Raw genomic sequence first — 57,521 nt, forward strand, 5'->3', positions numbered from 1 at the left:
TGATGGTGTAATTTACCGAATATTGTCTTAGCTCTGTTTTCATTGCAAACCTAAATAAACTCCATTACTATTTGTATGAAGGATAAAAAAACTGTCAAATTCATTTTTTCATAGTCCATTTTAGGTTTGGAAATCATTGTATTAATCTAATTTTCCACTTTCTCTGCGTCTTTTCTTAGCAATAGAATAGATAATAATATGAATTATAACTATTAAAATTCACAATAGGACAAAAGAAAAATATTTTTCTTACAGAGTAGTGGTTCTCAAAATATGCAAACTCTCTCTATTCTCTAGCTGGTACGAGAAGGGAAGATGGAAGTTAATAATTTAAATAAATAATTAATAATGGTTATGTCTTTTTATAAAATTTTCAAAACATTGGAGATCATGATACTTTCTTAGGTGGTACGCAATGTAATAAATTTTTAAATCTTGATGTATAGCATATAACCTGTCATTACATCAAGAATTTATTTGAAAAGAGTTTCTTAATTAAATTCCCATGAGGAATCCGATTGAAGGATTCGAAGTAAAAATTTGAGATGATAAATATTTTGCAAGAAAATCTTTTTTTAAACAACAGTTATTTGCCCTCCACTTTTCAAAATGACGTACAGAAATATTTTAAGGGTTTGAAAACAGTTGCTAGCAAGAGAGAGAATAAAATTGAGTATGATCGTTATTTAATTGGCTGTTTTTTTATACTAGATTCAGGACATCCACGCCATCTTGCAGTTATGAATGTTTTGTTAATTTTCCATGGATTTTTCAACATCTGGATTATAAAACTCATTAAATAACCAATCAAACTTTATTTTTTATACCAATTTATTTTTCTCAGTTTCAGTTAGTGTTTTACGCATTCATTTTATATTATCTCAAATATTTACTAAGCTAAAATATTTATAGGATATTACTTTTACATAAATATTTCTCCTTTTTTAGAGAATCAAGTTTCTAAATTCATATTAGCACAAACGATAACAACGATCTATTTTAGATTGAAGTTTGACTCCTCTTCTTTTTGGAGTGTTTCAATTCAATTTAAGTTCGTACATTTATTTAAAAAATGCCGATATTTTTCATAATTGTATCATAAAATGTATCCCCGATTTTGGAAATAAATGGGGAAAAAGAAAGAAATTGCAAGATTTGAAATTGGGGGATAATATTTTAAAGGAAATGACATAACAATATGCTTCAACATATACTGAAAAAAATTTGAGGGACGAATATTATAGTAAATATGTCAAAAGATGATTTTGTTTTGCATATTTTCTGTTTAAACTTGAAGCTTCTGAAGTAAACAATTTGAACTAAATCTAAAGGGTATAAAAAGACGATATTGAACTCTCAGGTTCATTTCTAAATAAATGGAATTTAGGACTCTTTTTCGTATTTAAGAAGGTGTTCATCATTACATTTTCATGATTATTCTATTTGAACTTTCTGACATAGTCTTCAGATGAATGAAGAACATTATTATGGTCAAATTGGATTTATTTTTATTCAAAAAAATACTCTAACGAACAATAAGATTATGAATTATATAAAACACACATAAATTGCGTCAAAAAAACTATCAAATTTAAGACTCCTATCACTGAGATTGAAGATGATCATAAATATTTTTAAATAATGGTAAATAATGTAAAGGTAAGATAAGAATAAAAATCAGATATGACTCCAAAAGATATATTTATATCAATTTTGAAAATAAATAAGTTATTCAATTGCCCTTATAAGCTTATTACATCGTGTTTTTCTAAATTTCAAGCTATGTCTTCTAAAATTTGTCGATTTAATATTTTATCTTAAGAGGTTAAAGCTAAAAGCGAAAGAGATTGTATCAATCAAGATTTTTTTTTTTCTTAGCTCTAATTCTGATTCGTCTAAAATTTGTTTATGCGCTATGAACTTGCACAGTTCATTGTTGTCACGTCTTTTGACTAAGATTTATCGACTGTAATTTAGTAAATGTCAGCGTCATACAGAAAAAATCTTGACAGAGGTCATTTTGAAGAATAAATCCTAAAACTTTCATTGTCCCCACTCGATTTCTCAATGAAAATTCAGACTAAAATTCTAGGTTCAACTAGGGTTTTTTTTTGTTTTTTTAATTATTTAACTAAATTGTTTACTTACAATCGAAGGGAAATGTAGGGAATTTTAGTGGGAGACCTCACACGGAGTTACCTTGCTAACACAAAAAACCCTATTTATTTGTTGTCAGCTACGATTCCTTCTTCTCCCTTGATACGTCATGGGTATTTCTACTTATGGGAATTCCGTCTCTTTTTAGATAATCGGCTCGGATCACTAAAAGGAGTTGGCTTCCAAATGGCTCTTAAGAAATTTTTGTTTTGTTTTTTTAAAAAGTTCGAATTACATTTTTTTTTTTTAAATAAATCCCCCCAAAAAAAATTCCCTCCTATCTTCGCTTCAAATTTCATCCTGACGAAAAAAATTAATAATAATAAAAAGGCAAGAAATCCATCATTTGGGTGAGCCGGCTCCCATGATTAACTTCAAAGAGCCGTCTCATAGAGCCTTTACGTTCGCGAACGTATATAAAATTTCCAATAGAGTGGTCAATGTTTACACCTGACTTCATTTACTTTGTCAGGTGAAATAATTGCGGGTAATTTGATTATTAAACAATTCATTGCTAAGCAATTTGATCATTATGGATTTGATTATGATGCAATTTAATTGCAAGCAATTAGGTACTATAGTATATTTTTATTGAAATATATATTGTATTCACACAACCAAACTATTGAATGATGAGAAATTTTCACAAGAGACTCAATTCTATTTGTAAAATATACCTCGGCCAACAAATTATACTGGTGGTCAGCTGGACCCTAAGGGGGATATAAACCCACCGCCATCGCTTCCTTGAGCATCCTGGACCCCTTTTATATCCTATAATACATCCCACCCCCGGGTTACACAAGTGAACCGCTTCTCCATATGAGGGATCAAAACCTATCGCCACAGCTATCCTTAGTATCAAGGCCCCCTTTCAATATCCCATAATACGCCCCAGCCCATGGGTTGTGCAAGTGACCCACTGGTCCAAAAAGAGGGTCATTACATACCCCCACCGCTTCATTGAGCATCAAGAATCTTTGTTATTCACACAACTCAATGGATAAAACATTTTTTTGGTATAATAAATACTTAGTGGGCTCTGTCTATAAAGGTATGTGCAACTTTGGGGGTAGTTTATAACCCTCATGCAGCTCATCTGCAACAGGAGGGTTGAGTTGTTTTTTAATACTAAAATATAAACCAAAAAGTTGAGCAAATTGATTGAATGTGATAAAATGTGGGTATATCAGGATCATTACAGCTTCAAGTAAAGATCTGACAAATCTGATATAATCGTTGATCCTATTTAATATTGTTGAACAGTTGTATATTTCATATAAATTTTATTAGTTACTTCAAAATAGACCTGAACAAAAAACTTATATAAATATACTTTTCAACATGGAATGTAATAATTTCAAAAAATCATCTTTTTGAACATATACAAATATTAATTTCATGAAATTCTTTGATATTTTGGAGATTTATTAAAATTATAAGTGGAACAGTAATTTTACGATTTCCAAATGGGTTATTGTTCCACTTATATGTAAATGCTACTAAGTATTCATATTTAATTCATTAAGATCTGTTCAACAATATTTTTGACGTCTATAGTTTCATTTTTTCAGTATTTATGGGTGTTTAGAACCTACCTAATCAAGCTATCCTCCGACATTGTTAGATTTTTAATTACACTTTATTTTTCTTTATCATAGATAATTTTCTTTCTTTATGTTTTTATATATAATAAATACTGATACATCATGCTTCCGGTAAAAAAAAAATATAGACTAAAGCTTTACATCAAGTAGGGAAACGCGACCGTTACCCTGAGGAAATACAATGGTGGAGCGTTTTAACACTTTTTTGCAAGATGTCGCTTTTTATATGACGTCACTCTGTCATTTTTCTTACTGACGTAGGCTGGGATATAATACAGAGGATGATTGATGATGCATACCTCACGCTCTAAAATTGCTGCGAGGAAAGAAAAAATTATTTGATTATTTGATTTTTCCTTTTTTGAATTTCGCAATAAATAGAAGAGTTTTCAATTATATTCTTTATGTCATAGCGGAGCTATACATTTGTAATTTCGTTCTACTCTAGCTATTTTAGAAACAGACTCCAAAACTTTACCAATAAGTATCTGGTCACCCTGAATCTCCCCATTTCTACAGCATCTGTTATTTCCACTTCCTTTTCCTCTATCTGTTTCTTCCCTTTTGGAGACAAGACATATAAATATAAATAGACAATAGTTAAATTAAAATTTAATAAACGTGAGTGAAAAATCCGTAGAAATAACGACGCAGAATTATCTCTCGTCCTTCTGTACATGCTTCATTAGAGACTCCCTATCATTTTCGATGGATACATTTGCCACACATGGGGGGGCTACCCACTTAACATCTGACCCAAAATTTCAAATCCTTTATGTATGAATTTTATAAATTAACGGACTCACAAATAGCTATTCGGATGGGAAATCCGCAAATTAAGCACCTGGAGGTAGTGCCACAATTATCACTCTAACTGACATACACAAGAATTTTAGATTATTTTCTAGACCCATGATTATTATTTCTATAAGGTTAACTGAGATCTCTGCCTCTGCCGATGTTTTGGATGAAGCAGCAAGCAAGTAAAGAAACCATAAAAAATTGGAAGCCATGGCCATGTAATTAAAGGAATGAGAGAATTTCCATGGTTCCTTCATGGAACCCTACACTTCAGTAGAATGCTATGTTTTTTACTCGATGCAATGCCTAAGAGGAAATGTTATGAATGAGCTTTGACTAATGCGATATGGAGGGGTTCAGAGTATCGAAATATACCTTTTGGGTATACAACAGTTAACATGCCTTCGAACACTAGCCCTTCCTTAGGGTAAACACTCCACCTAAGAATTTTATGGGACCTTTAAAAGGTCACGAAAGGCCTCCCAAGAGAAAGATACAGAACTACACCTCCTAGAGTTATTCCTCATTTAGGTATATTTTGAAATTTAAGATAAAGCAATTCAAATATAAACCACAATTTTTATTTAAAGAACCATCTTGTTCCTATGTAGAAGGCAAGCCTACTTTAGGCTCTGAGGTTAACCAAACAATGGATAACGAAGTTGCGGAAATGATATTTTCTGGAGCTATTGAGACAGTTACTGAAAGTGATTAGTCTCCTTTCTTCATTTCATGAATATTCTCTGTTCCTAAGAAGGATGAGTCTCGATGGAGAGTAATCAGAAATCTCGAGACCTTTTATAACTTTATTCTAAGTTTAAATTAGAATAAGTTGATGAATTAGGATTTTGGCTAAACCAAGATGCATTTTTTATGCTCATTAGATCTGTTTGATAACTATCATTCTTTTAAGATTGTTCCTGACCACCGTCGTTTTCAAATTTCGATGCAGAAACAATATTTACCAATTTAATGTTTTGTTCTGAAAACTGCTTCGATAATTGTTATTAAGCTTTTGAAACAATAAAAGTTAATTTTGCTGGTCAATGCCTTTTTGCACGTCTCGCTCTCCTCGTGTATAGCTTCACTGTTATACACAATTCTTGTTTTAAAGAAAATTTGAATATGAGCTCTTGGATTTCAAGTACCCAACTGATTCATCTAGGGTTGTTATGGGACTATGTGTCCATGACTATTACCCATCCTTAGGAGAAAGTCCTAAAGATCCAAGACCTTGCCGCTAAATTCCACCATAACTAAACGTTGATGACCAAGACCTTCAACAAATAACTGCGCAAAATTATCTTGCTGCTTAATTCCTCCAAAGTTGATGGTTGTTAGTCTGAGACCTTCAACAAATTACTATGTAAAAGATTCGAGATGTTGTTGCTAAATTCCGCCAAATGTGAGGGTTGTCAGTCCGAGACCTTCAACAAACAACAGGGTAAATTGGAAGTGTAAGAACAGCGTTTGAGTAGGATGAACTTTTTAATCTAGAAAACCAAATCTCTTCCGAAAGCGAGAAAGGTATATTATGGTGCGAAGAACTAAGAATAGCCTGTATACCAGAGAGAAGAAATTTAATCAAACACTTGAAGTTTTTACGGTTATGACATTTCATTGTCATAAGGCTCCTTAGAACAGGGTCGGTAGACAGGGAATGGTCGAGATCTTCATGTTAACTAGCTCGAAATGTGAGTTTTAGAGCAAGCGTTGTTTCGATTTCATATCACTCTCAGATATTAGTTAATGTAGATAATACAACTACTCTTTTTAAAGAAGGGTGATACCAATGTGAAACGTCTAAATCCTATCGCTGTGAAAACATGGAAACGCTTGATCAAACGAGGAATTTGAACAGATTTTGTCTGGATTCCTTTCAAAAGAGAACACGCAAGTGGACTTTTTATCAAGGGAGTATCTTCATAGTTGGGGTGGATTTCTTTTCGTCAAGAGATTTCCATGCAAAGTCAAATAACATATTTTAGATGAGAGACGATCAAGCGGAGGCCTCAGATGCGTACTCCATCAGGTGGAAGAAGAAGGGTAACTTTTCCCCTCCAGTTCCACTGCTTCCGTGAGTTACAAGCTGGCGGGAAAAAAAAAAATCTGTCCAGCAATTCTGATAACTCCCTAAAGAACAGGGGCAAAATGGTTCCTACGGTTGTAGCCGGTATCAAGGAAGTCACTAAGATTGGGGGCAGCGAGGAGAACTATCTCGTGCCTAGACACCCAGAACCTCGCAGAATTAGGGATTGTGATGGTTGATTTAGAGTGGCCTTTATTAAATCAAACTTTCGATTCTAAAGCAATTAATATAATTTTTTCTGATATTCGTTCCTCAACTAAGAGGACTGACACATCGGGGTTTTAAACATTATTTTTTTTAGTTTTATTTAGGAAAGAATTTAATGAATTACTCAGCTTCACATCCCACGTCTTCCTATAGCGCCCTTGCAACAACAAAAGCGGCTTTAGTAAATAATTAATTAAGGCCAGAGGTATTGTCATCAGATAAGTTGTTTGCCAGATTCTTGTAAGGTTCATTCAATTTAAATCCTCCGTTACATAAATATCAAGATACGTGGAATGTTAAAATCCTCCTTAATAAATATAAAGATTCAGTTTTATCATATGAAATACTAGTAAAAAAGATCCTTACTTTAATAGCTTTGGCGAGTATAGCTGGAACTAGTTCTTTAACTTTATAAAGTTCTAGCTATAGAATAGATAGCGGTTTTCTATTTTTCTCACCTTTTTGGGTCTAGCACAATTCAAGTTTAGGCCATATTAGACATATCATTGAATATGTAAAAAAGAATAGAACTAAAAGATTAATTGTTTGTGACTTTGAGGGGGAATTGTCAACCCCTTTGCAACTCAGACTGCTAATAGATGTTTAACGGATTATGACAGGTATTAATATTGAAGTTTTTAAAGCTCATAGCTTAAGAGGGACTATTGTAGCTTTAAAAAGAGATAATAGCAATTCAGTTGAGGAAGTTATTTAGCAAGGTTTTTGGTGCGAGGAATTTCAAGCTCTTCATCGGTTTTATAATGTTCCTATCGGTTTTTAAAATATAAAATGTTCCTTACAAGCCGGTATTAAAATAGTTAATATTAAATGGATATTTAGTAAAATATTATTTGTTTTAGTTTGTGTTCTTTCTTTCAAAATGGTTTGGAGTAAAACAACTTTGTAGGATTTGTCAAGTGAAGTCCCACTTGTCGATCCTTAAAGAAGGTACAATCGATCCCTCTTTACGTCAATGAGGGTGTTTTTCCTCCTTTTAATTATTCCCTTAAATAATAAAATAAATTAAATAATGTGTTCGTATTGTATTGTATTATAATGAAAAATATAATATTTTTTGCAAGATATGTGCAATAATCTTGATCCATATTTCATATATCTTATTTGGCTCAATAAACCATCGATATTTTTATAAGAAACTTCAAGGACCGACAATTAAGGACCGGTCCTAAGGACAGATGTTCTTATGGACTGGCCTCAAAGACTGACGGTCCTAAGCACTGATAGGACCGGTACAAAGACTGGACCGAATAAATAAGGACCGACACAACACTACTCTCCCCCCTCCATCCCTTTTACGTAGTTAGAGTTACGGCTATTAACAGAATGAGGATGAGGAATCGGAAATAACACATGTTTTAGAAGTGGGGAGATTCAGGGTGACCAGATACTTATTGGTAAAGTTTTTGGGTATGTTTCTAAAATAGCTATGGTAGAACGGAATTACAAATGTATATCTACGCTTTTAATAAAATATGACATTAATACAGTAGACTTAGTTAATGTCTACTATTGATGATTTAAAAATTGTTTATATAATAATAAATTTATAATTTAAGATACTATGGTCAATTATTGTCAGAGGTCGGAAATTGGACTCGAGTTTTGACTTGGACTCCATAGTATAACTCTAAAATATATATTTTTACATTAATGATGTATAAAAAAATAACGCAGAATAAACATTATAGTCTTTGAACTAGAATAAACAAATTAGTTGGTTAAAAAAACTCCATATTATAAAAATCTTCTCTAACTAAGCTGAGTCTGTCTTCCAAACTTCGAATGAGCATATTCTAAAAAGAAAATAGGAAATTAAATGGCATTATAACACCTAATGATATCTCCAAATAATAACTAAAAAGTACCCTGTATTGGAGAAAAAAAGGTTCTGTGCACCAAGCTATTGATCATGTGGGACCTCGCTTGCTACTTGGTTTAAAGCTTTAATATAGACAAAACATTTATGAAAAACTAAAACACTCGGAACATTAGCATTAATAATCACTTAATAACTCAAGAACAAAACAATATATCGAAATATCAACAATATCTAGTGTTGGATCGGTTTAAAAAAAAATAAAAAGATTGCAAACCTATGCATCCAGTCATAATAAAAATTTTCAGTCCTAGGATCGGTCTTTATGAGTCTTTTACGGAAATTACAGCAGCTGAAATTACGTAGTTACTAATAACTACATCATCTTAGTCGATGAAGTTTCATCATAATTAATCACCTCTTTCAAAGAGACAAGACACCTTAAGTAAAAAGTAGAAGGTGTGTGACTAGAACGTATTATTATACGTTCTAGGTATCATTCATTATTTTCTTAGCTATTATATTATTCATTCCTAGCTAAGAGTGAAGAAAATAAAGAGATAGGTAGGACTGTGGGACTGAAAGACCCAAGTATCAGTCCTTAGGGCCTTTTTTAAATCGTAATAAAAATCGGTACAGGTATATATAGCATGGCTTTGGAGTTGGATTCAGAGTCGGTGTCTTTTTTGGTGGAGTCGGAGTCAGGAGTCAGAAAATTTGTACCGAATCCGACTTCGGCTACAAAAATTATTATAATTTATGTAAGCAAAACTTATTTAGAATCTAAGGCTTATATTGAGGATTCTTAAAATTATTTTCTAAATGGTTATAAATTATAGGTATTAAGTACTATTAATTTATTAAACTTATTATAATTTATAAGTTTACTTCACAAATTTCAAAGTTCTCTTTAGTCCATGCAATCACAATTCCCAAACATTTCTAAAGTATAAATTATTATATGGGGTAGAGCATAGCCACTAGCTGTGTTTGTTCATTAATTAGACTTGTGAATAGTCAATTTCATAAGACAAAAGTATAACATTGCAGTGAGATGCTGTGTGTATTGTCGTTCCTTGGTTACGAATACATAAATTATTTTCCGAATTATATTTCTTGTTAAGTATCTTATATTCCAAATATTTTCTTATTACATAGGGCAATTAATTATAACTACCTATAGCTATGAATTAAAACAATATTGAAAGTCTATAGACTCAAATGACTCAATAGTACTTATAGTGGCTATAAAACATATTATCAAAAAATAATAATGTGTTTCGGATTTGGAGTCGGGTATTTTATGTACCGACTCCACAGCCCTGATATATAAATGATATTTTTGTGAGAGCAACTCTTCGCCTGATATCACCTATATGTATACATATATACAATACACTTACATGTGTACACGCACGATAGATGTAGTAACCCGCCTTTAATTCCGAACAAGAGGTTTGTTATTTTTTATTAATGAAATACCTAGTAGTTACAGACTACTAAGTACATACTTCCAAGGCTATGATGAATATACTGGAGTCTATGGGTAACATAACAATTTCAATTTATATAACTACGGTAAATTATATATTTTAATAACATTTATGACGCGTATATATGATAAAGCAGTATGTAATGAGGATGATTTGATCATATATTTTTAGAAATAGCTAAAAACAGATTAGTCATGCTCAGAGGAAAATAATATAGTTATGTAGTTTAATTAACAATTAAGTCAATGTTTTTAAAATTAGTTTTAGTTTTATGGTTATATAATTTGAAATGTAGGGTGCCTACTTATTCTTTTCAAAGAACCCATCAAAAAGTAAATGAATTATCAATTTTACGTTTTTGTCATACGAGATAAGGAACTTTTCGGTTTTCACATTTTTCCCAAATCAGACAGTCAACACAGCGTTCCCATACTAAGATAAAAATCTACACTGTATTTTGTTATCTTTTCTTATTCTCTTCCCCTAATTAGTGTTCTAAACGTTCTAACCCTATATTCTGTTGTCAGCTGTAAATTTTGCTAATTTCCCCATCTCTTATCATTGTTTTGAACATTGAATTGTTCAATTCGAATAAACTCTTGTTAAGCTGTGAAATATTCCCCAAAGCTATAGAATATTAATTCCATAGTTAAGAAAAATTGGCCTATGTTATTTAACAAGTTTTGTGAGCAACGATTTTCAGTTCTCACTAAAAATTTACTAGTATAGATGATGACGTAATTATATATATAAATAAATATACCATATTTATTAAGAAAAAGTAAATACTATTTAATTAATTATTGCTATAAGGTACATGGAATGGTTTAAAGTTTATTCAATTTGTGAATAGCTGCTACTTTTCAAATTTTCAGTCACATGAAAAAAATATTTGCATAGCTACAAAAGTAATTGAAATCATTAACTTTCATATTGATATTCTTCTAATAATATGATTTGTAAGTGTTTTAATACTATCAACTATCGATTTATCATAAGAATCGTAGTAGATAAGGGTCATTTAGCTTTGTTGTTTCAAATTATATGAAATACAGATTTTAAATATTTTGTATATAAAGCGGAATTGTACGATGTTTCGAAAGTAAAACCTCTCAACATATTTTTTTTAGTTATGAAACATGATTTGCTTAATTTTATGATTCAAAAAACAAACTTATATTGTATGATTAATTTCCTTGATGATAAAATGCACTGCATCATTGTTAATTTCTATACAAATGAATCTTGTTGAACCTCTTAATAGTTAAATTTAACTAACATTTAACTATATTATTGTATTAATTTTAAGTGAAAAGCCTAAATTTGCTCTGTAGTAATATTAAATCATCAATGACATATCAAGTGTTGGCATCACTCATAGAGATAAAATACATAAAGTGAGGATTAGTGTTGGGTAGGTCTAAACTGAATGAGCCGGACTGAATATCCATCGGTCTAAGCTCAGTGAATTGATACACCGATAGAAATTAAAAAAAGGAAACGTGACTTCAAATACCTTTTTTTAAACAATATAAAATCCTTTTCTACCCTTAAAACAATCCTCAAATTAAGAGTAGGATTAATAAAACTTATGTAAAAGTGTTTTTTATAATTAAAAAATGTTTAATTGATTCTGTATCTTTTTCTGAACTCGATATATTTCCATTTTTAGGCTGAAAAATGAAACTTTTGATTTATTATGACTCAAATCTATTCTGATTGGACAATAATGGAACTTAAGCAAGAACTCGTAAAAAAAGGTACTGGGACTAATGGGAAGAAATTACTTCTGATTAAGCGTATAGAAAAGATGTTTTCCCAAACTTGGGCAGCTGTACAAATAATTACATGGCACGGGCATCGTGTCTTTGATTCTACATAAACAGTGGATATCGTGAGACAAAATTAATACAAAATATATTTTTTCAATGATATAGAAAATCCTAGGTACTTAGAAATGGAAGCAATAAATGGTAATATAATTACTGTTAATGACGTGATCCCTACTACAAAATTCCTGTTATGCAATGGAAAATATTGGTTTCTTTTACATACAGGGCTTAAAGATGAGGATTTCGTCTTCATGTGCTGATGTGTCAGAAAAGGTATGCCAAAATTTCGTAAAATAAAAAACCGCGATATAAGGAGAATATGTCGCACTATACGGGGAGTCAGAATAATTCCAGATACCGCGTTATATGAACTCCGAGTATTTGAAACTACACTATGCGGGCATCCCCTGTATAATAATAATATAATGAATCACATAATATCCAGAAATTTTTCTTAACAATTAAAGATAAGTATAAATATCTTTGTATTATTAATACTTCATACATAATATGTAATTACATTGTTCCTGTGTCCGTTTTTGAATAAATGGTATTAATTAATGAAAATTTATACAAATGCTGGTATCTGCACAATTTTACAATAAAAACTATATGTAAAGTAGTTGAGCTGGTATCGTTAATGATCAGTGAGACATACGCAGTTGTTAAGACTCATGTCTTAGTGTCCTTTGAAAAAAGTTGCTAAAAAATCCGCTATATTTGCTTTCCTTTTTTCTTGTTGTCTCACCTAAACTTTAAAACATGTAGTAAAACGGAGACCCACCTGATCAAAAGCTAAAAAAGATAGTGCTAAGAATGAACAGCTCCGTATCGAGAAAAAAATTTGCTCTTTAGTATTTCTTACGTAGGCTACTATGTATATTTCTGGCCTAGGCTATACTAAGTGTTGCCAGGTGCAATTTGACATTTTCTGTAGTAAGTTTGACATTTTTTTAGCATAATCGTACTCAGAATGTTTTGACGTACGACCATCATTTGTTTTGTTTACAGTGACTTGAAAAAATAAATTTTGGCAAAACAATAGAATTAAGTCGTGAACATTTTCGTGCGATCATTTTTCACAACTTTCGACGTAGATTATCACGGCAAGAGTGCATTGATGAACTTAAATCTTTGTATGGCGATGAAACAACATTCTTTAGCACTGTGAAAAACTGGTTTAATGAATTCAATCGTGGCTTACGCTCGCTCAAAGACGAACCCGTGAAGGTCGTCCAAAAACGCCCGTTGAACCAGAGAACATAGATGCCGTGCGTGAAGTGATGATGCAAGATCTTCATGTGACATACTGTAAGATAGAAGCATCCTTGGGTATTTCTTCCACCAGCATACATTCGATATTGCATGTACACTTGGCCGTAAAAAGATTTGTTCTCGTTGGATCCTGCACAATCTCACAATCGCTCAAAAGAAGGCTCGAATCAGTTGGTGAGAGAAATGTTGAAAAAATATACTCACGGTATTTCAAAAGACGTTTATAAGATCGTCACGGATGACAAATCATGGATCTATTCGTATGAGCCCGAAACAAAACAACAATCGACCGTGTGGGTCTTCGAAGACGAGCCAAATCCAACGAAAGTTGTTTGTAGAAGAAGCACTTCGAAGCAAATAGTCGCCTGTTTCTTCGGCAAAACTGGTCATGTGGCAACTGCATCATAGGACGGTCAATTTTGAGTGGTAACTCACAATTTGTTTGCCTCAAGTCTTCGGAGAAATCAAAAAACGAACCAGAGAAGACTCCAACGATAATAAAAAAAATAATTGAAGCAATAAATCAACAATTTTAATTGATTTTTAAAATGATTTGCTACTAAATCCGTCTCTATTTTTAATTTAAATAAAAACATTTTATGGTTGTATCGCAAGATCCTGGTATAAGAGGACAATTTTCCCTCTAAAAATTACTTATATGTCGCCTGTGATGCAAACTTCGTGTGCACCAATACAAATAAATACCTTCGGAAAACTTTGTACCAGAAACGAAGATCAAGAGGATATATTGGCAGATATTGGGAGCGAGTGGACCCTTTATGAAAAAAAAGGTCAAAATTCGTATATCTAAGTCGATCGAAGAAACAGAGTTCTTAATAATATAAATTGTGTTTTGAATTGTAATGAAACTACTCAACCTGGAATAGCTATACTAAAGCGGTCCCTTTAGTTCTCCTTCAGCCCAACCCCAAATCAAACTCATAAACATGATTATAAATGTTCCCAATAATTTCCCATCAAAATTAGATAGCTTAAAAAAGATCCAAATTCGGATGAACTCCACATTTTTATAGAGGCTGCAATGAAAATGGAAAAGGGGGAAGAATTGTTAAAAAATAGCCAAACAAAGTTATATTAATTACAAAATAACTTAAAATCTCTTCTTGAACGCAAGTATGTTTCACAATGAGCTTTCAAAGAAGATAAAAGACTAGCAAAAGCTATATGAGTCCTGGTGGAGTGTATTCTACAAAATATTTGAATAACACCAACTTAACATGAATAACTTTAGGGTTTTTATCAGAAAATCAAATTACATCGAAAGCAATCGCTAAATTCCAGACAATTATGGGGAAGAAGGCATCTCTGGGAGACTAAATGTAATACTGGACAACAATTTTAAGGAAATCCTTTGCCGGAGCAAATTTGGAGGAATGCTTTAACTCTTTGTTGTGGATATAACAATAATATCGGTATATATATATATATATATAAAGGAGATATTGTGTATGTGTGAGGCTGAGATTTTGCATGGGTCCATCTTTTGAGCTTGGACAGGCTAAGATTTTTGGGGAGGTCATATAAGGGAGGTTTATGCTTTACCTAAAAACTGTTTTTTACAACTCAAGGATACTAGATAGGTGTTTGAGTTATTTATCAATAAGTAATTGCCGTTTCAAAAAACAACTATACGAATAACTAAGTTTCTAGATTTATTCAAAATCAAAAAAGTTAGGGGCTAAAAAAAATCGGTGAAAATTGCCGATTTTGTTTATTTGTTTATTTCAGGTGCAAATAAATGAACTTCCAATGGAATATGGGATAAGTAAAAGGAATAAAGTTTGTAGAAATTTGTCTGAAGCAATTTTTTTGCGTGGTAAAATTGTGGTATACATTATCATTGTGGGACAAAATTGTTGTGGGTAATATCATCGTGAAAAAACATCATTGTAAGCCATATTATTGTGAGAAATTTCATTGCAGAACAATATTATTTTGTTACAATTTATATTAAATTTGGACGATAAAACCATTCCTCGATAAATCACAATGATAATTTTCCCCTAAATTATGCCACGCAAAGATAATACCCCAAAATTTTTGTCCTTACTATAATCCTTTTACAATTACAAAATAATTTAATGTAAAAGTACCCAGCACCATTGAAACCTCACACGTTGTTCTTACAAATAATTTTGATGAAATCTAAATTATGCAACGTCCTGAATTAAATTTATTAATTGAACATTTACAATGTCAAATAACGATATCAAGTAAATTGATATCAAAATATCAATACAAAAAGTATTGAAGGTTCAGACCTTTCTACCAGACATCAGAGAATCTCTGGTATCCACAGATAAAGCAATATGATTACTATTTTTTAAGTAACATTTTTCTCAAATTATAAATAAATGTAGTTTGAAGTAGAAGGTAAATTCTTTGATTTTATAAGAGGCTTCAGGAAAATCGCTGAGGTCAATGTATGATCATTTTTCAGTTAAAGGATACATTTCACATCTTTTTATAACTCATATTATCCCAATACAAATTAATAAAATAACCTCAGATCAGCATTAGCATATCAGGATATAGATATTTAAAAAAGTAAAATAATCTATAAATGCCCTATTAAAAGCTTATTATTTATATTAAATAAAAGAATGCGAATTTTTCACAGGGCCAGTTGTCCCCACAGTAAATTTTCCTAAGACTAGTTTTTCATACGGCAAGTAATCACCAGGAAACTTTCCTACATCGAATTTTCATAGATACAATAAAAATAACAACATTTTATAAACATATTAAATCGATGGTGCTTAATCAGTATTAGACTTGGAAAAAACTCATTTAATTAATCCGTGACATTATGTAAATGACAAATAGTTAAATATTGAAGTGTGTTTTGGCTATACATGTATTGATTTTTTTGTTTTTCTTATATATATATGAAAATAATATCTGGCACATAAGATGAATTTACTAAAACATTTGGATTTTTTTAAGTGTCCTGAAGGTTATTTAGTTTTTTATAGTGCGTTGAAGGACATTTAATTTTGTTCAAAAGAACTTTGGGCTCTGCTGATTATCTAATTGGCAACTCTTTTCTAATAAATTTTATAAAAAAATACTTTATATATTATTAACATATTAATCAGGGGGAACAGGACTCCTAACCTTATGAGAAATAACCTCCAGTACTTTAACCCCCCAAACACTTTACCCCCTATGTTATGATTAAGAACTACAGCTAGTAAATGATAGAGAGTCAAAGTTATAAATGAATGTTGTGGTTGTTAAGAGCGGTTGTTAGGCTACACGACTTTTGAGTTCGAATAAGAAAGTAATTACTAATTAAGAGACTCAAAAATGATCAAAAAATATTTTCAGGTAATGACAAATTCATTCGACTCCGTGTCTGAGAGTATACAAATATTTAAGGGACTGAAATCCTTGAGACTTGGGGGATCACTTTTCTATTAAGGTCTATGCGAAAACACGTAGTAAACAGTTCTACTTAATTAAGTCATTAACGGCCTAAGTTTAGGGAACCAATCAAATATTCACTGCCTCTTAACTGCTTATTGTTTTTTCAAATGGTCTTTCTTAGAATTTTTTTATAAAATTGTCAAAATTTACTCATTGCAGGGCTCCTATTTTTTATAATCAAGTGCTGGGGCAGGGCAAACGAACGCCTTACACCGACACCGACAAAAATCCACCTTCAAAACTCTCCATAGGGCTTGTCTTGAATGTTAAGCGTATTCAGCTTGAGTAAAGTTCAGCTTGTGACCCTTACAATCCTTCAGTATATATGTGAAATGATTCCCGTGTCACCAATTTATCATTGAAATAAAATATTAGTGAATGACAATTGTTACGAATAGGATATATAAAGCGTTTTCACGTGACGGAGACATTGTTCATGTCTGCCATTTTGGCGCCTAAAAATTCAAGTTTTAAAACAATGAAAACCCTTTTTTCATTTATATTGAATGTCAAAATCGGATTAAGAAATAAAAACTCTTAAACAAATTTTGTATACCTCCATTGCCTAGTTTTAATATATATATCAACTTAAATGTATTAAAATTTGTTATTACATCGTTATATAATCTTATTTCCATATTGTATGTAAAAATCAGTGATTACAATGAAAATAATAAGATATTTGTCTCTAATTATCCTACATTTCTCTTCCTGAATTGTACATACATATCTATTCCTTTTTAGGGATTTTAGAACATATTACTTTTATGTCATTCAAATATCAGTGTTTTTCATGGGTATAAAGTTGTATTTAATGGAAAACTTAATCTTTTTCGTATACTTAAAACCATTTGATATAGTTTCATAAAGAGTTATTGGTAATTTTCCGGTTTATGCAGTAAAAATATCAGCTTTGATTAACAAATTGGCGTCTCCTTAAATTATTTTCAAATTTTATTTGTTGATAGAGCCTTTGTGAAGGATTAAATTCAAGGCCAACATAATTACAGTTTCAGGAAAGCTCGCTTTGGAAAACTTGGCTTGGGATTACTCGCCCTAGGAAAATTCGCCTTGGAAAAAGTTTGCTCGGCGGAATAATCCTTTATTTAATGTAAATAATCAACAATGTCACTTATGCAACTTAAGTTGTGTTGGTCCTTATTTGGGAACGAGAACAGTGGTTATATCTAGTCCCACTTGTCACTGCTTAAAGAAGGTAAAGTCGATCCCTCGGTACATCAATGAGGGTGTTTTTCCTCCTTTTAATTATTCTGTTAAATAATATAATAAACTGTATAACTAAGTAACACTATACATAATATGTTCGTATTATATGTGTTGTATTATTATGAAAAGTATAATATTTTTTGCAAGATATGTGCAATAATCTTATTACATATGTATATCTTATACTGTTTAATAAACCATCGATATTTTTTTTGAAAAATCCCAAGACCGACAGTCTTAAGGACTGGTCTTAAGAATTGACACTCCTAAGAACCGATAGGAACGGTCTTAAGACTCGACTGTATATCTAATAATTATTACGTATATGTTTATGAATATATTCGTATCATATTGTATTATAATTTAAAAAAGTAATATTTATTGCAAGATATAATCCTAATACATATTTCATGTATGTTAGCCGGAATAATAAATCATCAATATTTTTATGAAAAATTCCAAGGAATGACAGTCCTAAGTACCGTTCCCAACGACCATTTCTAATGATTGACGGTCTTAAGGACCAATAAGACCGATCACTAGACTGGAATAGACCGAATAAATAAAGAACCTACACAACATTAGTAATGACTAATGTGTTCGAACCAGAAACAAGAGGAGTTATACAAATTATTAATCTGTATTTATATAAAATACAGTAAGTGTGTGTCCTTTATGGGTATCCCACCGTTGGATCTAGTAGAATGAAACTTTGCATGGGTGTCTCTTTCGAAACTGGTACCGCTAAAATGGGGTTGCCGTTTTTTTTTTTTTTTTTTTTTTAAGGGGGTCTAATTCTATACCTCAAATACAAAAATTGTTTTTTGGAGCTCAAGGAGACTAGATGGGGTGTTGAATTATAAATCAAAAAATGACTGGCGTCTCAAAAAAAAAAATAATAACCGCGTTTTCTAAATTTATTCAAAACATAAAAAGTAATTCGATCAATTCCTACAAAATTACATATTATGTAATAGTCTTGTGGCTTTCGAGACCGTTCTTTGTCTTGAGACAGCCCTGGAGTCTGTTTTTTTTATGGTTTTGATCTCGTCTCAGTTTCGACATATCAAATCTTAGTATTGGGTCTAATATACTCGGTCTTGGTCTCGAACTTCAAATACTGGTCTTGATCTCGGTCTTGATTTTCGTCTCAAACCTTATAATCTTGTCTTGACTTGGTCTCGATACTTATATATGTCGTGGGAACTGATTTTGGCTGATATTTATAAATATGATTTTTGGCACAGCAATTACTGAAGAGAGGAAGAAGGGTTTAAGAAAATAGATTATGGTAATAGATGCAGCACCTCGCCGTCCTTAATGTGCTCCAGAGGAGACAAGGGCATATATTTGGGGCACTTGCGTCCTACCATCATATATCTAAAGGCATAACTGGACGATGAAAAGGACAACGTCGACAAATCCAAACCCCTTGTTGACGCCTTAGTAGCCGGGATTGATAAACACTTCAGAACCTATATTGAAATGAGAGAGATGCTGGTCGCCTCAGCTTATCTCCTTCAATTCAAATTAGCCTTTCTTACTGAGGAGACTGTTCTTTCTTGAGGGGACCACCTTATTTGAAGATCAGCAACCCAGCCAGCTGTCGCAGGATGTAGAGAAAGAGAGTAATTTCTTCAGATAACATCCCAAAAAGATGGATACGGCCAAGCAGGAAGTGAAAAGAAACCTAGCTGATGACTCTGAAGGTCTGGAAATGATCTTGGCCAACCGGAGAGTCAAAAAGATGATTCAAAGAGTCAATGAAGTGCTTCCCAGTAGTGCCAGCAGCGAGTGTTTGTTTTCTCTATGGCCAAACAGATCCTGAAGAGGACAAGACAGGTGCTGAGAGAAAAAAAACTTTGAGAATCAGCTCCTATTAATGTCAAATAAAGAGCTAGAAGAGAAATGGTTTATAGATATTGTGAAACCCACATTTATTATTATTATTATTTAAGCGGAATAACACGAATATGACCATAAAACTTTCAAATTGAAAAAAATGGTTTTGTCAATTAGTAACCTTAAAAAAAAAAAATTCCTTGAAAAGATACAATTGGCCAATGGTGCATCAAAAAGACAAGCATTTAAAACTTTGAAATTAAATTTGTGTAAAAGATATCTTCCTGTCAAGCAAATGTGCTTCTTAGTAATAAGGCAAAGACAAGACCTAAAAAATGGCAGAAGAAGACATTCAAAGATCATTGATTTTAAGGTCCCTCTCAGGAGGAAATGCCTATAACTATATTCAAAAAAATTATCCCCTCCCTTTGCCCACGTTGTCAACTTTAAGACAGTGGCTTTCAAAGTTTAAATGTCCCCTTGGAGTTCAACACAAACTTTTGATATTTTACAGAAATAAATGTATGGTAAATTGAGCAGATTATTAAAATTAATCAACAAATAATTATGAAACGTATTTTTATAGAGTTTATAGAGTTTTCCAAAACGAATTATCAATCAAAACATCTGGGAGCTTTATCTTTCAATGAAATGGACATCAAACGAAGCCTCGATTATTGACACTCTTTCGATCAAGTATTTGGCCCAAACCAGAAGGTTCAGGTGCCAATGTTACGTGGACTTTGTGATTCATGGAAAATAACAGTATACTTTGACTTTGACGTTCCCATGTCTATCAAAATTTATTTGACTTAATCAAAGAAATAGAAAAAAGAAAAATATATGTTGTGGCGATTGTTTCAGATATGGGTCCGTCAAATATCAAATTATGAAATACACTTGGTAGTACTGAAAATTCTCCATATTTTTGGAATCCATCTAATACATCAGAAAAGAAATATTTCTTCCATGATATACCTCATTTGATTAAACTTATAAGAAATCATCTACTGGATAAAGGTTACCTTCTACCTGATGGATTTACAATTAAGAATGAAAATTTTCTTCAACTGATGGCTAGAGATTGCCAGGAATGAAAAATAGTGCATAAGATTAAAGATCACCACTTGTATTGTCACAGTAGTCAAAGACAGCGTGTTTATTTGGCAACAATGGATATAACTATCCATATAGATTATACATCACAAACTACACCTTATAAAGGGAATTGTAATTAAGATAAATAATATCAACGTTATATACATCAAGGAAATTAATGGACTCTCTTAAAGTAAGGGAAGGAAGAAAAGAAAGGACTTCATAATTAAATGAAAGAGCAGTGGATGGAGGATGAGAACTCTTTCTATTCCTCACTTGGGATTTCAGTCGATTATTCTGTCTTTTTAAGGAACTCATTAGTTCTTATACCTATATACGACTATTTCGTAGAAGATTCCAAGGAATTTATGTATTTTTGACCATAGAGGCAATGATTCATGAGATCAGAAGTCATTATCACTGACATTGAAAGGGAAGAGGCATCTAAACAATGAACGAGCCTTCCATTAAAGAAGATGAGATTCTTCGAGTAAGGTACACAGAGACGAGATCCCTTGAACAGAACATCATGAGAGGATCAGAAGGGGTTTTAAAAGGATATCCAAATGGAAAAATATGAACTCCGAGGGAAAATCTATAGATGGAGATCCAATTAAATGCAATCCAGGCGGAGGGAGAGCTTTTTTAAGGCATTTGACTAATAAAATTATTTATATTGAATATTACATAAGCGGCAAATTATAGTCTTTTTTAGAGGGAGATTGTACAAGAATTATAAATAAATAATGAAGCAAAAGGAAATGCAACAACCGTTTTCCTTTTTTAATCTTACAATAGTAATATATTTGACTAACCGCGCACGTGCTTATATATATTTGAATATCCGAATATTTTTTACCCTTTATAATTCAATAGATTAATCATATCCTCTTCTTCTATTCCTCCGGCCTCAGATCCAATACTTGCCAGAAAAACAACTCCTAACTTTAACGGATAAAATTTTTGATCTAAACTTTACTTTTGGTAATTTTTTTGTAATCGACTTGTAGAAAAATGTTAAAGTTAATATCTGTATCACTCTCAGATTGAAACACTTACTCTACGCAAGTTTTTTAATCAAAAACACTTTTATTTCAGTTCAAAAATATTGTCTTATTGGAAAATAAGTTAATTGTAGCACGTGACTACACATATATTTTCAGATGCTGTTGATATAAAAATGGACTAATATTGTACAAAGTCAATTAGATTTTGCAATTTAATTTTTACCATAAAAGTACAAATCTCCCTACATGGGGTTAAGTAATTGACCCTTGGTTCACTCTAGATATTAGTAGAACTCACTTATATAGCTATAATCAGCTGTGACAAGAGAGGAAGAAGAAAAGGATTTAAACAAGGATATTTGCTAGAATTACTCCGATGTTAATCCCCAATTCTACTCTATGAGTCCAACAAGGACTTACAATTATAACCCTGCAAAAATCCTCAGGGATACGCTAGCTATTTTATGAGCACACACTAATGCTTAATCGGGGTTTGAATTTAATTGATATATTTAGGAAAGGATGTTAATTACTCAGGAGTTAAAAAATGAAAACTTGTAAGGAAAAAAAAAAATATTATTCAGAGTACCAATTCCAAGAAAAAAGTCCAGCTAAAAATTTCAAAGGATTTACATCACTACTAATGAGAGTGACAACGGCGAAGGAGGAATGAATAAAACTCCACTTTAAACTTACAGAGTTATAGTTATAGTCATAGTGAGAGTTTGCATATCGAACACAATAGGAGAAATGAAACACATGCTAAATATAGGAAATTATTAATGGTAATATACGTTGTATATTTTGAGAAATTACTTATGAAACTAAGAGTAGTTATTTAAAAAAATACCCAGATAATATAATACGCTATTATATAACGGGAGGGTAAGTTATAAGATCCGATAATTTTTAGATTATATAAGCTATAAAAATGAACACGGGATACAAAAAACTAGAATTACAATAAAAGAGAATAAGAAAAAGATATAATAGACGTTCAAACAAAAATATAATTTATTATTTTAGGATCCTAATAAGCAAATGAGGAAGGCTCACTCTCTGGCTCACCAGCGGATTCTGCCTCAGGACTTGCTCCCTCAGAGACAGGTTCATCATGGTTATCTTCTTTTGAATGGCTTTCACTTTCGGAACCGGCTCCTTCCGGACTGCTCTCTGGCTCACTAGATTTATCATCTCCATATCTCTCAGAAGGATAAGGCTTTGGAGGTCCATCCCTACGTCTTCCAGCTACTAGATCCATTTTAGCTTCTACTAAACGTGACAGCGCAAAGGCTGTGGGTTCCACTGTTTTCCATGCAGACAGAACCTGTCGCTGAGTATTACCACTGATCTTGTTCCACCATGGCTCAATCAAGGGATTTAAGAATGTGTAGGGATGTCCTTCGGGAAAAGGTGCATAGGATGTGTGGAGAATGTGGAAAAATACCAATAGTCCTAGGATTTCCTTTACTTTTGGAGTCATCATTTTCCTTTGCCGATCCAATTTGTAAATGTTATACACGTGTTCCTTAATTCGAACTGACCTGAAAAAGAAATCAAATTCAAATTCAATTTATTTATAAGAAGTACTCCTTCCTCTGCTTCAGTCCGGATAATCAGTAAAGTTCTAGAATTTTGCAGAAATCAGAGTATACATGAATATTTGAATTAATTGATATTATGTTATGTAGCAAATAATAATAAAATATTATGATTTATGTGGGAGTACCACTTTTTAAATTTATGTTGTGATTAAGTGTTGTTAATCTATACATAATAAAAAATACAGTGAGCAATGATTTCAATGAGTTTGGACAAGGTAAATTGTTTTTAAAATTGCGGGTTGCAGCTCGTTTCTCAAGTTCTACGTGGCTTTGAAATTTATCAGTACCATTTTCCTATTTGCAAATTTGAACAGTCATGTAGTTATTAGGCCCAAGAAAATGGCTGAGTTAATTGAGGTGGAAGCCAATAAGAGGAGGATGATTGTTATTATGAAGGTAAAATGCTGATCCATTTTATTAAGAGGATCATAGGCGAGTCAGGGAAATTTAACTCTGTCCTTAAACAAACGAATTACGGGTATGTTTATTAGCATTACTTAAATTTGGGTCTTATATAACATGTAAACATTTTGAAGGTAAAGAAAAGAAAGGGAGGAGCAGTGATCTCAGATGTGATGGTCTTGTATGTAGTGAAGAGGAGGCAGTTGAGAGAGCAAGCTAGAGAAGAATGCATGCCGGTATGACGTCACAAACCGAGTTCTTCTCTTTCTAGCTTGAAAACGAAAAGAAAACGTTTTGCAATAAAAAACATAGTTAGTAAAGTCAAAGCAAAGCTGAGAGAAGGTGACTCGTTCACGGATTTAACTATTGAACTTTTGTGAATTTTGATCATAATAATTGAGGATATCCCTGGTATGAATGTTAGAGATGGTATTTAAAGGCCATCAAGAGAAGAAAGAATGAGTGTGTGTCGATGTTGTAAGAGTGGAAGAAGTAGAAGTGGTACAGATGGGCCTGATATTGAGTATCATGACAAATTACTGAGTGAGCTTGAAAAGGTTCTTGAGGAGGGTTCCTGGGAAGAAGGTTTTTCTATCGCGCTGTATCTTCTTCGAAGCACGTGCCGAGAGTCCCTCGTAGAGAGGAGAAAGGCAGAGAAAGGGATTTTGCTTTGCCTGAGAATGCGAGCGATTGACCCTGGGACAACTGTGGCAGATGCTTGGACTTGCTCCGAGTGCTGGAGCGTGCTACAAGAGCCCATCACTCTCAAGTGTGGCCATAGTGTGTGCAAGGGATGTCTGACTCCATCCTGTTCGAAATGTGGACTCTATTCTGCTCGAGACCCTCATCCCAATCTCAATGTCCTTGTCAACGACATGGCACATAAATATTGGGACTCGGAACTCAAAGCTGTGGAGCTGAAAAATGAGGGAAACAAAAAGTTCAAGCGTGGAAACCTCCATGAAGCCCTGGAGGCTTATTCAGAGGCATGCAAATTGAGTAAGTCAGTGTTTTTATCTGGTGCAATAATAGTCCTTTTTTACGTAATGCGCCCTCTCCCGGTGAAATTATAAGAGAATACGTACATATGTAAAATGCATTCATACTTAATAGTGACGCATTATATAATCGTCCCATTATCCGGCCCCTCCTTTCTCTTCCAATCTCCCTGTAAGCGGGCGCTGTAATTCTATTTCAATTGTATAATATTGTTGTCTTTATATAATTGCTAACATTTGCGTAGCTCAAGCTTTTATATTGACATTACAACTTAGAAGTACATTAGCATAATAATGAATCTCACTACCTTCATCATTTATTTACAGATCCCAACGATGCTTCTTTGCATAATAATCGTTCCAATGCTTATTTCAAAATTAATGAGTATGAAGCTGCGTTAAAAGATGCAGAAACAGCCATTAAGTTACGTCCAAATTGGACTAAGGCATACTATCGTAAAAGTGTGGCACTACGTAGACTTAATCGAGATGAGGATGCGTTTAAAACCCTTTATCAGTGTCTCATACTCGATAAAGATCCTTCTGTGCTCATTCAAAATGAAATTTGCTCTCTCCTTACCCAAATGAATCTTACTTTCCGAGAAGATTTAGACGAAAAAACTCTTAAAATCCTTGAAATATATCCTGCTCTCAAGGCTAAACAAAAAGAATCGATAGAAGTTATCCATCTAATTAAGGATGCCACAAATAGCATTGAAAAGTTTTTGCGAACAATGACCTCACCTAAACGTCTTCCTGTTGATTCTAAACAAATTGATGCCTCGGACTACGAATGTCCATTGTGTTTTAGACTTTTTTGGGAACCTGTCACAACGCCTTGTGGTCATACTTTTTGCAGGAGTTGTCTTGATCGTACATTTGATCACACACCACTTTGTGCTCTTTGTAAATTCGATCTCGCTGATTTTCTGGCTTCTAGAAATGTTGCCCCATGTGAATTTATTGTTCAGAGCCTTCGTCGGTTATTGCCGGATGCCTATGACGAGCGGAAAAGACTTCATGATGAAGAAACTCGCGATCTCATCGGAAAGGAAACACCTATTTTTGTATGTACCATGAGTTTCCCATCTGTACCCTGTCCCTTGCATGTATACGAGCCAAGATACCGCCTTATGATTCGGAGATGTATGGAGACAGGTACTAGAGAGTTTGGTATGTGTCCTCCTGGAACGGGTAGTGAACCGTAAGTCCCAACTCCTTCCAGCTTTTTCTCTTAAGGTTTAATTATAAAATATTTTCCAGATTTGCCGATTATGGTACTATGTTAGAAGTCAAGAGTATTAAATACTTTCCTGATGGACGCTCCGTTGTTGGTGCAGTCGGGGGAAGGCGTTTTCATGTTTTATCCAGGAGATCTCGTGATGGCTATAATGTAGCTAATATTGAATTCTTGGTTGATGATACTGTCACAGACGAAGAAGAGGTCCAAGGTAAACTTTGTTTTATGTTCATTTTTTAGAAAAAACTATCAATATTATATTGTTGTAATTTACAGAGATTCAAGAACTCCATGATGTTACTCATAAGTTGACTTGTGATTGGTTCAAGTCAATGAAGTCTCAACTACAAGAGGAAATAGAGTCCCATTTCGGTCCAATGCCAGAAAAAGAACAGAACTACTGGAAAATGAGCTCTGGTCCATCCTGGATGTGGTGGGCTCTGGCCATTCTTCCCCTAGATCAAAACACTCAAGTATGGATATAATAAGATCAATGCTATTATTTTCATAATTAATTATATATGATTTCTTATTCATTTGCAGATAAAAATTCTTTCAAAAAATTCTCTCAAGGAACGATTAAAATCCATGAAACGAATCCTTTATTTTATATCTCGTAAAAAAACATAATCAACACGCAATCCATTCTTTTTAACAAATGAACAATTTCAAAATCGCATCACAAGATATATTTCCACAATTAATGCGTCAGACTCATACCTAAAAGGAAATGCCGCGTCTATACTTTAAACACTTAAAAATTGTTAAGTTTATTTGAATTGTTACATTACTGATGTTCCAATGAATTTTGTCATTTCCACGTTAGTGTTCAACGTTTTATAAATATATTTATTACCAAAAATCCCCCCTCATTATATCGTATGACTAAAGTACTCGCAATAATTTATATTGTACATACTTGATACGTCACTTATGTATTAGTCAAATATTTGTTTATTTTTTCTAAAGAAATGATAAATATGTGTTTTTTAATGCTCTTTTTAAGTATATACTCTTAGTTCTTATGTAACAAAAAGTAAGAACAAGGATTAAAACATTGATGTAAACAGTATTTTCCGTTTAATTTCTTAACTCAAATCCACCAATCATATTATTCCTCCAATACACTACCACGAATTCATTCTCTTGGATTTTTTTTAAAAATTTGTTGATCCTGCTTACAGTGACTGTAATTTTTTGTTTTGTTTTGTTTTTTCTACAAAAAAAAAAAAAAAATACAGGACCATTTAAGTGTTCAACCCTGCCTGCTTTTTCTGCTACGTAACTGGTTATGAAATATAGCTGATTAATTATTTATATAAGAATTTTCAGAAATTTCCCGGACTTTTTTGTGTTGTTGAACAACTGAAAAAAATCTAACTCAACTGCTAAGTTACCAAAAATTATGTTAAAAGCAAAGTAATTTACAGGCAATAAGATGTAACAAAATTCGACGTAGGGGCCATTGGACTGGAAGATATTTCAAATTATGTAACTTTACTTAGTATATTCTATTTTATTGTTCTAATACTTTTTTAAGACATAATCATAATATTCATTTTCACTATCATAGGGAATATAAATTTCAAGAAATCAATGCTGTTATTTAATTTATTTATTATTCCAATTATTTGGTATGATCTAATGTATATTAGATTTTACATTTTTAATATATCGACTGAAGTAAATACAAAATGAGTGATACGCCATTTTAAGGGTTCTTGTATGCTAGAACTATTTACAATCACAATTTATTTTCTTGCATTTACAAAATGTATATTTTAAAAACTTATTGCTTTAATTTAAAACCATTTTAGGCCCCATAATTTTGGATGAGGAAACAAATTAGAAAGAGATGCATCCATCAAGGAAATCAGGGAACACAAATCCTTGTATTCATACCGGTGCTTCTGCGTCAGTCAAATTCACGACGTTAATTTATTCAGTCTCTCAATTATTGAACTTGCTTGATTAAACATGGAATACCCCATTTTTGATACAATTTATGTGGCCAGCTCTGTGAGGTTCTACATTATTTATTTTCTCTATTGTGGGATAATAAATTGTCCTTTCATACCTTGAGCCACTATTTTTCTTATAAATATATTGATTCATAATTTTTTTGATGACTTATTCTTAAGTTATCAGATAAATTCTCTCAGGTATGAGTCATGTCTTGGAAGCTCAATGTACAATTTTGAAAATCCTCTCTAACATACATTTTAAACCTCAAATGCATTTTCTTATACATATGTAACGTACTACAAAAACTCTAACTTAAAATAAAATTCAACAAAAATGTATTAATCTGCAACTATTTTCATATCTACAACGAACCGAGTAGATTTATTATTATATTCCATAAACAGACCGGCAAAAAGTAATCAATATCTTCGATACCACGAGCGAGTAAGAAGGTTATTTGATTAGTTCAGGAGCCTAAAATGTATTTATGACACTTTTTTCTTATGTAACAAATGTGCAACAAAATCAGTTAGAGGTATTTTCGGTGAACTAGGATACAGTTCTCTTCTTTCTTTTTTTTTTTTTCAAATATCAAACAAATGCAAGTAAGGAAGCTAAAAAACATTTATGATGAATTAATTTATAAAAATAAGTCGCTGTCTTCACTTAGGCCATAAAACTCTTTGTATTATGTGTGCCTCAGGATACTCGTATGATTTCGAGGTGTATACTGGGAAAGACAGCAATCCTCTGGGAAGAAAAGAGAATGAGTCGGATATAAAAGCATTTTAAAATATTGTGGTGCGGTTGAGCTGAAAGATTGAAGGAATCTTAGGTATATACTGTACATAGACGATCATTACTTCTTTGAATTAGTTAGTGTAGCTTGCCAAAGAAGGTATATTTTCACTTGGCACGGTTAGGCCTAATAGGTTGGCAAACTGGAAATTTCAAACTGAGAAAGACATAAAATCACACGGAAGAGGTTTTTCCACCCAAATAGTTACATGGTTAGATGGTGTCGATGTACTTAGCGTAGAATGTTATTATATTAAACTTATATTGTTGCTCTCATCCCTGAATAGTGAAAGTCCTGTTTCTACAGTTCAATGGTTTGATCAGACAAAGAAAATATTGACATAAAATGTCCAAATATCGTGTCGCGCTATAACATGTATATGGGAGGTGTATATTTTTGATAGAGCTCAAATTCATTCTTGGCTTCTTCATCGCAAAGTTCATGGCAATTAGAAAAGACTGTTATAATTTCGTGCAAATGTAGAAGAAGCTCTTTTTAAAATTTCACGTAGTATTGCTACAAAACGAGGAAGACATTCTACTGATACTGAGCTCATGTTAGATGAAAAGAAGCAAAGAGGTCCAAATTCTCATGTTCCCATAAAAGAAGTGAGACAAGCTGGAGTTGAGCACTTCATGAATTGGAAGGAGAAGAGACAAACATGCAATATGCCAGGATAGCATTTAATGACCCGTGTAGATTGCAGTCAATGTGGCGTGGCACTTTGCTTTAATAAAGATCACAAATGTTTTCTTACATTTCATACGAAATATTTAAAAATATATTCTGATATCATATGAACAATAAAGTGTTTTAATGCATGCCTATTTTTTTTTTTAAATTTTCTATGTTTTGATATTACGGTCAACGTCAATTAATATCTTTTTGTTTTATATTTTGTACCAAATATGCCATTTGTTGTATATTAGTAAAATCACTTATTTTTTTCAACTGATATATCATATTGTAAATTTCAAAAAAAAAGTTGAATTCATAAAAACCATATATTGAAAATCAGGTATTTTCAACAGGTGGCCCGTGGATGCATTGTCTTAAAAGAGTGTAAAAAATTACTCAATTTTTTCAACCATGTAACGGACTAAATATAAATGTTAACAAAATACTACTAAACCTATAAATTATAATTGTATGGACACATAATTATAAGGGTTTTCAAATGTTTCATGTTAGTATTACACGTCTTAGTTATCCATTTCTCATAGGCAGCATTAATTTATAATTTAAAAATAATCTAAAAAAATTATATTCAAGAAAAAACGTTAGGTGAAACGCCATTTGATCCTATGGATGGGGTCAAATGTAGTTTTGTGTCAGTACTTATGTATTCGGTTAAGTTTTAGGACCGGTCTTTGTAATTTTTCCTAAGAATGTCGATGGTTTATTATGTCAAATAAGACGTAATGTATATATATTCAGAGCATTGCACATATCTTGTAAAAAAATATTCCTATTTTTAGAATAATGCAATAAATACGAATATATCATATTTATATAATATATTTTATTATATAATAGAAAAATTGAAAAAAGAAAAAACACCCCCAATGACGTCACAATGAATTGATTTTAACTTCTTTAAGAACCAACAAGTGGGACTGGATGGGAATGAACTGGACTGCAGTGCTCGGTCCTCAATAAAGCCCGACATATAACTAGTCAAATGGGCGTATCAGATATTTTAGAAATAACTAAATAAAATGATAAAGTTTGAAATTTTGTTATAGCTTATTTTCACCAAAAAACTCTTACCTACATTTCACAATAGAATTAATCATGTTTATTGTTTAAGCTAACTGTATTGTGAAGAAGTTCATTATAAAAAAATAATTTTAAATTACGAAGAATGTCCCCTATTTTTATTTTAAATCGATGAAATAGGAACATTCTAGGTAGGGACGAAGGTTAAGGGAGGTCTTTAAAGAAAGTAAAATCGATCCATTGTGCATTGTGGGTGTTTTTCCTTTTCAATTTTTCCATTATATAATAAAATATATTATATAACTAAAAAAAACATATTATGTTTTTTTATATTGCATTAATGAAAACATAAATATTTTTTGCAATACATATCTCATTTGGCTTAATAATTCACCCACCTTTTTAGAAAAAAATCTTAGGACCGACTGTTGAGGATCAGTACCAAGAATTGGCAGTCTTAAAGACCAGTCATAAGGTTATAAGGGCTTGATGCTCTGAACATAACTAATCAGTTACAAAAAAAAAGAGCCCCATATAAAATAATTTTTCTTAAGTATCCATTCTTTCTACAAAATATTTAAAAATATATATACTATGGGGTTCCTCAAGGTTATCAAGAGCATAAGGCAAATTAGCAAACGACCCTATTTAACCCATTAGAACCTTTGTGTGGACTTTTCTACGTCTTATAATAATGGTTCTATCTGTAAACCTGGTCCAGATATTCTTCTAATCTTCGTTCCGACGAAAACAAAAAATAAATCATCGATGGTCTTAATACGTTCTTTTCACCTCTCTGATGTAAATACATTAATGCCATTAACCCTTCTGTTTTAATTTTAGTTATGTATTTCTTTGATAAAATTGTAATTGAAACATTAGTTTACAAATTTTAACATAATTTTTTCAAATTAGGAAATGCTTTTTCATATGAATTTTGCACGTAGAAAAATCTATGCACAGACAATAAGGTATTTTTTAACTATTATTATACTATCCTACGCTAATCATTTACCATGAAATTAAGAATTTGTTATAGTTACTCAAACTAATTGTTATTTAACATTATACATACGTGATTGTTCATTTGACACCTAAGTTTGTGATGATTTTATAATAATTTTCTTACAATAAAAAAAAATCCATATTCAATCCTAGTATTAATTGACAAACTTATCAGGAATCTGTAATTAGCTTCTCTGTATCAAATCTAGTTTTAGAGAATTTTTGATTTGAACTGTTTTAGTATTTTTACCTTTTTTATTGGTTTAAGACATCTTTTGTGTAAAAAAATTTTTTTTTTAAATCAGTAATGCACAAAAGAATTATTTTTATTCTCTGCAAGATTTTATTTTAATTTCAAATATGTGCTTGCATTTTATATGCAAGCAAACTCTAATTTAAAGTTTAATAATCAACTGTATTTTAAGGTTTTTGTCTGAAAAATAATAATATCTTGGTTTTTAGCATGAACAAACTAAAAGAAATATAAATCACCCGCAAAGTTTTTTGTGACACTTTGCAGCTTGTTATTTAAAAAAAGTGACATGCTCAGAAGAATTTTATGTGAGAAACATATGTACATATTATTTTTTTATTAAATAACATTATCATTAAGGGAGTTGTATTATTTAGCCACAAGACTGTGCTACTCTCTGTCGTCACTTTCTTTACATACTAATTTAAGTAAATCACGCTCATCCCAGTGATGTCAATCGTATGAATTTTTAGCTGGCCTGTTTTTTTTGGAATTGGTAATCTGAAGAATAAATTTTATTTTCCTTAGCAGTTGTCATTATTATTTAATTCCTGAGTTGGAAACTTCCTTTTTTAAATATATATGTATTAAGATCATTGGACATTTCTTACAAAAAATATTTCTGTTTTTATTAGTGCAACATAATCAATACGAACATTTCAAATTTTTATTGAGTTATTTAATTTATTATATTATATAACGGAAAAATTAAAAAAGAGAATTACCCTCCACGACATGACTTAGGATCGATTTACCTTCTCTTAGGACGGACAAGTGGGACTTGAATAGACTACAGTGCTCGGTTTTAAATAAGGACCGACATAACCCTAGTCAAATAGACGTATCATGGATGGGTTTAAATGTAGTTTTGAGTCAGAACTTATCTTAGGACCGGTCCTTGTAATTTTTCCTAAAAATATCGATTGTTTATTATGTCAAATAGTGACGTATGGTATTTATATTAAGAGCATTGCACATTTCTTGCAAAAAATATTCCTGTTTTCAGAATAATGCAATAAATACGAACATATCATATTTATACATAGTTATATAATATATTTTATTATATAATGGAAAAATTAAAAAAATGAAAAACACCCTCAATGACGTCACAATGGATCGATTTTAACTTCTTTAAGGACCAACAAGTGAGGTTAGACTGGACCGCGGTCCTTGATCCTAAATAAGGATTGACACTTTGAATATGCTTTGCATCAGAAAAGTAGGGCTAAAATTAAATTGGACTTATACACCCTTCCCCCCTAGGAGGAAAGAGATTGGAAAGAAAGAAGATGTTGAAACAATTGAATGAAACATCACGTATATTTAATTCATTTTACGTATATAAACCCCGTTTAACTCCACTTTAGAAAAAGTGTTGGTGACATGATTTAAATATAAAAGAAATCCTTCTAGCTCCTGCAACTTTATAATTTAATGTATTGAATGAGCTTATAAATAAAATTCTACATAATTGAAAGGATACTTTTTCAAGCATATATTCCCTCAAAAAACAGTCACTCAATTTATATAAATTTAATGAAACTTATTCAGTATGATAGTCTATAGTATCTCCTACATTTAAGTATAATAAGATCTTGCAATATTTGAAATGGAAGAATTATGAACCGAAAACTAAAATTCCCCCATTTTACCCCACCCTACCTATATTGGATATTTAAAAAATGACGGCAACATCCAAAAGTAGGAAGTGGATAGTAATAATCTTTTAATTTAATCTAGAAGGGGAATTAGAAAACACAAAAAATAAAAATTATGTTACATAGAGAACTGTAGAAGTAATTTATATGCTATGGTGTGTATTCTAAGACTTCGTTAGGACGGACTCCTTGATCTAATATTCTATATTGGTAGGAATTACAAACTGTAATCTGATACTTAATTAACCGAGTAATGTCATTAGAAAACAGAATTAAGTCTAAGAATACATACTTTTTATTTAATATATATATGTATATCTTTTTTTACGGTAGCAAATAGCCTTCAAGTGACAACCCTTCCTCGACTTCCAATGTCACCAGCTTATTATTTTAACTACCACTCCAAGGTTTTAAAATGTAAGTGGTTCCACCTAACCACCCTTATGATACATGAAACATTTCTTTATTCTTTACAAACGGCTCTGCCCAATAGTAAAAAGTAGAATAGTGGTCAAGACTTTTAAAGATCGGAATTGTGTTGGATTTGAATATGGAACTTTGTTTACGACTAAACTTTTGAATTAATATTTCAGAGAACAATTTTTCTGAGAGTTTTGGTCATAATGGTGATTATTTCTTACATAAATCTATCATTTTAAATTGAATATTAATAAAATATGCAGAATTTAAATATAAATAACATGTGACCTATAGAAGCCACATAATGAGAACCACAGGTTGTAAAAACTGATTCAATTGAAATCAATTAAAGCTAACTTACAATTAATTTGATGACAAAGAAAAACAAAAATTAATTCATCATTCAATTGGAATTCAAGGATTTTGTATTTCATAACATTACGTCAGTGTATTAATTGTGATTACTGCGTTCAAACAATCAAACATTTCAGAGATAATATACTTTTTATCAACCATGAATTATATTGCCAGACAAATTAATGCGCGCAATTATTAAAAAAAAAAAAAAAACCTACACTAAACTATTTATATGATGTACAAAAATTTTATACCAAATATGTATTGAATAATACCTACGAGTATCAAAGGGGCTATTTTGAAGAAAATCAATTGAAATATATAGTTAAAAAATTGTCAAAGGGGGAATGACTTACAACCATACAAAATTATGCAGTTTGAATGTAAGAAGAAGACTCCCCTAGTATTCAAAAGGGTTCATTATTATGATTCTAAATCTTATAGTTCGAGATGAAATAATGTTTTTTTTTACTTCAACTCCTCCAAAATGACGGAGGAATTTTGAATTCCGCCTAGCTGCCAAATTCTACAGCAAAGTTATCAATGGGAGATAACGCAATTTCATTTTAAATTAAACAATATTAATTGAATACGACGTAGTTAAGGATTATCACTTCAAGGACTGAGTTTTTGTAAGACTCTGTATATCATCTATTACAGTTTTTCATTGATTTCAACTTGTCTTTATTTATAATTATTAAAAAAAATATATATACTCCAATTACTGTGATCAATGTTTTTTTTTTTAACCGGCTGATTTAAATAACTTATTTATGTAATCATTAAAATTATATATATATATACATACTTATAAGTTTTCGCCTATTTTATATTAACAACTACTATTAACTATGATATGAATAATTCAATAAATCTGCCGCCTTGGATGATTATGTCTAGTAAAAAAAATGTAATACATTTGAATGTAACCTTCATAAATTAACATATTTTCAAGTTTTTTGTTCTTTTTTTCAGTATACTTTTTGGTTATGTCATAGAAATAAAGCATTTGTGTATGTCCCGCCAAAATAAATGGTAGTTAATTTATTAATCTTTGGTTATGATAACTAATTATCGATGGGCAGATAAATTTTCTAATAATATTTCAAATTTGTTGACTTCTACTGTCACCATTTTAAATTTTCCTCTACCATTCCAAGGCTTTAAAATAAAAATGGTTCCACCAAACCACTAAAATGAGATATGAAAAATGTAATTTATAGTTTTAATCCTTAAATGTTTATTGTTACACATAGGAAATATAACAACAAAACGGTTTTCCCCTGATAAAATTATTTTCAAGGAAAAAAAAGAACATTTTAAAGGTTAAATCAATTTTTTTATTTAATTTTGTCAATTTCTTTTTTTCTATATTTCGTAACTTAACCAATCAAAATAATAGTTAATTAAAGAAAATCATCATTTGGTACAGTAGTACTACTAAGTTATTTTAAAAAATCCTACTTGGATCATTCCATCTAGGTCTTTCAAAGTTTTCGATCCATATTCTTAATGAAAAGAATCCAAAAATTTATACATTTAACATTAATGATTGGGATAATCTATAGTTTATTTTGTCTTTTAAGAATGTTGGATATTTCAACATTCAATGAAGCTAACAGAGTGATGAAGGAGGACCCAAAAAGATCCGTCCTAACTCCTTTGAAGGCTTCTCCTTAACAGAAAGAAATACGTATAGTTTTGAATCAAGTAAAAAATAGCTCATACATGCAAAGTTTACAGTCATAATATTAGATAATGAAAAGGATCGAAGAATGTTCATCCTTTTTACAGATCGTTCTCTAAGAGAACCAATATATCGAAGTTATTGAATACCATCCCACTCAATATGTTTTGTAAATTCATCCCTCCACAGAAGCTTATGGAGTTGAGACGAAGTCCGATAAGAGCCTCAGTTGTTCCTCCTGGACTTATCCCATTTGATTTTTAACACCGCTCTTGTGAGTGATAACGTTTAATAATTAATTAAGTATATTTAATATATATCTCTATGTACATGACGTGTAAGTATTATAAGTGTGTATGTCACTGACAATACATATAAGGGGGTTTTCTTGGAATTTCTCCGGGTATTACTCTTAAGTAAAATTCTCGTGATATTCCGTATTAAACTATTTCATTATCTAACTATAGGTTTCATTTAATAAATTGTCTATATTCCACAAAAAAATAGCTTGTTCATCAGTTGCCATTTTGTTAAACGAGTTATGGAATTCAAAAAACTGGTCCCACGGACTCTAATAAACAATCCGCGCACTATAAGGGATAATTATAAAAATGAAGAACATGGGAATTAAAAATATTATATGATTAAGACTAGTTCAAAATAGATTATTTCTACTTAAAATATAAATCGAAATATTTAAATTTCGCAGTATTTATTATTTACCCGGATACCGTTATTTAAAAATTTGTTTCGTGTAAAATGAGAAACCTTAGTATCTATTGGCTATTAATTATGTAAAAACTACAAAAAGAAGACAAAGATTATGTTAAATCCTACATACATTAAATGCCGTCATAAGTTACGAAAAGTACAAGTTTTAATTGTAGAAGCCATTTGTACAAGTTGCAACCAAAAAATAGATCAAAATGAAGTACATGACATCAATGCATATTTGGTAATTAAAATGACTAATTATATAATTAAATCAAGCGTAATGAGAAGAAAAAAGGATAACTTTTACAATATGCTTATAAATGTAAGAACTTGCCTAGAATTCGCTACTTGTACACAACATATATAGATAATTATGGACATATTAAAAAATAAAACCTTATTTATAAAATATGAATAATACTTTATTGAATCGGTTATTTGATTCTTAACAAAAAAAAATTTAAAATAGTTTCCTTATCCCCATTGAATTTATTCTCAACTAAGGATTCCCCAAGGATTTCTGTCATATTATGTTATACTCAAATATATTAATAGTTTTGATCCAATGGTGAATATAGACAATAAATTTAGCTCCTAATCTCATTTGATGTATGTTAATAAACTGACTCTCAATCATATATAAATACAAAACAAAGAAATCATTGCAATATCGATTCCCTTATATTATAAAAGGGCAATGTTATTTATGTAATCCTATTAATCTAAGTATCTACGATCTAGGAACAGATTATATTTAATATAATCCGTTCCCAGATCGTAGAATAATTCTTAGAGACACTAAAATTCAATTAAATCTACATAATACATATATACTTTTGGTTGTATTAGTATGTGGATCAGAGAGGAGATTCTTTTTGTATCGTGATCATCTATGATAGTCCATGGTCTTTGAAAGATTGCACAAAACTCATTGCTACATAATTTAGACGGAATAGTAAATATTTATTTTATTAAATAATATATAATAAATTACATATTATGTAACTCTATAATATTGACAAAACATTCCGTTAATCAAATTTGAAGAGATAATGACTAAGTTGATATCAGTGTGACTATGTGTTTGTTTAAAACTAAATCAAACACAAGTTTGCAAATAAAAGTTATTTCGACAAAAAAAAATCCCAAAATTAGTATCAGTGAACAGAGGAGGAGGTACTTAAGATCAAAGTGACTGAGAATGAGCTAATACTATATGCTAATTTAACTAAGAGGAATATAGGACAATTAATTAATAAGTGCTTTTCTGTTCATTAAAATATCTTCATAATTATATGTGAAAATATATTTTACTAGCCAAGGATTTTTATCTATTGTTTAACTATACGTTTTATACTTAATAAGAATAAATTATTTTACTTCACAATAACAATTTTTCTGTTTACAGATAGCAGAATTTTGCATTGAAGAATGAAATCTTTTTTTCTATTTACTTATGTCTTTAAAAAATAATTAAGAAATATACAGTGTAGAAGGATCCTTGTTCTACTCCAGATATTAGTGGAACTCATTGCATAAGCCTTTACATTACAGAATTTATTTAATTCAAAAACTAATTGGTAAATTTATTTAATTATTTACATATCGATAAATCTACTTGTATTTGACCAAATTCTGTTTGAGTTAAATCATATTTTGTAGAATGAGCGTCGATACCATAAAAATAAACTATACTTAATATTGTTTGCATGGAAAGGGACTCACTGGAGGTTTATATCGGAACATTACATAGAAAATAAAGAATAAAAATATTGCTTCTTTAATGTATTTTTTATTATAAATGGTCTCAAGGTTAATATTAACCTAAGATGGTCTCAGTTTAACCGTTATGTTCATAATATGTAAAATTAAGTTTAAATGCAATTTTAAAACATTTAATTGTCTTTGATAAGTGGAATGTTAAGAGGGATTAAATGTTTAAGAGTAATCCTAACTACCAACCATACTTTGTAGTTTTTTTAATATATATTAAAATAATATGTTAATTACTCATATTGAAGCTTTACAACAGGGGATTAACTAACTATTGTTTCTATATATGATTGATTGTGTCTCTAAATTCGTAAATAAAGTTAATATCTTGCCATACTTTGAATTTTATTATATCTCTCAAATTTGTATTCCAAAAACAGAAATATAATTCTTCGCCAATTATGGGGATATTCTTCAATAGCAGTTGTTAGTTATTCACAGCTAAACACGGGTTAATTTGAGTTCGATCAGTCAAGAGAAAATAGATCATCATGTTTGTGGGATTACACAGTGTTCTATTTGATAATTCTGGAAATACTGAAAATGATATGATCTACTTAATGTGCAAATAAATATCGGCAAAATTTGTCGTAATGAAATATCTACTCCTTATTGTTTCTTTTTAATTTGAGATTTTTGGGACATACCTCGACAAATGCGAAGGATGGTTTCTAAACAAATTTAACTAGGGCCAAGGGGAGGTCAGGGTTTTAAATTTTGACCCAGGGTACTCTAAAAATTGTATTCTAAGATTATAATTATACTTTTATTGATCCCATCAAAATTTATTTTGTACAAGAATATAGGAAAGATAGTGCAATAAATATTTTGAATTTGTAGACACTCGCTTTGCATAAAACAACACGATGCTAAAACATTCACGATAATTCATAGAAAGAAATATAAAAATATACATGACTTCCCCGTGACTTTATTCTCTCCTTTGTCTATTCTAGGGGTCAGCAACCTTTTGGAAAGGTAGGAGCTCAACACCTATATAGTGTCATGGGAGAGGGCCAATCAGCTATCGCTGTAGGGTCATGGTGGAAAACTATGTTATTGAATATTTAATTGATTTTCTGGGTGTTTTTAGAAAAAAAGGACTCAATATACTTGTATTTAAACAATACCCATATTTTTTTAGTACAGGAATTATAATAAAGAAATGAAATATAAACACAGTTTAAAAGAAAAATCGATATTTGACTTCTCTAATCTGTAATCTATAGATGCAAAGAAGGCAATTTCTGAAGGCTCTCAACTGTCATTTTGGATTAGGTTGCCTATATTTAGATGATTCTCTATGATAACATGGTGGGTTGATCAAAATTCAAAACTTAAGTAATGGTGGCAAAAGGTTATACAAAAAAATTTATTTGTCTTTTTTTTTTTGAAAAATATACTTGTTTGATGATGTTTAAAAAGATTTTTGACGACCTTTTACTAATTAAAGCTCCCTCTCTCCTACTATGGTCTATCCCAGTTTGAGATACACTAATCTAAACTTTTTCATCCGTCCTCTATTTCGAAAGTTTTCAACCTATTTACCATGAGCTCTTAAAAAAAAGTTAAATCAATCTTCCCTAGCGAAAAAATTAATAAAAATAACTGACTATATGAAATAAATATAAATTGATTTTAAAAGCAAATTGTCTGGCAGTATTTCATTGTGCAATTCGGCAGTGTCATAAAGTAATCCGGTAATGGGATTTTTTTTCTTCATTTTGTATTTGTTCTTATCCGGTGTTGACTCTATGTCATATGCTAGTTAAATCATAAGTTACAAAATGCAATTCATTATTACATTAATAGGACGATCAAATATCCTTTTCTCATCAAACATGTCTTCTGTTTACATCTCGCCTGGGAACTTTTTATAAATTAATGATATGAACGGTTTTTTTGTGGGACCAACGTTAAAAATCCACTTGAAATGCAAATAAAATAAAATTCAAAGAAAGACATAAATTAAAAATGTTGTTTACACTCTATTTTGTTGTCAACTGTGGATTTTTTACTTATTTTCTCCCCATTAGTGACCTCAACGTTGATTGGTTAAATTTGAATTAACACTTGTAGAGCTGTGAATAATTTTGCAACAACTACTAAATAATATAGCATAGTTTGGAAGAATTGGCTAACTACGAATTAAATTTTTGAAAAGAAATTTTAAAAATCCATAACTATTTATGTAAATTTTGGAAAAAAAATTGAAAAATCAAAGTTTTAAGTGAATTTCAAATATTAAACTTTAAAAAAAAAAAATATTAAACTTTCTAGTAAAAAGTAAAAATTCTTTTTTTTGGGGGGATGGGTGGGGGGTGTGTGTGTGGATTGCTACAGCCCTTTCATCCCTCCCACTGTGGACGCCCCTGGTGCTAAATACCCATTTTTTTTAAAGTAAAAATATGCCACCCTATAACTAATAATATATCTAACGGAAAAACTTAATGTTTTAAATTGAAACATACATTATTTTGATAGATAAATTGAACTAGATTAAAGAGATTTAACCCTAGGAAATAAATCTAGAATATTTATATGTATATATTTATAAAATATGAAGAAACGTCATCTTGAGACATAAATAATAATATGACTGAAAGAACCTGAGAATGAGTGTCGGAAAATGAGGAATGAAGAAAAAAGGGTATTACTTGAACGATGTAACAATGATGTAATAATTAATATTGTTTACACAGCACCAACACAACCACTTTGGTAATTATAAATATGTATGTCAACTTACTTTGTACCTCGACTGTAGTAGCACTTTAAATAAAATGTTGGAATTGAAGAATATTCTATTTATAAGTAATGATTTTTTAGCAAAAAAAAAAAAAAAAAAGATGTCAGACAAGCCCTGACTTGATTCCTCCTCACCCGCTTCATTTTATTTTTTTTTTTTTTTTATTGGTGAGGTTTGGGAGTTGTATATAGAAGTATATATTATCTATGTTTTTTAGCAAAATAAAAAAAGTTTATACAAAAAGTTTGACCATATAATTTACAAATCCATAAAGGTTTGAACTTTTCGTTTCACTATCCAAATGCATCAGATTGGCTATTATTATGATGATATTCATCTTTGTTTATTTTGATTTAAACTAGCTGTAATGACCCAAACAACCAATTAAATAATATTGTATGTGTTAAGCTATAAAGAACCGGGAAGCTATCGTTTAAACTTTATAAAGATTTATTTTGAGGCTGCTCTGTGTATTTTGCAAAAACACGCATCATTCATCTTAATGGTATATGAAGCTTCAACACACATCCATTCACGTATATTCAATTCATAGGTATGTATGTACGTTTATGTAGGTATAAAAAAAAATATTATTAAGGATATATTAAAAACATACTTATCTCTGGATATGATGCTCCCATATCTCCATCACTTCGTTACTTTTATTGTATCTCTCAACCTATACGTCTGAAAGAAACAGAGAAAGACCCAAAATTAGTTGGTTCCGTTTTAAGTAATTTTTCTAGAGCCATATTTCGGTCCAGAATGGACTGAAATTGGAAATTTAAAAAAAAAGATTTTCTTTTCCAAGATTTAAAGAGTAATTTTTAGGGATGTATCAGTTCCAAAAATTTTGACGTGCCGTCCTAAGTTTTTAGCACATATCCGAATCGCACTCAAAAACCGTCTCATAGATAGAAAGGAGTTTTTGTAAGAGCGGGAGGAGAAGGCAGGAGGTAGGCATATGGTACACCTGAATTAAGATCCTTGTTAATATCAGCTACCTGTTATTTAATTTTAGAGATATAAAATGAATTTCTGCTTTATAGATGAGACCCCTCTACATTTAAAATAGCATTAGTATAGGGAAAATATTGTAATTATATTTAAATTCATATATTTTTATTTTGTTATGCATTTTTAAATCAATTTACAACAAAGATGGGTGGGAATTCTTGTTTTAGAGGGAGATGTTACTACGTACACAAATTTATTAAATAATAAACAAAGCAGAAGAAATACCTTTTCTTTTTCTAATCGCTATACCTATTTTTTTTCTATACACACATGCCATCTTTACTCATAGAGCAATCTGAGATAAATTTTGTCGTCATAGATATTAATAAGCCTAATTTAAACTTTATTAGGCCTAAATTGAGAATAATGGCAAAATACTCAAGTGTTTTAAATATATGTAAAAATTTTATATACGCCATTCAATTGGTACACTGAAGTATTTTACTATAATATTATGTTAAATGATGCTTTGTTAAGGCCTCTTTAAAGTTTGAGAACTTTTTTAGGACCAATAACAGGAACGAGACAGAACTGGACTGAATAAAATGTGGGATGGTACCGATTTTATGTCTGATATTAAAAAAATAATTAGTTTAGTCTTAGCAAAATTATAACGGTCTCAGATGGCCCTAAAATTTCCAAACCGAATCCCAACACGTGTAGCTAGCTAATTCTTCCAAACTATCAATGGTTATAACAGGTATAAGCCAGAAAAGTAGCACACAAAATGACAGCTGAGGACACAAATACAGTTTAGATGTGTGTTTTAGTAAGGTTTAAGACATTATCATACCGATCTTGTGATAATAACAAAAAAAAAGAGAAATTTACATTTCTCAAAAATGTGATTTCTCCCTAACCTCCTCCTTACTATGTGAAATATTCTATATACCTGAACAAATAATACTTCAAGACTACTTTACGACCTTTTAAATATATTTGAGAGAAAAATCATCATCTTGGATAGATAAATGAGGCCTATAATAACAATAAAATGCGTGACCTGTGTGTATCAAACTATCAATATAATTCAAGAAAGGAATACCTGACATTTAAGGTAAATGCTGTAGTTACTTACTTACTTTGATACAACTCAGGTATATGGAGCCTTTTCACAAATGGAATGACTAATTATGATACACTAAGGTACAAACGTACTAATACATTGGGTGAAAAGTCCTGGCTTCACAAATAGTTGGGGCTTTTTTACCAACCTTCAAAATATAGCTGTTGAAATTTCATGACAGTCTGTTCCTTAGTTTGAGAGTTATTTTTCTAAGTTTGACGCTAATTTTAGAATTTTCAAAACAATGGATCAAAGACAATCACGTGTTTAATTTTACAATGCTTCGTTATGAGAAAAAATAATACTCAAGCTAAGCAATGGCTTGAAAAGTTTTATTGGGACTCGGCTCCATAAAACAAATAATAATAATTTTAAAAAAAACACAACAATTTTGGACCAAAAAAAAAGTGTTTCCTTTTTTAAGCCTTGTCTTTTTGCCCATGCGTTACATATCTCCAGAAACGTTGCTAACTTTCATGATTGAGGGGAGGGGGTAGGTCCAAAAATTATCAACACCGTTCTATAATTACTGAAGAACTTCATATCTCCATAAATCAATAGTCTCATCGTAATACTTTTCTTTACAATTATAAATTTTATAATTAATTTTGACATCTCATCACTAAAATATGAGGGGATTGGAGTCACATGGAGGTCTTTATTAGGAATTAGGGAACACAGATGAATTAACTACAAATGAATTTCATGATATCTAGGTACATAAACCCAACATTTTATGTATTTTACACCCTATGATTAGGAGAAGAAATGTAATCATAAATAGATAATGGTGTTCAGGACTGTAAACATGATTTTTCTTGGGGGGGGGAGTGTGACAAACTCAGATATTTTTTATATATCTAGGTGATTTTTGGATTTTTTTGCGTTTGTATAATAAAACATCATTTAACATTTTAGCTAAAAATTCCCTTCTAAAAGACCTAATAAACTCAAAAACAATCAAATAATCAAACTAACAAAGTTTTATATAATCACATAATATACATAATCAAATACTTAATGTACTAAACAAAAAAAAAACGCAAAACCAAGGTTAATAGAAATACAAGGTTATACCATAACGCGTATACGACGGATGTTTGATTTCTGCCACGCTTTTAATATTGACGTCATAGTAGATGATTGGTTGCGTGTTTTGTCAATAACTAAAATAGGAAATGAAAAATCAAACTCCATCAATATTTTCTTTCCTATACTTCTTATATCGCCGAATAATCATTCTAGGAGTACATTCATACCGAAATTATATCGATGGAAAAAGTTTAATTATGTAATTAGGCGCCATAATTCCACGATGAATCTTGCGATTGGGGAATCCTCAGAGATTAAGTGGTGTATCTAGCTGCAGCCGATATTAAGATAGTCCTTAGATTTCTTGGGTCAATCCCCCTATCTTCTGTGAGCTGTTGAGCTATAAAAGCTTTGCAATTATTGACAGCCCCACTAATTGATTTGTCCTCATCTGAACTCTGCTTCCTCATTATATATATGTTGTTGTGTTGTTTATAAACAAGGAGGTGCTTAAAGAGTCTCGAAATTTCTTTTTTTATTCAAACAACTTCTCAAGTAGTCTAAACCAGGGGTTATAGGAGACCCATTTGTAAGCGCGGTGTAAAGGATTAAAAGAACTTTCGAGATGATCAGCTCAATTTTGGACACTTTTAGATGTGCTAGACATTATTACCTTTCGTAAGGAGATTTTTTCAAGAAGTCCCTCCAACATTTCAAGGAAGAAAATAAATTTAAATATCAGTTTAATCTACCCATACTTTGTTTGAATTTTTAAAACCTTTCCGAAATATTATGTAAAAAACTACATCTACATATTGTTACGTCACAATTCATTTGCAAAAACATCATGCAAACTGGATTTAAATGCATATTATTTCAATACATACCTATACAATCCAACCACTGTCCTTGTTTGACAAAGAATAAGCAATTGAGTTAATTGGATATAATATAAACTACTCTAAGTCAATATACTTATGAACAAAAGCAAACACTTTAGTAAATATCTATATATATATACATATTTTTAAATAAATAAAGTATAAATAATACTTATAGTGAGGGCAAGGATTCACTTTGAAAAATGATCAGTCTAATTGACTGGAGTCCCAATTCTCTATTTATTATCACCAAGGTCTTGAAATTACATAATAGCATAGGTACTTGACATGGATTCCACTAACAAGGAATGGAACAGCAAAAATATACGAATGAATTAGTCACCATAACACACATAGCTATGAGCACAAACTAAATAATATATTTTTTTATTTCATCTTGAAATTTGATATTTTAAAATTTTTTTGAGAAATTAGATTTACAATAAAGTCTATAATGATTTAAAAAAATTGTTTTTAAAAAATGTTGATTTTGATTTATTCTTGGTCAATTGTGTTTTTAATATTTATTTAGAAATTTAAATATTATATCATGTTTAGGTTGGGTGAGTAGAGATACAATAATATTCCGTAAAAAGAATCGCTTAGGAGTTCTACTAATCTTTTATTTTGTATATGAAGCATCTACATATACACTTATTTTAATCCCTTTGCATCAAAATTATAGTTAATTATTTTTAGTAAAAATCATAACAAACAATTCAATGTTTTTCTTCGGAATATTATTGTTATCAATGGTATATTCATAAAAAGATAAAAATGATGCACGGAGGGGAGCTAATACTGTTGCAACAGAAAATGACACCAGTCGAAGAATTAGAAGAATGAAATTAAACGAAACACAAAAACCCTCAAAAGTTAAAACATAATTTACCTATAATGGTGAGGTTTTGACTACATGACAGATATATTAAAATGTTTTAAAAAGATTTTCAGTGCTTGATGGTTGGGGAGAGAATTCCCTCTCGTAAATATTGTAATAAGTATACGGCTCCTATTTTTTATTCTGGAATAATATTGAACTGCATTAAATATAACTTTAAGGACAACAAAGCTCCTGGAGGAAAAGTTTATTCTCTGTTTAAATATGAAATTGTTCCATATTTACCATGTGTTGGTAAATCTATGGAAAGATACGGAAAGCTTCATAGATCAATCAAAGAGAGAGTAATTGTATTAGTTCCAAAAAAAAGGAGATGGGACTTACATTGGTCACTGGAGGCCGATAACAGTGCTAAATGAGACATATCGAATTTTATTTTGAGTAATTGCAGATTCAGTATTGAATAAGAAGATTGGTACACATCAGAAAGGTTTCCTAAAAGGAAGAAAGATGTCAGATGTCTCTCGAAATATCCAAAGTACGAACCATTCTGTAAAAAGTAGGACTGGATATGGCGCCCTAACTTGATAGTAAATCATGACCGCATTCTCCATACTACGAAGAAATTTCTCCCCAAGAGTTTTTACAACCCTGTTTGATCTTTACTCTTTAAAGGACCTCTACAATTAATATAGACGGAGAAAAAAGTAATCCGATAATGTTAAATAGAAGATGTCGTCAAGGATGTCCAACTGTTCCTCTATTGTTTTGTTTGGCTATAGAAGAATTAGACATCAAAAATTAAGCAAAAGCATGGTGTTTGTATTATTTTATTTTATTACAAATCCCATATAATTTATCTATCCACCAATTATTTGACGATGTTTATAGAAGCCAACTCATCAACACAACTCAGTACGAGAATTGAGGCTATTTTGTCTTTTTTCAAAAAATTTAAAAAGACGAAATTGATCAAAGAAAAAAGAGTATTCTGCCATCAGGTGAATGGAGTCCAGTTATAGGATCAAAGCTTGTGAGTTACCCTATCAAAGGAAAAACTACTGTATTGGGCATTGGGTATGAAATTCAAGGTGAATATGATTCAAATTAGCTTATATTAGGGCTTTAATATATAAAACAATCTCTTTTCATACTTTTTTAAATCTCCAGACGCGTATTGACTTTTATAATACATTTATTATTCCTTAAGTCCTTTAGGCATATTTATACAGACCCCGCTCCCTGTGGACACCCCTGAGATTATGGATCCAGGTCCGCTACTATTATATGTCTTAAGTGAGAGTTTCCAAACTTTTACTAAACCAAGACAACCCAGCACTAATACATTCTTAGCTAAGACCCCCTTTATACGAAACACGTGTACTATGTATATGTAGACTGAAAGCAATCCTCAATTCTCTACCCCCCTCATGGCCCCGACTTGGAAAACTATTTTCTTGTGCAGCCTTATTTTTTGGGGCACATGCTGGAACAGCATAATAGGTAGCTGTGGCCCTGGTTGTATGCAATACCCTGGGTACAAATTTTCTAGTGACGCTACATGTTTTAAATGCCTGTTACCCAACTGAGTCTATATAAAAAAGAACCGAGACCGAAGATCGGAAACAGTATCGATAAAGCTGAACCTAGACCGAGACCGTTGAAATAAAAGAAACGGGACCGATAGAACCGCTGAATCTAAACCGGGGAAAACCTTGAATTCTACACTTAAAATTTTATAAATGTTCCTTCAATTTTGAGTTATCGTCAACTTTTTGTAGCTGAAAATCATTTGTTACAAATGTTACCCATGTGTAACATAAGTTCACATATATGTGGAGCCTCTAGTCTTTATTTCTTATTATTATTATTTTCTGTAACTACATACATAATTTTCTGAAACTACACACATAATTTTCTGAAACTATATACAAAGGACGGAATAATATACTAAAGTTATAAACTATCTAAAACTCTAAGATCATCTTAATTCATATTATACGGATTAGGATATCCCATTCTTAAGTAACATTGATATATATATATATCAATGTTACTCAGTGTGTGAAGTTAAAAATTGATAATGAAATTGAAAACTTGGTAAAAAGTAATAGAGGATGTTCAAAGTTAATGGATGGTCAAAATTACATTTACAGACTTTATAAAAAATTCGTAGTAAAAACTTATTGGTAATGCGAATCCCCTCTGTGTACAGCAAGAATACATCCCGTTTCAGAGAATAATAATTTAGAGATATTTCTTTTTGATGGAGACTATTGCCATTTATCAAGCCCTTCTAAGCCTAAATATTATGAGATTAAAGTAGAGCTGATGTCTCGTGCCTCCAATTTCTTAATAGGTGGATTTTTGGTGGAGTGTTTTATTGCTACAATGGATACAATGATAAAAGAGCATTCATTATTTTAACGTGGATAATGAAATCCAAATGTGAAAACGGTCATTAGTTTAACAACATCTAAAATATAATATCCTACAAAAATTCAAAGAATTTAAAAAATCTTTTAAAAAAAAAATATGGCACATAATTAAAAAGCTTCAATTCTGCTCATAGTGAATATTTATTGAGTTCCTTGCAGTTACATATGTAATAAATATGGTAAAATAAAAAAAAATATTATTATTATTTATGCATTTTTTTAAATGGGTCAGTATTCAGAAATACAAATAATAACTACAATTTTTTGTATATACTCTAATTGAGTATGTCTGTAAAAATTATATAATAATGCTTTTTGAATAATAGTTAACACATAATCCTCACACAAATCCTTAAAATGAGGAAACCATTATTATGTAGTTGAGACTCTATTGAACATCCCTTTAGTTCTATGTTCATCATCCATCAGTATCACACTAAACTCGAAAACTAATTCAATAATTGATTAAATTCAAATTAATATTCATTCACTTGATACTTAAAAGATCAAAATACAAAACGATATGATCTGTTCCAATTATTCATGAGTCAGTCCTTTGTGACTATCGAGGCTTCGTAAAGAAGGGTTGAGCTTCTTTACGAAAAATCATCTAAAACATTAAATGAGGATGAGAATCTTGTTTAGGCGTCTCTCCCGAATAAAAAAACAATCAGAGGCAAGGAGACAAATATATGGTAAACGTTGTTCATGAATACATGAGATAGATTCACAAATTAAAAATGTTTAGTCGAATAATTAATAAGATTATTACCTATAATCTTTTATCAAATCAAGCAGTTTTCCTTACCACATACAGGTATATACTAAAGATAATTTTATATGTCAACCTTTGTATTTTCTGAAAATACGTGCACTCTCCATATGGATCAGAAAAAGACCAAGTGAGATGAATCTAAGAAAAGAGATATTCATTGTAAGCTATTTAATCTCGTTGATAGTAAAAGTCGATATGGTAGAGAAATAAGTGGTCACCCACAATTTTCTGTCAATAGCTATGATTCATCAATAATTATTCCTTTCATTCTATCGATGGAGTTTCTTCCATTTCTTCAAGCCTCAACTTAGATCACGACTGTGATTCATTAACGTGCCACAAGTCAATGAGTCCTATTGAAATAGACTCATCATCCCAAAGCCGTGTTTCATTACTCCTTCTCCTTATAAAATATAAGTTGTACACGATTACAGAGGACTTCTTTTTCATTACTTAATCACTGCTTTCCTATTTTCTTCTTCTCCCATATGATTAATCCTCTGATTGAGATATAACAGTAAAGTTTGAACCGATAATATACAAACATTAAAAGGCGGACTACATGTCTTGCTGCAAAAATTACCAGTGGCAAAATTATAAGAGGCGAAAATATAAGTGATAAATTACCTAGAACTGTGAAAAGTACAATAATCCTCGTGATAAAAATACGGTAATTTTGAGAACTGATATAAATATTGACTGACAGATATGACTATAAACTATAGTGATCCTTGCTTGCTATTTAGTTTTCTAAATAGGGAGGAATCTAAACTATAAACAAAAGGGCGAAATGATGAACAAGATATCACAATTTTTCAAATCAAGTTGTTTATGATTATACTTTTACCCGCTAGGGGGCAATGAAAGAACCATGAATCTTTGTCTAAAAGTAAGTAAGTAACTATGGAACTCACCCTTTTAATGGAATCAATTCAAACACTCAAGGAAAAGTGCAGGGAAAAGAAGAGGATGTTTTGTTCTTCTTGTTGCTGATAGGGTTAAAATTATCAACTGCCATAAATACCTTTTTGAGAGGTCTTAGATGATTTTTATTCACTATTTTGTGGGCTTAATTTAAGAATTTATTATAAATAGCAAATAATTGGAATATATTTGTCAAAATGGTAATGTGTAGTATGGTGTATTGTAAAAATAGATCAGCTACATGTAAAAAGATAATGAAGTATTTAAAAAAAAAAATAATTGAATTTTATACCTATTATGTATCATTTTAACCTTGAAATTTATAGAAAAACTTCCTCTTCCTTTACAGACAAAATATTCGGAGCCCAGTGTACATATTTTGATAACTTAAATAACAGTCAAGTCTGTCGGTATAATAGGTAGATGACTATTGACTAGTGATGCTAATTAGTTGCATTTTTTTGCTCTTCCATTTTTTTAGAGGTGGTAACCTGAAGAGTGAATTTTCTTTTCCCCAGGTGTTGTCATTATTATTTAACTCCTGAGTTTTCTACTAAAAAAAAGGTATTCTGGATATATAAAAAAACAGATTGAACTTTTTTGTGTGCTCATAAAAGACAAAGAGTACCCCTGAGGATTTTTTGCGGAGTTATAACTGTTAGTCTTTGTTGGACTTTGAGTACAATTGAGGATCGATATCGGAGTAATTCTCGCAGATGTCCTGGTATATTTCCTCATCCGCCCTTCCTCCTCGTTATAAGTTACTTGTAGCTAATATAAAGAAACGTCAGGATATTCAAGAAAACATTATTCATACTATCCTTTTTTAAACAAAAATTGACATTATGACCGATGAACCATAGAGTATTTTAGTCTCTACCTATATACAATATAGCTACGCATGCTTTATAAAGAATGCATATCGCCTGCCAGATTTCATTAATAACATAACTCCATTGTTATTTCTTAGATCAAAAATGTGAACATGAATATGATATACATTAGGAAACATATACATCAGAGTACACCCTGTATACACACAACGCAGCCGTTGTAAAACTCCTTTGATATATGATTAGTATAGTTCTAGATTGTTATTGTCTATTGAGTAGATCAAAAATGACTGATTTTCATTCAAACATACATTCATACAGACACACTTTACCTCATTAATATAGATACTACACATGTATATATATCATTAATTGATAATGAATACGTGTATCTATACCACTCAGCTCATCTTTATCCAGTATATACGAATCACAGTTTGAAATTAAAAGTAAGATGCATTTCAGCAAATTTATTTAGTAGTAACTTTTGTAATTAAGTCAACATTATGTAATTACTGAAATATTGTATATTCATTTTTTAAGATGATTAAATTGTTATTAAATTAAATATGCATGCTATTTTAGTGAGGTATTAACAAATAGGGTTATTTTTCCAACACCGTCTTCAAAAAGGTGCCGCTGTGCATAAAAAGTATAAGAAATAATAAGAGTTTTACGAGGTTTTTATATATCGCATGATTATTCATATTATTGCTATTAAACTTGTTCCCTTTTAAGTTAATACCCCCCTTGGTCAAAAAACTAACATGGGGGATTAGGACCATTTATAAAACGTAATTTTTAACCCTTCCCTCTCTTAAAGAACCCCCATTCAAAGGCCTTCTTGTTGTGGTCTTTTTGAAAGAATTCTGTTGATGACTTATTTTAGAAAACAAATATTTCTTTGGAAAAGGTCACCATTTTTTCAAAAAGAAAAAGATTACTTTTATTTTTTTCAAATTTGTGTCCTCTGCTCCCTATGATGTCATTTATGCCATAATAGGATATTATTTATGTCTAAGAGGTTTAAATTTTATAATTTGCTGTTTTAGGGATTTATCAAAAGTTACGATCTTATTTTTGTACAACAACTATCACTTCAAATAAGATCAATTTAACGATATTATGTCCCTACAAGAAGAACAAAAATGCCCAATTTTGAACCAAAAATCAATTTTTTTTGGGAGGGCCTACAGCTGCTCCAGCCCACTCCCTCCGGACACCCCTATAGAGAAATGTTATTTATTTGATTTAACACTAGGAATTAGTGGTCCTATTACCCCCAAAAAAATTTAAATTTCACTATTTGGGCTAATTCACCCTTGTTCCCCAACCACTCGCCTATATCGTCCCAAAAATGTCTGGAGAGGCCTTTAACTTAGCCAAAGTTAGTTTTTTGGATGTTCCTGGCATAAAAGGTCTTTGAGAAAGAGAAGGAATACTAACCTGATATTGAGAGTCGAGACAGTCTAATATACCTTTGCATATATGTGGATTGTAGATATTAAAGAACGTCCTTTTTAAAAAAACGTAGAAAACTTTCAATACCTAAAAAGACCATTAAAACATGTAAAATCTTTAGTATCGATATTAATATTGATTATTTTATTTATTTCAATATTACAAATATATATTAGTATTCGTTAATGTGAAAATAAGAAAGTTAGTTATACATAATTTATTGTTAATTCTGCAGTTGGATAAATAAAATTTAATAATTACTTTTTTAATTTACTGGGTACAAACAATTTATAACAACCATAAGAATTATTATTAAATCAAGCAGATATTTTCAATTTAAGAATAATCATTTAAGAAAGTATAATATTGTTTTTCCGACCAATTTAAAATACACTTTCAATTTAAAACTATACTCTAACTAAAAATCGATGGCATAGTATGAAGTTGAGTATTTAATTTGATATAATATATTTATGTGCGAAGAAAATAGTATTTTATGGAAAGAACATTCAGTCGGTAACAAACTAAATGAATATTAGAATCATTTTTATTAAACAAATAATTTATATACAGAGCAAGGCAGCAAAATGTGGACTCGAGAGAGGGATTAAGAAACAAATCAATAACTTTATGTTTTCAATAATAGGTAAAAAATAAGGTTAACAAACCATGTAGACAAGGTTTTTTCAAATCTTTTTTTTCAAAAAATATGGCCACCTTCATTATCAATCGCAGCCTTTAAACGTCCTCCGAAGGTCATGCAGGAGTTGATGACAAACACTTATGACAAGTTGTCCCATACAACCACTATGGAGGACTTCAGTGAGTCTATATTTGGGGGCGAGGTCCTGTTGGTTTCCCTCTTCAAAGTGCCCCAAGTCCAGTGGGTTCAAATATGGTGTGCAAGGGGGCCATATTTCTTTGGACTAGTATCGAGGCTTATCCACTCAGAACTTTTGCCAATTGGCGGACGTGTGACAGGAGGCGCCGTCCTGAGCCCACACGTAGTTACCCTACGGGTAACTAGTCTTCAGCCATGTTAAGATGGTGAACCTAAGCACTTTATAGTAGGCATCCTAGCCGATTTTATGTCCAGCCATGAAAAAGAACGAAGACATCTTCTTTCCATCAGAGGCCACAACTCCGAGGACCATTGTTTGGACCGGATATTTGGGTGGTAAGGCCCGTGGACCTCTTCTTTTGTTTCCGCAAACCAGCAGTCGTCCTGGCGGTTCAATTTTTACAATTGACCCATTTGCCTTGATGCGTGTGACGATTTTCTTGCACCTCTCGAGCCTTCTGGCTTTCATGCCCTCTGTCAGAAGGTGGTATGGGATCCTTCCTAAATAAATAAATCCTAATATGGGCTTTATAGACCTCCTGATGGTCCTAGGAGCCACAGAGTAGTCGTTGGCGAGGCAATTTATCGACCTGGTGGGATCCTCCTTTATATTCTTCTCTCAAAACCTAAAAAAGAACTTCGTATCCCTCTTTAAATTATACCCCCTCCCCCTCTTCCTGACATCCTGGAAACGCCTTTTCCATTTCTTTTCATCTTGGCCAACTTAAAAATCAGGATCCTGGAATACTTAAGAATGTCCGTTATCTTCATCATATTAACTCCAGCATCTAGGAGATCTGAGAAGCGCTTCCTTTTGCATATTGCTGGCTCATGATGATGAAATGACTAAATAATTAGTTTAGCTTGTTTATATAAAAAGGACGTTGGAAACAGATTATCAAAAATTAATCACTAAGCCTTTTCATAGAAAGGAGAAAATAAACATTAGTTAACGGTACATGTTTTGCTACCTTACCTTGTAGATAATTTTTGTTTTGTTTTGGAATCCGACTCCAAAAAACATGAAATGCTCACGTAATTTTCAAATCGATTGGATTTTAATTTTGTGGGTACAAGTTACAACCTATTGAAATAACAAACAAAGAAATTGATGCCGTTGTAGTTCACCTAAGCATTTCAATCATAGTAGCAATTATTAATAAATTGATATGTTAACAGCCTAGAGTACGCTTCAAATATTTTTATATTCGACTCTTAGTTTATTTTACGTTTAATTATATCTTTTTATGTAGAACTCTTCAGTTTTTATATAAGATTTAAATGATATCATACAAGATCTGGAGTGATTGATGGATAAATAAAACAAATATTTTCCATTGTTTTGGTCAACTAACTCTCAGCTCTAAAAAAAATCCTTGCATTTGCTCAACGTAATCATTGTATGTATTTTATCTCTATAGTACAACTCCGTCAAATCTACTTGTGGGCTTAAAAGTATCTAAAACCTCTATGAAGGTTATCTCTTCTAACAAATATTACCTTACTGTTTAATTTTAAAATCTTGTAGTAGTATATTTGACAAACTAATACGAAAATAATGTATATGTAAGTCTGCATCACATCACTTTCCTCCCAATATCGATATTGCCTCTTCTTCTGTATACATATTCATATATTTTATTCAATATAAATATTGTATGCATATTAGTGCCTAGTTCCGAACAATTATAAGTAAAGTATATATTAAGTGGTAGGACTTGGTTTGCATATTGAATCGAAAAGGATCGAAACAACAACCACATGATTTCCACTGCCAAATAAATTTAGACAAAAAGGTCACGTGGTAGTCGTGAACGAACAAACACGAAGAAATCAATAAGCCTTAAATTTAAATTTCTAAAGAAATGAACGGATGAGCCGATTTTGGACAAAAAATCCTAGACTCCAAACAGTTTGTTATGTATTTTCAATTTTTGGAACATTTTATAGCATAATTTTGCAATATTTGCAAAATGATCCAGTTATCGACATCATTATTCTTCATAACTCTTTTTTTTTTTTTTGAAGTGAACTTCTTATCTAGACAATTTTTTGGATGTGTTGGTATGTTATTTAAAGTTTATAACACAATATATATTGTTTTAAATTAATCCTACTACTCAGGTTACAAGAGGCAATAAGGAGAGTATACTTATTTATTTATTTCTTCTTTTTTTTTTTTTGGGGTGCATTGATGAGACTTTGTGGATTATCTTACTTACTTAACGGGATTGATATAGTGTGAAGAATCCAAGAGAATTAGAATTATGAGGATTATATTTATTCCTAAGAATAAAAATATATTCTGAATATTTTTTTAATTTTCTCAATTAATTTGACCATTTTCAGTGTGATTTACCCTTCCCTCGTTGGCCCGAGCAACGCCAGGTAAACATTTGCTAGTTATCTATATTATTAAATGATATTTTGTTTGTTTTCATTTTTACCCAGGCCTCATTTTGGAATATATTATTATATTTTACAATTTGTGACTACTTGATCTAAGATTTAAAAAATGCAGCATTGAACTTCTTTAGCTAAGGCTCAGCTAGTCCAAGGTTAATAGAAATACAAGCTTAGACCATCACGTAATCGGGCTTGCTAGAATTTTCAATCTGATGTATTGCACCGACTGTTGGTAAAGGCAGACAGATTTTGACAAAACACGTAACTACTCATTGTCTATGACGTCAATATTGCTAAGATTTGCGATTTAATGTATCGTACCGACTGCTGGGCAAGAAAAACAGATTTTGACAAAACACACAATTTACCATGACGTCAATATTATAGGCGTGGTGGAAGTCAAACATCAGTTGTACACGCGTTATCGTACAACCTTGAGCTTGCCATAGTTAAAAAAAATATATATGGCCCGTCCAGGAAAAACATGCTATAATTGAGTATGGACTACATTGTTATTTTTCGACAAATTATAGTCAAATTGTTCTTATTAACCTTCTGTAAGAGCCGTTAATTTTGCTTTAAGTAGCCAAAATTAAACATCATCATAAAATATAATAGAAAAGGACATATTTTATTTAAAATATTATGTTATATAGTCTTTTAAATCAAAATATTCTTGTGACACATATCTATATGATTAAATCAAATTGGGTCAGTCTTACTATTGACGCCAAGGACCTACAAGCCCTCCTGGGTATATTTTGAGAGGAGCTTTGTTTTGGATTTTTCTTTTAAAAATATATAAAAGAATACAATTTTTTTTTCCCATATAAATTTTTTTTGTACAACTTTCAAAAATCTATAGCTACTCTAAAAAAATTAATTTTTTGAATTTTTGAAATTTCAAAATTTTTGGAACTAAAATTCTAAAATTAAATTTCAAATAAAAAATTCTAAAATTAAATTTCAAATATAAAATTCTAAAATTAAATTTCAAATATAAATTTCTTAGAAATAAATTTCAAAGATAAAATTTATTAGAAATAAATTTCAGATATTAAATTTTTTAACAAGAAATTTCAAAAATCCATAGCTATTTTTAAAAAATTGAATTTTTTGGAAAAAAAATCCAAAACTCCAGATCTGTTCACAAAAAAACTGAAATTTTTAGGAAATAAGTTTCTAAAATTAAATTTCAAATTCATAATATTTTAAAGTTTGAAAAAAAAATTAAATTATAAAATTTTTCAGAGAAAAAGTTCTAAAAATCTATTTGGAAAAAAAATTGAAAAATATTATTAAATTTCAAATATATAACATTTTCGAATTTGCAGAAAATTTTTCTAAAATTAAATTTCAAATATAAATTTTTCTGGAAAAAATTCCCAAAAAGCCGTAGCTATACACAAAAAAATTTTTTGGTAAATATTTCAAATCACAAATGTTTTGCATAAAAATTTATACTAAAAATATTGAGGAAATTTTTTTTCAAAAATCCATATCTTTTTGCAAAAAATTGATTTTTTTGGAAACAGATTTAAATTTTTTGAAAAAAAAAGTTCAAAAATCTAGGGATGTTTACAAAAAAATTAAATTTTTTGGGAAATAATTTCAAAAATCAAGAGTTGTTCAGAATAAACGGAAATTTAAAAAAAATTCTGAAATTAAATTCCAAATATATCATATTTTAAAATTAAAAAAAATATATATTAAAATTCAAAAATCTATAGCTATACAC

At 30.8% G+C, this 57,521-nt stretch overlaps 2 protein-coding genes across 3 annotated transcripts; one reads left to right on the forward strand and one right to left on the reverse strand.

Annotated features, from left to right (window-relative positions):
* Nucleotides 1–22,698: 22,698 nt before the first annotated feature.
* On the reverse strand, nt 22,699–41,308 carry LOC121119201 (uncharacterized). Of its 2 annotated transcripts, none has more exons than XM_040713824.1 (2): nt 41,269–41,308; nt 22,699–23,466 (listed from the first exon to the last, which is right to left on the reverse strand). In XM_040713824.1, the coding sequence occupies exon 2, from the start codon at nt 23,406–23,408 to the stop codon at nt 22,953–22,955; it is 456 nt and encodes a 151-aa protein (XP_040569758.1). In that variant the 5' UTR covers nt 23,409–23,466; nt 41,269–41,308; the 3' UTR covers nt 22,699–22,952. The 2 variants fall into 2 exon arrangements, with proteins under 2 accessions (XP_040569758.1, XP_040569756.1); XM_040713822.2 differs by having other exon boundaries at nt 41,177–41,300.
* Nucleotides 23,603–27,759, forward strand: LOC121119200 (LON peptidase N-terminal domain and RING finger protein 3). Its single transcript, XM_040713821.2, has 6 exons — nt 23,603–24,004; nt 24,063–24,927; nt 25,254–26,130; nt 26,190–26,377; nt 26,443–26,639; nt 26,710–27,759. Exons 2-6 carry the CDS (start codon nt 24,387–24,389, stop codon nt 26,794–26,796), a joined length of 1,890 nt encoding a protein of 629 aa, XP_040569755.1. The 5' UTR covers nt 23,603–24,004; nt 24,063–24,386; the 3' UTR covers nt 26,797–27,759.
* Nucleotides 41,309–57,521: the final 16,213 nt, after the last annotated feature.

The sequence above is a fragment of the Lepeophtheirus salmonis genome, chromosome 6 (genome assembly GCF_016086655.4).
Source record: "Lepeophtheirus salmonis chromosome 6, UVic_Lsal_1.4, whole genome shotgun sequence".
Taxonomy (NCBI): Eukaryota; Metazoa; Arthropoda; class Copepoda; order Siphonostomatoida; family Caligidae; genus Lepeophtheirus; species Lepeophtheirus salmonis.

Excerpts from the sequence above, each read along its gene's own strand:
- LOC121119201 (XM_040713824.1), bottom strand. The coding sequence starts at position 23,408 with ATGATGACTCCAAAAGTAAAGGAAATCCTAGGACTATTGGTATTTTTC.
- LOC121119200 (XM_040713821.2), top strand. The coding sequence starts at position 24,387 with ATGAGTGTGTGTCGATGTTGTAAGAGTGGAAGAAGTAGAAGTGGTACA. Across the intron at positions 26,378-26,442 it reads AGACGAAGAAGAGGTCCAAG|AGATTCAAGAACTCCATGAT; the intron begins GTAAACTTTGTT and ends TGTAATTTACAG. Across the intron at positions 26,640-26,709 it reads CCCTAGATCAAAACACTCAA|ATAAAAATTCTTTCAAAAAA; the intron begins GTATGGATATAA and ends ATTCATTTGCAG.